The sequence below is a fragment of the Lactuca saligna genome, chromosome 6 (genome assembly GCF_052625555.1).
Source record: "Lactuca saligna cultivar CGN05327 chromosome 6, ASM5262555v1, whole genome shotgun sequence".
NCBI classification, from domain to species: domain Eukaryota; kingdom Viridiplantae; phylum Streptophyta; class Magnoliopsida; order Asterales; family Asteraceae; genus Lactuca; species Lactuca saligna.
In genome coordinates, this window is record NC_136422.1 from 146,260,985 (window position 1) to 146,333,073 (window position 72,089).

Genomic DNA, 72,089 nt, shown 5'->3' on the forward strand with positions numbered 1-72,089 from the left:
CAGCCGCGGTCACAGCTGTTTGGAATAGCACCAGATCGAACTGCGGAGGAGGAGGTGGTGGAGGAGGGGTTTGAGTTGCTGGTCTCCCTCTGTTGGGACGCCTTCGTGGAGGCATCTTTCACTGGAAGATCATAGAAATGATAGCAATAGTAAAAGTCTATTACGAATAGGAATAGAGTGTTTCATGGACTAAATCAACATAATCCCAGATCAGAATGAGAATCATGGCAATAGAGTAGTTAACTTCCAATATACTGGTATTAATGATGCAACACAAGTTCATGAAAAATTGACCTAACAGTAGGTCTTACATCAAACCATAGGGAAAATGCTGGCAGTTTAGAGGTCTAACTAGAGTACTTTTAAGCTAGGAATGTTTACAGGCAAGAGACCTACAGAACATAGAGAGAAAAGGCTAGTCCTTTAAACAAAAGAGTGAGGTAACTAGATGTCTTCTACTGGCGACGGTTACTTGTTGGGCGAATCCTCAGATCCGCTAGCTGATTCATAACTTCTTGAAGGTGTCGATCATGAGTCCTTTGGCGTGCTTGGAGTTCCCTAACTTCGGCTCGGGATGCAGCCAACTGATGTTGCAGAGCCTCATTGGTCCTTCTTGTCCTTTCCATGGCTTCTTCGAGTTGGCGGATGCGAACCGTGTTGAGGTTCGAGTTGGCATCCACTTCCACAACTCGACCAATAGCAGCTTGACCCTGCTCGACCTTCCTGGCAATCCTTCGGATCATGATGGGCAGAACCCGATCCGCTGATCCTCCTTCGCTTATGTTGTAGAAGCTTCGGTCTCCATTGTAAGGCAAGGACTGACCCTGATCCTCGCTCCATCGGTGCAAGGATATGGCCCACATAGGAGTGGGACCCTGAAATGCCGGACGGGGGTTAGGGTTCGGAGCTTCAGGAGGTTGGTTATTAACTTCTGGTTCGGAGCTCGGGCTATCCGAGAAGCCTTCTGCTAGATGATCATCCAAAGGGATCGGGTGATCATCGTCTGACTCCTCATCGAGCCATCCTCCGTTTCCCTGTTTTGGATAGTACGGATCACCGGGATGGTGGAAGCCAGCCATGCTATCTACGCGAGAAAGGGGAAAGGAAAGGTTAATAGACGTACTATTCTAAGATACTTATAGGATGAATCGTTATTAGTCGACCCAATACTTGCGTAGTGCATACCGATTACATGTAACCGAAGTAAGATAGTCCTTCGAATAAGCAACCCTAACTTTAGACCCCCAATCAAACAAGAACAGGGAAAGAAGCAATAACTACAGATTATGAGTCTATATCGCCCTAGTCACATGTAACCGTGGTGTATCCACTTAGCAATTATTGTCCTACCAGTAACGACCCTTCTAGTTGTCACATACGTATGTTTTAGAGATACAGAATACTCCTATAGTATTCTTATGGTAACGTTATTGTGGTGGTGTTGGTAAGTTTTTAGACTTGTTGCAACACCACAACCAAACTTAGGTACATGCTAGTCACTCCCAGGAAGACGTATTTGATCAGGCTACATCCCCCCAAATGTGACTATATGTCTCTAAGCCCAATTGTGCTATCCAACAATCTTAACACTTTTGTTTTGTTCTAGGGTGATACTGCCTTCTGTGTTTTATAGTGATGTGCGTATATATATATATATATATATATATATATATATATATATATATATACTTGGTTAAATCCTTTAGATGTATATTCTCGGTCAGAGTGTTTTAGTCCCGAAGTGTTTATAGTTCGTATATCTTTTATAGGTTGATATACTTGATTCACTATAAACAATGCTCTGATACCAATCTGTCACACCCCAAAACCGATAACGGTAGAATACGTTTCAGGGTGGAGGATGTCATGTACAGTATCATCACAATTGCATAATAGTAAAAACAAGAAACGTACAACCATTGCATTTACATAGTTAATTTAATTACAAGCGTGTTTTTGTAACGTTCAACAAGCACTAAAGTAATACAAAAATAAGAGATGGATCTTGTATGCTCCACCTTCTCCAAAAATGCTGCACATGTACCTGTCTATCTTTGACCTAAGGATACAAGTTATTTTGAAAACGAGTATAAGCATAAAGCTGGTGAGTTCATAAGAGTTTAGTGTGAGTTTTTGTATAAAAAGCATTAGAACCGATAGTGTGAAAAGCTGTAATTTACAGTCATAAGTAGTAGTAAAACCTAGAAAATCCTATATTTTCCAGAAATACATTGTAAGTGAAAACCTTTAAGAAACATATCATATTCAACTTTGAAAACCATTTATCGTAAAAGTATAATAGTGACTCTCCAATAAGTAATGCAATATGGTAAGTTATGACTTAAGTCAATAATAGTGGTACCAACTTCCTTTAGTGTTAGATACTTGGTTACTTTGGGATATTAACTTAACCTTTAGTTTAGTATTTTAGTGTGGTTATAGTGTATTTCTCGTATGTTACCAATAGTGTGAGTAATAGCGGAACCCATGACCTTCCCGGTCATGCACAATGTAGTGAAGTAGTGGCATCCCTGGACCTGTGCGGCTCGGACTGAAGTTAACAGTCGGGATGTAATAGCGTCTGCCCCGTATAGATCTATACATATAGCGTCGTATTCCTGTCGGAAAACTCTGGGCGTAGTGGGTAGCGAATAGAGTATCTCGTAGTGAGTTAGTGTGTTATCGTCTGTTTAGTGCTTTCTCGTTTATTATAGTGTAGTAGTCTTTTAGTATAGTTCATAGTGTGTTCTCTTACTAGTGTATTGTCTGGTAATAGTGCATATTATAGTGCAGAGAGTAATAGCTATTGTGAGTAGTAGTAGTAGTAGCATTAACTATACCTATTATAGTTAACTTAGTGTGTATGGTTCTTGTCATGTTAGTGATTTAGGAATCTAATGAAATGAGAAATACTCGTGTCCCATACTAATATACAAGATATATAACTAAGAAATCAACGACAGTCGGACGGATGACCACTACCCTAAGCCCACAATCAAACAAGAACAGGAAATAAGGCGAGCTATCGGTCCTAAGTCCTTCAAGTCTTACTTATATAATTATATTTGCGTGGTTACATTTTATAAGAAGATTTGTTTAATAAAAGTATTGTCCAAAAGAAACATTTAAAAACTTGATTATTTATCCAAAATAGTTTTGAAAACGTAGAATCTATTTATAAGGCATAATGATAAATCACATGTGATTTGAACTACGGATAGTGAATCACATGTGATTAATTTCCGTAACATGAATAATTGTCTTGTATAAATTTCCATAAACATGTATAATTAACTTGTATCCCCCCCTAAAACATATAAAACATTTGAAAGGTTCATTTAAGGGGGTATGAACTCACCTGAAATCGCGTAAATCGGGTGAAAGTGTCGGTTGAGCGTTTTGTACCAAATAACAACTTGTGCACCTTTTAGGACCCTAATGTCATATGAAATATGTATTTTACAAGAAATTAATCATTTTATGCTTTTCATTAAGGTATTTAGGCATTTTAGCATCGATTCGGGATTCTAGGGCTTAGAAGGGGTTCCTGGGAGTGGTATAAGGCCAAGAGGGGTTTGCAGGGGAGTCCAAGAGGTCCCTCCCTTGGAGTTTACGGCCCAAAGGCCACTCCTTGGGAGTTTAAGGCCGTAAGCCCCTAGGCTTGGCTGTAAACTCTTGTTTTCCTCCAAAAGTGCAAGTTAAGGCCTTATTTCAACTCCATATATTTCTAGTAAATGCCTAGGGTTAATTTGGGGGGTCAAGACCTTCATTTGGTTTCATTTGGGGGAGTTTACGGTCCAAACTTGTGCTTGGTCTGTAAACTCCATTTTGTCCCTCAAAATGGATTGTTAAATGGTCCAAATCACTTGCTTAAGTCTTAGTTAAATTCTAGAAGGCCTTAGGTGGGTTTTGTTGGATAAGGTGTCTAAGTCCATAACTTATTTGGTATATACTTGACCTGACCGGCATGGTCCATTTGGGTTGCATCTCATCCAAACTATTATGGATAATTTTATGAGAGTTATACACATATGTTTATTAATATATTATGAGTTATAATATATTAATATGAAGTTACGTTATTTAATTAGTTTTAGTCTTAAATTAATTATGAATTAATTTAGAGATTAAAAGGAATACTAATTAAATTATGGGCTATTTGTTTTATATAGTGTGGGCTAATACTCATTTGTTAATGGGCTAGGCTTATGTGGAAGTCCATGGATGATCCATGGAGCTTTTAACCCATGGATCCTTGGAAAAGGAAAAGACATGGGTTATTAGGGTTTCACCCTAACCATGCATACTATATAAGCATGCTTATGGAGCATGAAATGAAGCCTAAAAAAAAAGAGAAAACTAGTGATCTAGTGTGTGTGTGCATGTGTGTGGCCGAAAATACAAGAGTGTGTATACTCTCTCATAGTTTTCCAAGAGTTTGTGGTGTTTGTGATTCCATTTGAGGCATTCACACTATTGGTGCTTGGCCCTCAAACTCCTTAGAACCAAACCCACCAAAAGGTATGTAATCTCTTCTAACTCTTTTATGTTGAAATGTTCCCCATGCCATGTTAGATAGGTTATAAACCTTGGAAAATTATTATTTTGCATGTATTTATACAAACATAGATCCAAGGTTTATTAGGGTTGCATGCACACTTAGGAAGTGTTAGATTGCTCAAAACCCAACAGTGGTATCAGAGCCTAGGCTTGCTTGTTTGATACTTGATGCAAAATAGTGAAAAAAGTCGAAATCATTGTTGTCTGCATGGTGGACTCGCCGAGTCCATTTGGGGGACTCGACGAGTCCAAGGCAAACTTGAACCTACTCGGCGAGTAAGTTCGTGCACTCGACGAGTAGGATCGAAAGAATGCAGAATCTCGACTTTTGCTTCTGGAAATGGAGTAGAAACATTACCCTAAATTGTTTTGGTGTTATAAAACTTATTTTAGTTGGTGTAATGGTTGTTCTAATCCATTTACAATAGCATATATCAAAATTCCATGATTTTATGTGTTCATATAATTCTTGAATTTTTGATGATCATGTTCATGTTCTTATGAATTTAGAAAATGATAGGAATTATTTGCTGAATTGTTTAGAATTAATTCTTGATCATTTATGTGTTTTAATGGAGTCCATAATTTGTCCTCAAGTTATGGATTACCAAAGGTCACTTTCATTTAACACACACTTAAAACACATAAGTTACATGAAAATGAAGAGTCTTCATTTTTATGAACCTTTAATTCATAAGTTATGAAATGAAGAGTTTTGCAAAGTTACAAAACTTGCCCTCAAGTTTTGGAATTTGTAAAGTTTCACACACTTTAATAAACTTTAATTCCAAACCTTAGAGTTTTAATAGTTAAAATTCAACCCTTATACTATTTATAACATTAATGGTTAATTATTATATATATGTATAAGAATAAGTCGTTTTACCGTTAGTAGGCCTCATTCACGAAGCCGGTCTATAAGGTGGGTATAAGGTTGTTGCTTATAAAATGGCGACTTAATGGGTGTATACTCTCACCCACCGCTTGCTTGATCGGTGGAGGGTCGTTAGCCGAACGGGTAGAACAATGACTTTAAATCCTCATTAAAAGTATAATGAACATTATAAAATAACTAAACTCTTTTAATTCCCAATCTTAGTTATTTTAGGAAAATGTGAACATGGTGCTAATCCATGGAATTCACACTTTGTACCTTACCAAGTCGTTGGTGGAGCGTGTGTGGTTAACCGGCACACTAACTAGGACTAGTAAGGATCACGAAGGGTGACTTAATGTTTGTCATAGATCAATGGAGCGTGTGTGGTTAACCGGCACATTGATTAGGTGATAATATTAAGAGTACCAAGTGAATTAGCATGGTTATTCACACCTTGTTTTGTGATCCTCGGCATCCCAGTCACAAAACTTGAAGGGCACAATCGAGATTGAAACATGCCATTGAAAAGTTCAATGAATCTCAAAAGAATCTAGGAATTTCAAATCCAATTAAACCTAATAAATCATTTCGTTTTCATGGTGGAAATTGGTGAATCGTCATTCACCTACCTTTCAAATATATTATTACTTAGATTACGGCATCCCTCTTCTAAGTGTAATATATTGTGATTGGATCCTAGCCTTAATATTACATTTGGGTGTCTTATTAAGGATCCTAAATATCTAATCTAAACTTACTTTCTTCTTTCAGATGTCTTCCAACACTAATGCTTCAGGCTCTAACCCAACTGGTTTTTTCTCTCTCATGAATCTTTGTGGGAGGGTCATCTTTGATGGTTCCAACTTCATGGATTGGATTAGGAACATCAGGATGGTTACTCGTTACGAGGACAAGGAATATGTCCTCGATAAGGAGTTAAAAGAACTTGATGAGTCTACTGCTACTCCTGAGGAGATCGCTGAATTCAGGACTCATGAGAGAGATGCTACTAAGGTGGCATGTATCATGATGGCCACGATGACAGCCGAGCTCCAAAAGTCGTATGAAGATTTCTACCCTTTTGAGATGCACCAAGACCTGATGGAAAGGTACCATCAGAGTGCTCGTTAGGAGCGGTATGAAATAATCTCCTCCATAATAACTACCCGCATGAAGGACGGTGAATCCGTCACGGGCCACATGCAAAAGATGCAAAGGTATGTGGACCGTTTGCTGAAGCTGAATGTTAACATCCCCGAGGAGTTAGCAATTGACATCATTTTGCACTCCTTGCCTTCTTGTTATGATCATTTTCGAATGACATATCATATGAACAAGGAGGAAGTTACCCTCAGCAAGCTTCAAGGACTCTTGAAGACCGCTGAAACTGGTCTTAAGGGTAAAGCGGTTGTTACCTCTACTACTCCTACTCCAACTTCTACCCCTGTTTTAGCTATTGGGCAAGGCAAAGGGAAAAAGAGGAAGCACCCTTCGAAGGGTACCAAGGGAAAGTCTCTTGAAGGCTCCTCATCAAAGACTAAGAACGGTTCTGTCACTCCTTCTGCCATTCCAAAGGATGCTGAATGCTTTTATTGCCATGAAAAGGCACACTGGAAGCGAAACTGCCCTAAGTACTTGCAGGATCTAAAGGATGGGAAAGTGAAACCCACCTATGCAGGTATTTACACTATATTGTCTAATTACTCAACATATTCTAACTCTTGGGTGCTTGATACAGGATGTGGTATTCACATATGTTCTGATTTGCAGGGCCTAAGAAGAAGTGAGGATGTGGAGCACGGGAAGATAAACTTAATCATGGGGAATAGGGAGGCTTCACCTGTTTCCTAGATTGGAGTTTATACTTTGTTGCTTAATAATGGGTTAAAATTAGATTTGAATAAATGTGTGTACTCGTCTGAAATGGCGAGGAATATTATTTCTTTTCATGCTTTGTACAAACAAGGTTTTACCTTTTTGTTTGATAATGAATGTGGTGGTATTAATGCTTTCTTTAATAATGTGTTTTATTTTAAAGCATTACCTTGTGATGGCGTGTATGAAAATGTGTCGATTGTAGACAACTTAGGAAATAATGTGTTGTATATTGATTCTTCTACTAGCCTAGATAAAGCATCATTGTGGCATTGTCGTCTTGGACATGTAAACAAGAAACGCATAGGACAACTCCAAAAGAGTGGAGTCTTGGAATCATTTGACCTCAAATCAGATGATAGTTGTGAATCTTGTCTACTTGGGAAAATGACAAAATCACCCTTCACTGGAACTTGTGAGAGGGATGAAGGTTTGTTGGACCTAATACATACTGATGTATGTGGGCCATTCAAAACCGCCACAAGGGATGCTAATCGGTATTATGTGACTTTTATTGATGATTTTAGTAGATATGGGTATGTCTACTTAATCAAACACAAGTCCGAAACCTTTGAAAGGTTTAAGGAATTCAAGCAGGAAGTAGAAAATCAATTGGGCAGGAACATTAAGATGCTTCGATCCGATCGAGGTGGTGAGTATCTTAGTAATGAGTTACTTGACTACCTTAAGGAGTGTGGGATTGTCTCACAATTGACTCCTCCCAGGACACCACAACTGAATGGTGTAGCTGAGAGGCGTAATCGTACCTTGTTGGACATGGTTCGCTCTATGATGAGTCGAGTTTCGTTACCAATCTCTTTTTGGGGGTATGCCTTAGAGATTGCCGCCCATATCCTTAATCTAGTCCCTACAAAGAAGGTTACCAAAACACCTCATGAGATGTGGACTGGGAAGGTTCCCAATTTGGACCACATCAAAATTTGGGGTTGCGAAGCTTTCGTGAGGCGTGAAACTCATGATAAGCTTGAACCCCGAAGTGAAAGGTGTATTTTCATCGGCTACCCACAGAAATCCTTCGGTTACCTTTTCTACAGACCCAGTGAGAATGTGGTCTTTGTAGCACGAAGAGGGATCTTTCACGAGAAAGAATTTATAAGCCAAGGAGACAGTGGGAGGCAGATTGATCTTGAAGAAATTCAAGAATCAATTGGTGAAAGAACCTCAGACACTAGCAATCAACCTGAGGAAGAAACTCCTGTTGATCCAGCTGACGAGTCTATACCTCCGAGACGTTCCACACGGGTTAGGAACACACCTTCGTTTTATTATGGTTTTCATATTACTATGGAAGGTGATACGTTTATTAGTGATAGTACACTAGTAAATTTGGATGAACCTAGCAGTGTTAAGGAAGCCATGGCAGGCCCGGAGTCTGCTAAATGGAAGGAGGCTATGGACAGCGAGATACAGTCCATGTATGACAATCAAGTTTGGAACTTGGTTGACAATGTACCAGGCCGTAAAACAGTCGGGTGCAAATGGATCTTCAAAAAGAAGACAAACATGGAAGGAAAAGTGCATACTTATAAGGCTCGACTGGTTGCGAAGGGTTTTACTCAAACTCAAGGTGTTGATTATGATGAAACCTTCTCGCCGGTGGCCAAGATTAAGTCTATTAGGGTTATGTTAGCCATTGCAGCATTTCATGATTATGAAATATGGCAAATGGATGTCAAAACCGCTTTCCTTAATGGAAAGTTGGCTGAGGATGTGTACATGAATCAGCCAGAGGGTTTTGTCAATGCAGAGTACCCTAATAGAGTATGCAAGCTTGAGAAATCCATTTATGGATTAAAACAAGCATCTCGTAGCTGGAATCTTCGTTTTGATGAGAAGGTAAAAGAGTTTGGCTTCTTGAGAAGCGAAGATGAGTCTTGCGTGTATGTCAGAGCTAGTGGGAGTATAGTTAGCTTCTTGGTACTGTATGTGGATGACATACTACTCATAGGAAATGACATCCCAACCTTGCAGGAGGTTAAGTCCTGGCTTGGGAAGTGCTTTGCTATGAAGGACCTAGGGGAGGCTACCTATATCTTAGGGATAAGGATATTAAGAGAAAGGAGTAGAAGACTAATTGGACTTAGTCAGAGTATATACTTGGATAAGGTGGTTAAAAGGTTCAACATGGAGAATTCCAAGAAAGGAGATTTACCGATCCAAAGCAATACCAAACTGAGTAAGACTCAGAGTCCGAGTACAGAGGCAGAGTTAGCTGAGATGAGCCAATTACCATATGCTTCCGCAGTTGGCTCGATCATGTATGCTATGACTTGTACCCGTCCTGATGTGGCATTTGCTTTGAGCATGGTCAGCAGGTATCAGGGGAACCCTGGCAAGGCTCATTGGACCGCGGTAAAGAACATTCTCAAGTACCTACGGAGGACTAAGGACTGGATCCTTACCCTTGGTGGCAGTGATGACTTGAGAATATTAGGGTATAGTGATGCTGGTTTTCAGACTGATAGGGATAATTTCCGCTCTCAGTCGGGCTGGATCTTTACCTTAAATGGAGGGGCAATTTCTTGGAAGAGTTCCAAGCAGGAGACGGTGGCTGATTCGACTTGTGAATCAGAGTATATAGCAGCGAGTGAAGCAGCGAAGGAGGCAATATGGCTAAAGAACTTCATCGGAGACCTTGGAGTTGTACCAGTTATTAAGGAACCTATAGAGATTTTCTGTGACAACAATGGTGCGGTTACCTTAGCCAAGGAACCAAGAGATCATGGCAGATCCCGACACATTGACAGAAAGTATCACTTCATAAGACACAAAATTGAAGAAGGACTCCTTGTGACAAGGAGGATATCGTCAGATGAGAATCCTGCAGATCCCCTTACGAAGGGACTGACGAGGGTTAAGCATTTTCAGCATGCGAGACGCATCGGGCTGAGGGACGATATTAGTTTTACAGATTAGATAGTTTTCCTGAAACTTGTAAAATGTAATCGACGTTTGATGATGAATAAAATTTGTGATTTATTTATGAGTAAAGTGTTACTATCATTGTCAATTATTTACTATTGTTTCAGTTTTGCATGTTTTGACTTCCAGAATAATTAATTTATTCAAACCTCCACAATCGATCATACGTCGGAAGTAGGTATGAATCAAGATTGTCATGAATTGGGTTTGTAGATGCCTTAAAGGTGTTTTAGACATGGCAATGGTTGCTGCAACATTCATGAGTACTCATAAGTTATGAGTATTGGTATAAACCCACGCTCACTTGTATCACTTCATGGAATTTATCTCGAGTGATCGTGAGACGATAACATCATATAAATCTTTAAACCTAGAGATATGAGTTGTTACCTATGAGTTGGTTGTGCATTGATTGCACGTAAACGCATCAGTAACTTGATGTTATAAAACGTGCCTTTGTGTACAATTCAATAAGTAGTAGAACAAGCATATCGGTCGAAGTTTATCTGTTCCTTCTAGAAATAGAAGCGATATCTGGGCCCCTCGATGATTTTGTGTTGACCCATGTACCAGGCCTGGTCAGAACTAAACCGATGTGTTCAGTGAAGTTCTTCGTCAAACAAATCGGAAAATCGAGAAACAACTGCTAGACAATAAGCAAGACATAGTTCCATGTGTTTGTCCGGCTGATATCATGAGAACAGAGGATTATGTGATCACTTATCTAAAATGGCGCTTCATAGTTCGACAGAGTCTTCATTGTTCGAGGGAGTTTTCGAGAGCTACGATTGTTGGTTGGTTCCTGAAGTTATAGGCAAATATAGTTATTAGACTTATCCAAGTGGGAGTCTGTTGGATAAGGTGTCTAAGTCCATAACTTATTTGGTATATACTTGACCCGACCGGCATGGTCCATTTGGGTTGCATCTCATCCAAACTATTATGGATAATTTTATGAGAGTTATACACATATGTTTATTAATATATTATGAGTTATAATATATTAATATGAAGTTACGTTATTTAATTAGTTTTAGTCTTAAATTAATTATGAATTAATTTAGAGATTAAAAGGAATACTAATTAAATTATGGGCTATTTGTTTTATATAGTGTGGGCTAATACTCATTTGTTAATGGGCTAGGCTTATGTGGAAGTCCATGGATGATCCATGGAGCTTTTAACCCATGGATCCTTGGAAAAGGAAAAGACATGGGTTATTAGGGTTTCACCCTAACCATGCATACTATATAAGCATGCTTATGGAGCATGAAATGAAGCCTAAAAAAAAGAGAAAACTAGTGATCTAGTGTGTGTGTGCATGTGTGTGGCCGAAAATACAAGAGTGTGTATACTCTCTCATAGTTTTCCAAGAGTTTGTGGTGTTTGTGATTCCATTTGAGGCATTCACACTATTAGTGCTTGGCCCTCAAACTCCTTAGAACCAAACTCACCAAAAGGTATGTAATCTCTTCTAACTCTATTATGTTGAAATGTTCCCCATGCCATGTTAGATAGGTTATAAACCTTGGAAAATTATTATTTTGCATGTATTTAGACAAACATAGATCCAAGGTTTATTAGGGTTGCATGCACACTTAGGAAGTGTTAGATTGCTCAAAACCCAACAGGTTTTTGGGACATTTTGGCATAGAAATTGGGTAGTTTACGGCCCAAGAATAGCCATGGCCGTAAACTCCTCTTTTGGATTCAAAATGAGATGTTTAATGGACTTAAACATTTCCTAGGTTCATAGTTAAATTCCTACATGCCCTAGATGAGTTTTTGGGACTTTATAACATGGAAAATGGGTGTTTACGGCCTAAGCATAGGCTTGGGCCGTAAACTCCCTTTTAGGCTCTAACATCTTATGTTTTGGTGTCCAAACTCGTCTAGGTATGTCCCTTGATTAGTACACAAGCTTAAAGGAAGGAAAAATGGAATGTTGGCCAAGATTTGAGGTATTTACGAGCTAAGGGGCTTCTTAGGCTGTAAACTCCCTTTTTCCCACTAATTGATATGATTTTTGTGTTCTAAATACAATGAGATACATTTAGAACAAGCTAGGGAAGAAACTCTTACGTTTGGAAGCCGGAATTCGCGGTTTTGGAGTCGGGTTCGGGTCTAGAGAGAGAAATTAGTGAGAGAGGGTGAATGGGTGGTAAAAGAGTGTCCAAGTGGTGTTCACTCTTATTTTATATGCCTCGGGTATTGCACCCGGTTGACGACTACCCGTTGCTAAAGTTTAACGGAGTTAAAACTTTTTACCCGGGTGTAACGGTTCAAAAGTAATATAACTCTATTTAGTCGAACGGGGTTAACACGTACAAGTTATAATTACTTATGATAATATCAAGAAATATAAATAGCTAGATATTTATTTATTGACGACTCCAATCATTACGGGAAAATAATATATAACGATGAATTCCGTTAGTGAAGACGGGATTATGTAACGGCAATAAGTTTGGGTTGCCACACCTCAGCTGCTGAAGGCCTCTTTGTAATGTCAATTAGCCATTACCTGAATACAATCACATGCAACAAGGCCCGGATAATCTTTCGAGTAAGAGACTCATCCCTACAACGGTTAGGAATCAAACAAGAGCTACGAAATAGGGTCAAATCAAATCCTCTAAGATTATCCAACCCTGATCACATGTCACTTTAATGTATTCACCTAATAGCTAATTCCCGTCACTCGGAGTCCCACAATGCACAAAGCAAGTAGCATTCAGACAAAAGGAACAATCTTAAGTAATCCTATCCTCATAACAGGAAACTGTACTAGCATACAATGCTAAGCTCATACTATCAGGCACAACATAAACAGGCTATCCTACTGCTGTCTACTCAATACTAGCATGCAATTCACTTAAGTTGAAACACATAAAGCAGGCACATAACGCATAATTCCTAGATCCTTAGTCCTATTCTAGCATGATGTTCTACTAAAGCTGATAAACACAACATAAACTTGTATGGGTACTTCGGGGAATACTTACTTGAGCTCGGCCGGTCGCGCACATCACACACTTCGTTCTTTCTCAAAACTCCTTTAACTTATCTTTTAGAAAACCATTTTCTTGTAAAAAGCTTTTAATCCCTCGATTTGAGTCCATACACCCCCGAGGGTATGTCTGAATCCCTCAAACCATGGCTATAATACCAACTAGTAACAACCCAATTTTCACGACCAAAAATTCCATTTTTATAAATTACATTAATTAAAACATTCGTAGGAAAACATTGTCGAATCATTACATCTCATAAAACTATGCATAATGTCTGAAAATCCAAATCATAAAATAGTGACAATGTCAGAGTACAATCCCAAGGAATCTCATAGTGCAGAATCTGAGGTCTGTGTATGATGTGCATCTACTGCGCCAACTCCTTCCCTTTCGTTGAAGAGGTACCTGAAACAAAACTGAAAACTATAAGCACGAAGCTTAGTGAGTTCCCCCATTGTACCACATACCATAAAGTCACATAACATGCATATACTGTCAGGCATATCTTGGTGCCCGACCTACCCCTTTGGCCCTGTCGACCGGATAATACCTAGCAAATCTGGGTGCTGGCCTCCCCTTTGGTCCTGTCGACCGGATACTGCCTAGCATATCTGGGTGATGGCCTCCCCTTCGGTCTTGTCGACCAGTAACCGGGGACTATTTCACCCCCTAGTACTACCACATAATATCATATCACATATATTATAATCTGGCTACCATGTATGGGTACTAAACTACCCCTTCGGTCCTATCGATCGGTAACCAGGGACTATTTCACCCCCACCTACTACCACATAATATCATAACATGGTAGCACATAAAACATAACAGGTAGCAACAATCCTAGATGAATATCACAAAGACAATCATCGCATATACAACTCCTATTAGTGGGTCGGCATTGTGGTCGTAGACCCATCGCTACAGGAAGGTAACTAACCTCGTAAGGCTGACTGCTGGAAAACTGCTCGGCAACTGTCTGACTGCTGCTCCGGTAACCCTCCAACTATAATCCCACAAAAAACTCAGTTAGAACCTGATATATACTCTTAGGGTAAAATGACTATTTTACCCCTAACCAAGTCCAAGTAAAAGTCAACTTCCAGTTGACCCGACTCGCTGAGTTCGGCCGCCAACTGGTCGAGTCCATAACTCATTACCTGTCCTTATCCACGACTCTACTCGTCGAGTTTAGTAACGACTCGACAAGTTTCCCTTCTATATGGACATCGAACGAACCTTCATTCGACTCGCCGAGTTGTATGAACAACTCATCGAGTTTACCTTCATTTGATAAACAAGTCCTGTCCTTGACTCGCCGAGTTGTATGAACAACTCCTCGAGTTCATCTTCAACTATAAGGAGATTGTCTTGGACTCACCGAGTGTGTTCTTACACTGGTCTAGTCCCATGAGTTCTAGGTTTAAGGCTAAGTCCAATACGTTGGGTCACTCCCTTGGACCCTCTAAAAACCCTTCTAGCGTTCAACTAGGTTCCTTCAAACCATAACAGCAAAGGGGAGTTTTGCCTCGTACTCACCGAGTCCCAAGAACGACTCGTCGAGTCGGGCATGTCCAAGTCTCATTTGTCGATTTCCAATAATGGAGCACCTAACAACGCATCTTCACAGACCAAGAACTACGAGATCACCCCTTTCATTCTGGGGTGACGGAGGGATCATACCATTCGAGCCTTTTTTTTCATGCTTTTCCCCGAGGTCTGGAGAAAGCTGAAATCAATAGGATTTCCCTAATCCTCCCTTACCGAAAGGAAGAGCGTGAAATTCTTTTTCCTTTCCGCAGGGACCAGGAGATTGGATCTAGCCGTAAGAAGAATGCTTGGTATAAATAACTCACTTCTTGGTCTTCGACCCCCGCAGTCACTACGAACGCCCCCGATCAGTGCAATGGGATACAACTCTTGACCAAAATATAGATCTAATCTCCTTTAATCATTCTAGCATGTAAAGTTACAAGCCTTACGGGCATGCATGGGACTTTGTGTAACGCCAGTAGATCTGGGCTAGTCAATTTAGAGATAATAGGGGTAGAAAGAGTCTTTTCGACAAAATATTATTTAGAATAATAATCCTAACCAAGTTGTAGAATACGTCTCAAGGGTTTTGTACATATAAAGAACACTGAAATCCGAGTTATAACCAAGAAGTTATGGTCCGTCGAAATTTTACTGCAAACTTGGCACGACACAGGGAGACATAAATAGTGAATTTACGATGGAGGACCTTTTAGCCTTTTTAATCTAAAGAAAAGTCGTAGAACATGTTAAAATGAGAGCGTCCATAAAAAGAACACCCAAATCTGACTTCGTATTAGGAAGTTATGATTTTTCTAACATTTAGCATAACAGTGCACAACCCGGAAATTCGAATTTTAGATCGGTCGATTTTCAGCCAAAATAATCTAAACGAGAAATGAAGATATCGTTAATAGGAGTTAAACAATAAAAAGATAGTAAAAAACGGAGCTCGTATGTGAAAGATATGGACGAAGCATAGTCTCTACTCATCGAGCGAGGCGAATTCGATCCAGTTTTGTAAATCCGAGATAGAATGAGAATTAGCCAACAATATCTAAATGAAAGTTGTAATACACATAAATACCAACATGTGGATATAAATAACATCGAAAACGAAGCTCGTATGCGAATGATATGGACAAAGCTTAGTCTCTACTTTTCAAGCGAAGTGAATTCGAATACAGTTATGTAAATCTAAGATACATTAAGATTAGCCAACGGGGTCTAAATGAAAGTTGTAGTACTCGTAAATACCAATGTGTGGATATAATTAACGTAGAAAATGGAACTCGTACGCAGAAGATATGGACGAAGCTTAGAGACTACTTTAGTATAAAACTCTTATAAATAAAGGGTGAACTCCTCATATTTTCTTCACACCAGAAGCCTTTCTTTCTCTCTCTAACTTGTCTCTAGCCTCCCTAAACCCCTCCCAAGTCTAGGGAACCTCCCTAGAAAGAGAAGGAAGCCCCGGAGCGCCCGACGGCTCCGAGTAGAAAAGCTTTCGGCTCGGAAACGCTTCTCCAGCGAAACCCGATTTTCCATAAAATCCGCTGTAAGAGAGCTACGCCTACGCTATTTTTTAAATAGCTTTTATTTAATTATAGGAATGTTATTTGGAACTTGTAATAAGTACTTTGGCTATTATTATGGGTTATATAAGTATTTATTAACGATTATATAATAGTGATAATAGCTAGACTATTAATTAGTCTTGGTGAATAATAGACTAAACTCTAGTGGTAATGATACTACGTTTTGTCGAAGGAAATTATTTTCTTTTAAGAAGCGAAGCGTTGTATGAGTTCGGAATCACCACATTTTCTACTGAGTGCATAGTCTCTTTCATAAAGATGATTTTAATACAAGTATTAATTGATGTATTAATTATATGTTTATGTGAGAGTTAAATGATGTTGCCTGAAATATGTGTTAAAGAACATACCTGGTTATATATGATGATTTAGGATAAAGAGTAAACCAAAATTAATTATGAGGAATATTGGGTAGCACTTTTTTACGAGTACAAGTGAGTTATACTCAGAGAACATAACTTTAGTATATGTCATTGATCCTGGAGCATGGATTAGACGTAGTCTTTGTCCTTAGTCCGAGAGTATGGATTGGACATAGTCAACTATCATTAATCCGAGAGCAAGGATTAAGACATAGTCAATCATCCTTAGTCCGGGTGTAACAGCCCAAGATCTCAAGTATTGTTAAAATTACATTTTGGGGTGTTTTAAAGGGGGGACTCAGCGAGTTGGAGCCAGACTCGCCGAGTAGGATCACAGATCGGGTCGCGGGTTCGCGACTGGACTCGACGAGTCCAGATAGGGACTCGGCGAGTCTGCGCTGTTTAGCGAAAACCCTAACCATTCAGGTTTGGGACGTATAAAGGGGATCATTGGCCTTCATTGTTCCCTTTTAGCCGTCTGAGAGGAGCCCTAAACCGATTGTGTGCATCTGGAGCAAGGTTAGAGGCCATGGGTGATTGTGAAGGAGTTGTTGTGCAAGGAAGGGAAGGTTTTGGCTAAAGGAACAGCAAGGGAGTCACATGCTGAAGATTGGGGACACAGAGAATACATTATCCAGGTATGAATTCGGGTATACTCTGCTATGTTGATATATTTAGAGGATTAGGGTTTATGGAACCCTTTTGTGGATAGATTGAGTGTTACCCAGGTCCCCCAAGCGATTGTAACCCTGTGTTCGGACCTTTGGAGGTCCAGATTATTCCATGTCTGGGCATTTCGGGAATTGGTGAAGGTTTTGGATTGAAAACCTTATGCCTTAGGTCAACATGTAAACCATAAGTCTTGGGGTGTAGCATGAGCACCTAAATGAAGACCTTATGTAAAGGACCAGTCGAGGAAGGCCAGACCTATGAATGGTCGGAGCAGTTATGACCTTAGGAAGCAGTTTGAGCGACTGCATGGCATGGACTCGCCGAGTCAGATGAGCAGACTCGGCGAGTAGCTTGAAGAATAACTGGGACTCGCCGAGTTGTTCCTCAGACTCGGCAAGTGGAGTCGGGGTGGCCCCGCGATTCTTCCAGGAGTAACTCGTCGGGTCAAGGAGGATACTTGACGAGTAGAAGGGAAACTTTAGAGGACTGGAGGATGACTAGACTCGCCGAGTCGCCAGGGTACTCACCGAGTCCGGTCGACTTGACCGTGGACTGTTGACCAGAGTTGACCTAGGTGTGATTTCTTAGGGTCAGTTGTCTTGAAAGATAAAAGTGTTAATAAGGGACGTACGATATTACAGGGAGTCTGTAGCTCGGCGGATCGAGTACGATGGATTTCAGGAGTTGCTAGCTTTCAGTATCCACGAGGTGAGTCTTCTCACTATACTATACCCGGAAGGGTTTGACTGTGTGACCGGAAGGTCGAATACGATGTATGTTATATATGCTATAAATAGAAAGGTGGTTGCTATGCATGATATGTATGTTTATACGGGCCGGAAGGCGATATGTTATGTGACAGAAAGGTCAGGTATGATATATGATGTATGTGCTATGTGCGTTAGATTAAATGTATTATGTGTTGTAAATGTTATGGGCCGGAAGGCAATATGTATGGGCCGGAAGGCAATATGTTACGGGCCGGAAGGCAATATGTTATGGGCCGGAAGGCAATGTGCTATGGGCCGGAAGGCAATACGTTATGGGCCGGAAGGCATTGTGTAGTGGACCGGAAGGTCAGGGCCTGGAAAGGCGTATGTGTGTAAGGCGTATATTGGGGAACTCACTAAGCTTCGTGCTTACAGTGTTTTATGTTATGTTGTTTCAGGTTCTTTCAGTAACGCGGGATGGCACCGGCTCGATTGTACACACCAAAGAAAGAGTTGTATTTTGGAGGATCCTGGTTTTCTATTCAAGTGAAAATGGAATTATGTTTTCTAATTCAAATATGAATATGATTTTAAACAAGTATTTTAATGTTAAATTGATTATTTAAATGAAAATTTTGCCTTGAAAATCACGGTGTTACAAATTGGTATCAGAGCCTTGGTTTGAGGGATTCGGATACGCCTTTGGGTAAATCTGGACTCAAACTGAGGAAGTAAGAAAAAGTTTTCAAATAAATAGTTTTCTAAAAGTGAATAAGAGTTCAAAGAGAAAGCAAGAAAGAGCAGTGTGTACAATCAGCCAGAGCCGAACGGTGATTTCCCAAAATACCCTTACTTTTGTGTTATGAAATATCTATGATGCACTTTATGAGATATTATTGCATGCTAGAGATAGGCTAGGTATTTCATATCTTAGGATTAGAGTGGCCTGATTTGTGATGCCTTAGCCTAGGGTTTGTTGTTATATGTGCGTTATGCTTTTGTGTGTATGTGATGAGTGAGGGTATCTAGTTAGAACGCACGAGGGGTAGAGTTACAGAGTTCAGTGGTATTTCCGAGGATGAGCCGAGAAGGTGGAGCTATCACAGATAGGGAGTCCTATGTATTCTTCGATGCTCGAATGCTGCTTGCTTTGTGCTTTGTGGAACTCTCGATGATGGGAGTCAGCTACTAAGTGAGTATGACGATATTCAGGAGGTAGATGGCTGGCATCATTTGGAGCTCTTCAGCAGCTGATAGCAAAGAAGTGGGAGGACGGCGGAAGAGACTAGGGAGTAAACCTAGCCAGATGAGTACGCTGGTAGAGTAGAGGATTTCGCTGGGGAGCGAGCACGCGCGATGGGATTGGTGAAAGAGCAGGTCGATCAGCTACTTAGGAACTCTGGGATGGTCCGTGTGGAAAGTATGGGTAGATGTGGCAGGTAGTATGGGCCCATACTACTGAAAGCAGAGGACCCATACTTGATACAGGGAGCATTCTGAAGGTCCTAAGGAACGGGATGAGAAGTGATGTGATGGTTCGAGTACCATACATCGGAGCGGATTGCGGAGTGATGTTATGGTTCGGGTACCATACATCAGAACAGATTGAGGATAGATGTGATGGTTCGAGTACCATACATCGGAGCGGATTGCGGAGTGATGTTATGGTCCGGGTACCATACATCGGAACAGATTGAGGATAGATGCTGTGGTTCGAGTACCATACATCGGAGCGGATTGCGGAGTGATGTTATGGTCCGGGTACCATACATCGGAACAGATTGAGGATAGATGCTGTGGTTCGAGTACCATACATCGGAGCAGATTGAGGAGTGATGTTATGGTTCGGGTACCATACACCGGAGCAGATTGAGAAGGGATGTCATGGGATGAGTACCATGGTTCGTAGTGGATGATGCTTGTGACTATCTTGTTATCAGGTCATGATCGATGAGGTAGAGATCGGACGCTATGGGTTTTAGGCCTGCAGACCATGATTGAGTATGGAGAGGTGTTCCTCGAGGGGAAAGGCGAGTGCCTATCAGAGTATTTTGGTAAGGAGTTAAAGACAGAGGAAAATTTCGGTTGGGTCGAGCAATCATTCGATAGAGGAGAGGTCACCTTCTAGGTGGGTGGTGCCATTATGTTCGTGTGCAAGACACGAGAGGCCTGATGTTTCAGTTTTGGATTGGGAATACACCCTGCAGGTCGTTATCGATAATGATTTCCCTCAGGATATCAGATAGCAGGTGTGCTGCGAGACAGTGACTTATCGTGAGCGGACAGTCAGTTGGGACGGAGGTAGTCGAGAACCACACCACACCTAATTGAGAATAGTAGGTTGTGTTATAGTGGTAGCAGTGGGGAGTTCAGTTGAGTGTTGCAGTGCAGAGAGTTTTCATCTATGTTGGGAGTGGGTCCCTGTCCTTGGGACAATTCCGGTGTTGGAACATGGGTTGATGAGTTGAGGTAAGAGGAACGATGATTTTGCAGTGCAGTCTATGAGCCAGGGATGTTATGGAACAGTTGAGATGCTTAGTGTTAGATTGGTATGGGATTTGGAATGATTAGAGGCAGTCGTGAGGAGAAGTTCTTGGAGAGTTAAGCAGAGGTTCAAAGTATAGAGGGTTGATTGACTTCCTTAAGGGGGGAAATTATCGGGCGTTGCGTAGCACTTCCTGGAGCAGGTGCGATTTCGCTGGTGAAAAATAGTCATGGGTTGGTTGTGTGCTAATTGGTGATGGTTCGAACCCTAAGTGGGGGAGAACCGGGTGCAGTATGTAAGAAAGCAAGGATTTGTCAAGAGTAGTTATAAGTGGAGTATAGAGATATGCTGTAAGAAATCATGAGACCAGAGGTGTCGGTGGTCGAGGAAAAAGGGTCAGAGTGAGTTAATGCGGGAAGTACTTGAGGAGGAGAACGAATGTATCCATGACAGGTGTTTGGTGTTGTTGCAAGTAGACAGAGAATGAATGGGTCGGTATGCGTATCCTTGTTTGGATTTTGAGTGTCGGGACAAAGGGTTTCGGAGAATTATCAGCATATTCCGTAATGTCAGTGTTTTCTTGTTTTCCAATCGAGAAATTAGATGCACCGAAGTTGTAAGGTGGAAAAATTATAGATCTAATTATGGGGATCAGAAGAAATGTATTATTGTGTCTATATGATGCTTGGGGCAGGAGATCAGTGGTGGTGGCAGGATCTTGTGATGTTCTGTTGGGGTATTCTGAGATATTCGGGTATGATATCTTTATTTCGGAGTTATTCGTGAATCTTGAACTGAATCGATGTGTGGCATATCAAGTATCTGCGGATCTAGTGGGAGCCTCCGAGTATGGGCATCCAGGGAGATTATTTGGGAGAGTGGATTTTCGCAAGATGGGCGTTTGTTATGATGATTGCCTCCATAGTCTATGATGGATATTCGAGTCGCGGTACTTACAAGACAGAGGGCGTTGTGATACTGCGGGGAGCTGAAGTACTCACTAGATGGCAAGACAATTTCAATGTTGGAATGTTTTCGAACAGTGTATGAGGTGGAAGAGTTGTGAGTTTGGGTAGCCCTGGTATTGAGTCTTTGGAGCTTGGATGTTGAGTCGAGGGCAAGACGGGGGTCTCCGTCTCTGTCGGGAAATGCGGGGAAATGCGCAAGGAAGATGCGCAGTAGAAATCAGAGATTAGAGTTGAGACGATCCTCGGTTGGATTGTATTTTTCTCTCATGAGGAAAAGAGGATTTCGTGACTTGCGTGTCACCGGGCCGGGATAGTGGTCACGGGGAGGAAGTTAGTGTGATATTTGGATCACAATATGGGTGACCGTTGGGGGCGCAGCTGTGGAGCCAAAAGCTGATCTGGTACCCAGTCTTGAAGAGGGATATGGGAAAGGAGCTTATCATGATGACATCTGAGGACACTTTAGAGAGGGTGAACGATACGGACGCTCGAAGACATGCTTCGGGCATGTGTATTAGATTTCGGAGGAAGCCGCGGTATGTATTTATCATTGGTTGAGTTGTCCCATATCAACAGCCATCATTAGTGCATTGGATGCCGCCCTTTGAGCTGTTGCATAGGAAGTAATGTTGGACCCTCATTCACTGAGGAAGGGTAATGCATGGACCCGAGAGTCCTTGCGAGCAGATCCAGAGCATGTGACGCATGGAGTAGTGGCAAGGTTGTCAAGCGGATTCCCTAGGTAAGGGAAGAGAAAGGTATGTTGGGACTAGTGCAGCATGTGTATGTGTTTGCAAGAGGAGAACTCGTGAGAATTGCTCTGAGAGTGAGAATGGATCTCACAGTCGTTTCGAAATGGATAAAGTGGGCTTTGGATCGGGGATCCGGTGATTCATGGTTTCCTAACCCTGATGGGCTGAGTGATCGTTGAGATTTGGAGCAAAGTTGCATCTTGGGTAATTCTCGGTTACAGGGAGTGGTGGACAGTACAGAGATAGTGCTTCAGTCGACAGAGCAGATTCAGCAGGTTAAACAGGGGTTATTGATCGCCTAGAGCTGACAGAAAAGTTATGCAGACATACGCCGTTTCGAGCATGAGTTTCAGGTCGGCGACTTCGTACTCTTGAAGGCCTCTCCTTGGAAAGGAGTGATTCAATTCAGGAAGAGGGGCAAGTTGGGGCCCCGGTATGTTGGGCCTTTTCGTGAATATGCGAGGGTGGGACGGGTGGCCTACCGTTTGGAGCTGCCAACGGAATTGGGATAGATCCATGACACTTTTCATGTGTCGCAATTGAAGAAGTGTATAGCCGATGAGTCAGCAGTGGTTCCACTAGAGAACAATTAGGTGGATGCGAGCCTGAGTTACACAGAGAGGCCAGTGGCCATCAGGGATTGGAAGATCAAGGTTCTGAGGAGCAAGGAGGTACCTCTGGTATTGGTTCAGTGGCAACCTCGGAGGGGATCGGAAGTGACTGGGGAGCCGGAACGTGAGACGCGGGAGCAGCATCCGAGACTATTTTCAGAGTGAGACTTCGAGGGCGAAGTCTGATTCTAGTGGGGGAGAATTGTAACAGCCCGAAATCTCAAGTATTGTTAAAATTACATTTTGGGGTGTTTTAAAGGGGGGACTCGGCGAGTTGGAGCTAGACTCGCCGAGTAGGATCGCAGATCGGGTCGCGGGTTCGCGACTGGACTCGACGAGTCCAGATAGGGACTCGGTGAGTCTGCGCTGTTTAGCGAAAACCCTAACCGTTCAGGTTTGGGACGTATAAAGGGGATCATTGGCCGTCATTGTTCCCTTTTAGCCGTCTGAGAGGAGCCCTAAACCAATTGTGTGCATCTGGAGCAAGGTTAGAGGCCATGGGTGATTGTGAAGGAGTTGTTGTGCAAGGAAGGAAAGGTTTTGGCTAAAGGAACAGCAAGGGAGTCACATGCTGAAGATTGGGGACACAGAGAATACATTATCCAGGTATGAATTCGGGTATACTCTGCTATGTTGATATATTTAGAGGATTAGGGTTTATGGAACCCTTTTGTGGATAGATTGAGTGTTACCCAGGTCCCCCAAGCGATTGTAACCCTGTGTTGGGACCTTTGGAGGTCCAGATTATTCCATGTCTGGGCATTTCGGGAATTGGTGAAGGTTTTGGATTGAAATCCTTATGCCTTAGGTCAACATGTAAACCATAAGTCTTGGGGTGTAGCATGAGCACCTAAATGAAGACCTTATGTAAAGGACCAATCGAGGAAGGCCAGACCTATGAATGGTCAGAGCAGTTATGACCTTAGGAAGCAGTTTGAGCGACTGCATGGCATGGACTCGCCGAGTCAGATGAGCAGACTCGGCGAGTAGCTTTAAGAATAACTGGGACTCGCCGAGTTGTTCCTCAGACTCGGAGAGTGGAGTCGGGGTGGCCCCGCGATTCTTCCAGGAGTAACTCGTCGGGTCAAGGAGGATACTCGACGAGTAGAAGGGAAACTTTAGATGACTGGAGGATGACTAGACTCGCCGAGTCACCAGGGTACTCGCCGAGTCCGGTCGAGTTGACCGTGGACTGTTGACCAGAGTTGACCTAGGTGTGATTTCTTAGGGTCAGTTGTCTTGAAAGATAAAAGTGTTAATAAGGGACGTACGATATTACAGGGAGTCTGTAGCTCGGCGGATCGAGTACGAGGGATTTCAGGAGTTGCTAGCTTTCAGTATCCACGAGGTGAGTCTTCTCACTATACTATACCCGGAAGGGTTTGACTGTGTGACCGGAAGGTCGAATACGATGTATGTTATATATGCTATAAATAGAAAGGTGGTTGCTATGCATGATATGTATGTTTATACGGGCCGGAAGGCGATATGTTATGTGACAGAAAGGTCAGGTATGATATATGATGTATGTGCTATGTGCGTTAGATTAAATGTATTATGTGTTGTAAATGTTATGGGCCGGAAGGCAATATGTATGGGCCGGAAGGCAATATGTTACGGGCCGGAAGGCAATATGTTATGGGCTGGAAGGCAATGTGCTATGGGCCGGAAGGCAATACGTTATGGGCCGAAAGGCGATTATCTCATGGGCCGGAAGGCATTGTGCAGTGGACCGGAAGGTCAGGGCCTGGAAAGGCGTATGTGTGTAAGGCATATATTGGGGAACTCACTAAGCTTCGTGCTTACAGTGTTTTATGTTATGTTGTTTCAGGTTCTTTCAGTAACGCGGGATGGCACCGGCTCGATTGTACACACCAAAGAAAGAGTTGTATTTTGGAGGATCCTGGTTTTCTATTCAAGTGAAAATGGAACTATGTTTTCTAATTCAAATATGAATATGATTTTAAACAAGTATTTTAATGTTAAATTGATTATTTAAATGAAAATTTTGCCTTGAAAATCACGGTGTTACACCGGGAGTATGGATTAAGACATAGTCAGTCGTCCTATGTCCGGGAGTATGGATAGGACAAAATCATTCGTCGTTAATCCGTGAGAATGGATTTACACATAGATACTTGTCCCTAATCCGAGACTATGGAATGGGCACAATTATTAATCCATGATCATGAATTACATCCGAGAGTATGGGTTAAGTAAGAGGTAAAATCTAAGTTCCAAGAGTATGGATAGTCTCGTTGTAAGGATTAACGGGCTGGGGTAAGCGTTGCTTATATATATATATATATATATATATATATATATATATATATATATATATATATATATATATATATATATATATATATATATAGTAAGTCCACAAATCTGCTTGTGTATCAATCAGATCCAATTGATGGTGCGGAATCGCAATCAATTGGATGATGTCAGATCAAATAGAAGAGAAGGATAAGAAGAATAACTTGAATCTATGATGTATTGACTGTTGGAATGAAGCTCCTAACACATAGATTCATACACACACACACACACACTCTTCTCTCTGACTCTCTCTCACACTTTACAATGCACACTCTTAAGCACCCTGGTTATGTCTATTTACTTACATGCACTCCTTACAATATATATATATATATATATATATATATATATATATATATATATATATATATATATATATGGACCTAAGGCCAAAACCCAATGGACCGAAAACCCAATCCTATACCGAAAAGTCATGGGTTTTCGGTCCAAGCTACAATTATTCCCAATATTAGTTTTCGGCCCAAATGATAAAACAATAAATGCATAGAAAAGCAAAGTATAAACCAGTATTAGACCCAACAATATCCCCTTTGGTTTATAGCTTACTTTTCTAAACAACCCAACAAGCTCTCCTAAAAAGTAGCTGGCACTTCTTGTCAATCTTCATTGGGAGCTTGGCTTCAGTTGTCATCTTCATATTCTTCATAGCATCAGGATGAATATATGAATCTTCTATGAATAACTTCATCATGAGCAGTTGGGCATTTCTTCAAGATTTTACTCTAAATGCACATTGGGTGAGGAAACTTTATGTATTGATTCTTGAAAGATATTGCTTTCATATTGAGAATCCTCAGAGAGAAATAATCTTCTGGATCATTTCAACAGGTACAACGATAGCAACAGACTAATTGAGGTGGCTTCAATGTAATCCGTCAAATAATCTTTAATTTCTGCTTCACCTTTCTACTGGGGTTGAAGGATTGAATGTTGAACGAAGAATCTTCATTTCTTGCTCCTTCGAATGAGAATTCTTCGTTGCTCATGGATGAAGCCTTGGATTAGAAATCTTCAATACATTCTCCACGAGTCTCATCTACGCCTGGAATCACTTTTCAAGAAAAAACAAAACCAAAAGATTTGAGAGTATGGAATGGGCACAATTATAAATAGACACAAGCACTAGCTTATTTAGGGAAGATGCCTAAAATGCTTTTTGTGCTAAATGATTTGTGATGCTTTATGCTATCATTTGATCAGATCTATGGTCTGTTGCCAACCAGATCTGGAAATTTTATGTGCTTAGGTTTCTAAACGTTTAATTACAATATTAGAACTGACATGTAACTTTTTGGTGTAATACGGAGGAATACGCGTCTAAATCTTCATATATATATATATATATATATATATATATATATATATATATATATATATATTCGTCTTGATACACCGAACGCCTGCTTTAGTGTATAGAATGTCATGATAAGGGCTCATAGCAGACTGAGCAAATGTAGGAAATGAGAAGGCTTACGATAGTGAATGATACCTATCAGAATATATTTTAAGAGTGATATATTGACTTTAGAATGCGTCTAATAAATAATACGTCTATTACATGAGAAGTTCACTTTCGATTAGAAGAAAGAAAGATTTTTGGTAGAATCCATTAAGTTATCCCATCATCTGACATTTCCACCACCAACCAGGTTGAAACAAAATTGAAGATTGAAGATACGCATGAAAGAAGTCCTAGTAGAGTTTAGAGAAAATTATATGATTGTTTGGACACAAATTGTTTTGTGATAATAACTTGGAGAACTGCGAGACAATACTTGGCACGAATACGAGTAGGTGTGAAAGGTAGTAGAGGCCTACACTATCGGAAGCATAGAACTCACGCTTGGATCAGGGAAGGTCACAAGATTACCAAGAAGCTAGTAATTGATATCATTTTATTCAATATGCCGTTACCATTGTTTCGGTAATGACTAAGAGGATGACTGTTATTCCTACCCTAGTGGTCGTATCGAATTGAGACAGACTACGATAAGTATGTTATGTGGTTTAGAGAACCAAGTTTGATGTAGCATCTGACTTAAGCTGGAAGATTGAAATAAAAGATAATCAGAGCGATCGGTAGAGGTATCGTGATATTTGCTTATAGATAGAAATGTTACCTTTTAAGATGTGATTAGAACATGAAGAAATGTATAGTCTGTTCTGGAAGACTCTAAGAGACCTGAGTCTAAGCGTGGGAACATATGATGATAAGTGATTAGAATATGACATTTCGGTCCATTGTAGTAATAAAATAACTTATCTTAAGTTTGTTAAGAAGAAGAAGCAGTCTCTATTAAGGATCGAGATTGTGACTTGAAGGATAATTTGGAGTCTAACGTGTGATAGGGAGCAAGTGCAAGATCGAGCACCGTCTGCAATCAGGAAGTCTTAAAGTTAGATACTCGTTCGAAGAAACATCAAAGTTATGGTTATTACTTAGGATGAAGAGATAATGTATGGACTCATCATGTCAACCCTGTTTCGTTGATGATTCTGGGATGTAATCATCCTAAGGGGGAGATAATTGCAACGCTTGTAGATCCGGGTTAGTCAATTTAGAGATAATAGGGGTCGAAAGAGACTTTTCGACAAAAGATTATTTAGAATAATAATCCTAACCAAGTTATATAATACTTCTCAAGGGTTTTGTACATATAAAGAACACCGAAATCCGAGTTATAACCAAGAAGTTATGGTCCGTTGAAGTTTTACTGCAAAACTGGCACGATACAGGGAGACGTAAATAGTGAATTTACGATGGAGGACCTTTTAGACTTTGTAATCTAAACAAAAGTTGTAGAATATGTTAAAATGAGAGAATCCATAAAATGAACACCCAAATCTGACTTCGTATGAGGAAGTTATGATTTTTCTAACACTTAGCATAACAATGCACAACCCGGAAATTCGAATTTTAGATCGGTCGATTTTCAGCCAAAATAATCTAAACGAGAAATGAAGATATCATTAATAGGAGTTAAACAATAAAAAGACAGTAAAAAATGGAGCTCGTATGTGAAAGATATGGACGAAGCTTAGTCTCTACTCATCGAGTGCGGCGAATTTGATACAGTTTTGTAAATCCGAGATAAAATGAGAATAAGCTAGCAGTGTCTAAATGAAAGTTGTAATACTCATAAATACCAACACATGGATATAAATAACATCGAAAATGATGCTCGTATGCGAAAGATATGGACAAAGCTTAGTCTCTACTTTTCGAGCACGGCGAATTTGAATACAGTTATGTAAATCTGAGATACATTAAGAAGTAGCCGACGGGGTCCAAATGAAAGTTGTAGTACTCGTAAATACCAACGTGTGGATATAAATAACGTAGAAAATGGAGCTCGTACGCAGAAGATATGGACGAATCTTAGAGACTACTTTATTATAAAACTCCTATAAATAAAGGGTGAACTCCTCATATTTTCTTCACACCATAAGCCTTTCTTTCTTTCTCTAACTTCTCTCTAGCCTCCCTAAACCCCTCCCAAGTCTAGGGAACCTCCCTAGCACGAGAACGAAGCCCTGGAGCGCCCGACGGGTCCGAGAAGAAAAGCTTTCGGCTTGGAAACGCTGCTCCAGCGAAGCCCGATTTTACATAAAACCCGCTGTAAGTGAGCCACACCTACGCTATTTTTTAAATAGCTTTTATTTAATTGTAGTAATGTTATTAGGAACTTATAATAAGTACTTTGGCTATTATTATGGGTTATATAAGTACTGATTAACGCTTATATAATACTAATAATAGCTAGACTATTAATTAGTCTCGGAGAATAATAGACTAAACTCTAGTGGTAATGATAATACGTTTTGTCGAAGGAAATTATTTTCTTTTAAGAAGCGAAGCGCTGTCTGAGTTCAGAATCACCACATTTTCTAGTGAGTGCATAGTCCCTTTCATAAACATGATTTTAATACAAGTATTAATTGAAGTATTAGTTATATGTTTATGTGCGAGTTAAATGATGTTGCCTGTAATATGTGTTAAAGAACATACCTAGCTATATATGATGATTTAGGATAAAGAGTAAACCAAAATTAATTATGAGGAATATTGGGTAGTATTTTTTTACGAGTACAAGTGAGTTATACTCAGAGAATAGAACTTTAGTATACGTCATTGATCCGGGAGCATGGATTAGACATAGTCTTTGTCCCTAGTCCGAGAGTATGTGTAACAGCCCAAAATCTCAAGTATTGTTAAATTGCATTTTGGGGTGTTTTAAAGGGGAGACTCGGCGAGTTGGAGCCAGACTCGCCGAGTAGGGTCGCAGATTTGGTCGCGGGTTCGCGACTGGACTCGACGAGTCCAGGTATGGACTCGGCGAGTCGACGCTGTTCAGCGGAAACCCTAGCCGTTTCGTATTGGGTCGTATATAAGGGTTGTTATGTCGTCATTTCACGTCTTTTGGCCGATTGAGGAGAACCCTAAACGACTGTGGCATCTAGAGCAAACTTGAAGGCCATTATTGACTTTGAAGGAATTGTGGTGCAAGAGGAGGAAGGATTTTGGCCAAAGGAAGATCAAGGGGGTTGAGTTCTGAGGTTTGGGGACACAGAGAGTACGTTTTCAGGTTATGTTTCGGATCATTCCTGTTATTTTGATGTGTACACGAATTTAGGGTTTATGAAACCCATTTGGAGATTAGATGGATTGTTGTGTCGTTATCCAATGTTTATAACCTTGTATTAGGACCCTTAGAGGTCCAGAAGGTCCCATGTTTGTATATTCGGGAATATATGTATCTCAGGAAGCAGTTCGATCGACTGCATGGCGTGGACTCGCCGAGTCGGATGAGCAGACTCGGCGAGTAGCTTGAAGATTCACTGGGACTCGGCGAGTAGAGTCGGGGTGGCCCCGCGATTCTTCCACGAGGATCTCGTCGAGTCCAGAGGGATACTCGACGAGTAGAAAGGGAACATTCAGGAATTTGTGAGGACGACTAGACTCGCCGAGTCGCCAGGGTACTCGCCGAGTCCAGTCGAGATGGCCGTTGACCAGAGTTGACCGGTGTGATTTCTTAGGGTCAGTTAACATGGAAGATAGAAGTATTAATGAAGAGATATATGATGTTACAGGGAGCTTGTAGCTCGGAGGATCAAGTGCAAGGGATTTCAGGAGTTGTTATCTTCCAGCGTCCGCGAGGTGAGTTTTCTCACTATACTGTACCCGGAAGGGTTTGATTGTGTGACCGGAAGGTCAAGTATGTTATGTGTTATGTTTATATGCTATAAATGGAAAGTTAGCTGCTACGCGTGATATACATGTTTATATATGGGCCGGAAGGCAAAGTATTATGTGACAGAAAGGTCAGGTATGATATAGGATGTATGTGCTTTATGTGTTAGAGTATGTTACGGGCCGGAAGGCAGGTTGATATATGATATATGTGCTTATGTGTTAGAGTATTTGTGTTATGTGTTATATATGTGTATGGGCCGGAAGGCAATTATTTTATGGGCCGGAAGGCAATTATCTTATGGGCCGGAAGGCAATTATTTTATGGGCCGGAAGGCAATTATTTTATGGGCCGGAAGGCAATTATCTTATGGGCCGGAAGGCAATTATCTTATGGGCCGGAAGGCATTGTGCAGTGGACCGGAAGGTCAGGGCCTGGAAAGGCGTACGTGCGTAAGGTGTATATTGGGGAACTCACTAAGCTTCGTGCTTACGTTGTTTATGTTATGCTGTTTCAGGTTCTTACAGTAACGCGGGATGGCAACGGTTCGATTGTACACACCGAAGAAAGAGTTGTGTTTTGGAGGATCCTGGTCTTCTATTATAATAAAAATGAAACTATGTTTTGTAATTCGAATGTGAATAAGATTTTAAACAAGTGTATTAATATTTAATTGATTATTTAAATAAAAATTTTTGTCTTGAAAATCACGGTGTTACAATTGGTATCAAAGCCTTGGTTTGAGGGATTCGGACGCGCCTACGGGTAAATCTGGACTCAAACTGAGGAAGTAAGAAAAGCTTTCAAATAAATGGTTTTCTAAAAGTGAATAAGAGTTCAAGGAGAAAGCAAGAAAGAGCAGTGTGTACAATCAGCCAGAGCCAAACGGTGATTTCCCAAAATACCCTTACTTTTGAGTTACGAAATATTTATTATGCACTTATGAGATATTATTGCATGTTAGAGACAGGCTAGGTATTTCATATCTTAGGACTAGAGTGGCCTGATTTGTGATGCCTTAGTCTAGGGTTTGTGGTTATATGTGCGTTATGCTTTTGTGTGTATGTGATGAGTGAGGGTATCTAGTTAGAACGCACGAGGGGTAGAGCTACAGAGTACAGTGGTACTTCCGAGGATGAGCCGAGAAGGTGGAACTATCACAGCTAGGGAGTCCTATGTATGCTTCGATGCTCGAATGCTGCTTGCTTCGTGCTTTGTGGAGTTCTCGATGATGGGAGACAGCTACTAAGTGAGTATGACGATACTCAGGAGGTAGATGTTTGGCATCATTAGGAGCTCTTCAGCAGCTAATAGCAAAGAAGTGGGAGGACGGCGGAAGGGGCTAGAGATTAAACCTAGCCAAGATGGGTGCGCGGGTAGAGTAGAGGATTTCGCTGGGGAGCGAGCATGCAAGATGGGATTGGTGAAAAGAGCAGGTCGATCAGCTACTTAGGAACTCTGGGATGGTCCGTGTGGAAAGTATGGGTAGATGTGGCAGGTAGTATGGGCCCGTACTACTGAAAGCAGAGGACCCATACTTGATACAGGGAGCATTCTGAAGGTCCTAAGGAACAGATTGAGGAGTGATGTTATGGTTCGAATACGATACGTCGGAGCGGACTGCGGAGCGATGTTATGGTCCGGGTACCATACATCGGGACAGATTGAGGATGGATGTTGTGGTTCGAGCACCATACATCAGAGCGGATTACAGAGTGATGTTATGGTTCGTGTACCATACGTCGGAACAGATTGAGGAGTAATACTATGGTTCAGGCACCATACACCGAAGCAAATGGAGAAGGGATGTCATGGGATGAGTATCGTAGTTCGTAGTGGATGATGTTGGTGACTATCTTGTTATCCGGTTAGGATCGATGAGGTAGGGATCGGACGCTATGGGTTTTAGGCCTGTGAACCATGATTGAGGATGGAGAGGCGTTCCTTGAGGGGAAAGGCGAGTACCTATCGGAGTATGGTGGTAGGGAGTTAAAGGGAGAGGAAATTTCGGTCTGAGTCGAGAAATCGGTCGATAGAGGAGAGGTCACCTTCTAGGTGGGTAGTGTCATTTATGTTCGTGTGCAAGACACGAGAGGTCTGGTGTTTCAATTTTGGATTTGGGAGTACACCCTGCAGGTGGTTATCGATAATGACTTCCCTCAGAGCATCAGGTAGCGGGTGTGCCGCGAGACAGTGATTTACCGTGAGCAGACAGTCAGTTGGGACTGAGGTAGTCGAGAACCACACCACACCTAATTGAGAATGACAGGTTGTGTTATAGTGGTAGCAGTGAAGAGTTCAGTCGAGTATTGCAGTGCAGAGAGTTTCGTCTATGTTGAGAGTGAGTTCCTGTCCTTGGGACAAATCCGGCATTGGATATGGGTTGATGAGTTGAGCTGAGAGGAACGATGATTTTGCGGTGCAGTCTACGAGTCAAAGATGTTATCGAGCGGAGCGGATGCTTAGTGTTGGGTTGGTATGGGATTTGGAACGATTAGAGACAGCCGTGATGAGAAGTTCTTGGGAGTTAACCAGAGGTTCAGAGTATAGAGGGTTGATTGACTTCATAAGGGGAGGGACTATTGGGCGTTGCATAGCACTTTCCTGGAGCAGGTACGATTTCGCTGGTGAAAGATAGTCGTGGGTTGATGGTATGCTAACTAGTGACGGTTCGAACCCTAGTGGGGGAGAACCGGGTGCGGTACGTAGAAAACAAAGAGTTGGCAAGAGTAGTTATAAACGGAGTATAGAGATATGCAGTAAGAAATCATGAGACCAGAGGTGTCGATGATCGAGTTAAGGGGTCAGAGTGAGTTAATGCGGGAAGTACTTGAAGAGGAGAACGAACGTATTCATGACAGGTGATTGGTGTTGTTGCAAGAAGATAGAGAATGATTGGGCAGTCAACTTCCGGAGTCGGTATGCGTATCCTTGTTTGGATTTTGAGTGTCGGGAAAAAGGGATTTGGAGAGTTATTAGCGCAATTTGTACGTTAACGTTATCTCGCATTCCAATCGAGAAATTAGATGCACCAAGGTTGTAAGGCGGGGAAAATATAGGTTTAATTATGGGGTGCAGGAGATCAGTGGTGGTGGTAGTATTCTGGGATATTCGGGTATGATATCCTTATTTTGGAGTTATTCGGGAATCCCGAATTGAATCGACGTGTGGCATATCAGGTATCGGCGGAATTAGTAGGAGTCTTCGGGTATGGGCATTCAGGGAGATTATTTGAGAGGGTGGATTTTCGCAAGATGGGCGTTCGTTATGTTGATTGCCTCCATAGTCTGTGGTGGATGTTCGAGTCGCAGTACTCACTAGTCAGAGGGTGTTGTGATGCTGCGTGGAGTTGCAGTACTCACTGGGTGGCAAGAGAATTTTTATGTTGGAATATTTTCGAGCAGCGTATGAGGTGGAAGAGTTTCGAGTTTGGGTAGCCCTGGTATTGAGTCTTTGGAGCTTGGATGATGAGTCGGGGCGAGACGGGGGTCTTCGTCTTTGTCGGGGGATGTGGGGAGATACGCAAGGAAGAGGCACAGCAGAAACCGTAGATTAGAGTTGAGACGATCCTCGGTGGGATTGTATTTTCTCTCACGAGGAAAAGAAGATTTTGTGACTTACGTGTCACTGGGTCGGGATAGTGGTCACGGGGAGAAAAGTCAGTGGAATAGTTGGATCGCGATATGGGTGACCGTTGGGGGCTCAGAGGTGGAGCCAAAAGTTGATCTGGTACTTAGCCTTGAAGAGGAATATGGAAAAAGGAGCTTATCATGATGACATCTGAGGACACTTTAGAGAGGGCGAACGATGCGGACGTTCGAAGACATGCTTCGGGCATGTGTATTAGCTGTCGGAGGAAGCCGCGGTACGTATTTACCATTGGTTGAGTTGTTCCATATTAACAGCCATCATTAGAGCAGTAGTATGCCGCCCTTTGAGCTGTTGCATGGAAGGTGATGTCGGAACCTCGTTCGTGGAGGAAAGGTAATGCATGGACTCGAGAGTCCTTGCGAGCAGATCCAGTGCATGTGTGATACAGGGAGTAGTGTCAAGGTTGTCAAGCGGGTTTCACTAAGTGAGGGAAGGGAAAGGTATGTTGGGGCTAATGCAGCCAGGGTAGGTGTTTGCAGGAAGAGAACTCGTGAGAGTTACCATAAGATTGAGAATGGGTCCCTCAGTTGTTCCGATATGGATAAAGTGGGCTTAGGATCGGGGAACCGGTGATTCAGAGTTTCATAAGCCTTATGAGTCGTGTGATCATTGAGATTTGGAGCAGAGTCGCGTCTTGGGTAATTCTCGGTTGCAGGAAGTGGTGGACAGTGCATCGATCGTGTTTTGGTCGACAGAGCAGATGCATCAGGTTAATCAGAGGTTAAAGATCGTTTAGAGTTGACAGGAAGGTTATGCAGACAGATGCCGTCGCGAGCATGTGTTTCAGGTCGGCGACTTCGTATTCCATGAAGAGGGGTAAGTGGGGGCCTCGGTATGTTGGGTCTTTGCGTGAAGGTGCGAAGGTAGGAAAGGTGGCCTATCGGTTGGAGCTGCCAACGGAATTGGGATGGATCCATGACACTTTTATGTGTCGCAATTGAAGAGGTGTGTAGTAGATGAGTCAGCAGTGGTTCTACTAGAGAACGATTAGGTGGATGCGAGCCTGTGTTACGCCGAGAGGCCAGTGGCCATCAAGGATCGGAAGATCAAGTTTCTGAGGAACAAGGAGGTACCTCTGGTATTGATTCAGTGACAACCTTGGAAGATATCGGAAGTGTTTAGGGAAGCCGAAACGTGTGATGCGGGAGCAGCATCCAGAACTATTTTCAGAGTGAGACTTCGAGGGCGAAGCCTAATTCTAGTGGGGGAGAATTGTAACAGCCCAAAATCTCAAGTATTGTTAAATTGCATTTTGGGGTGTTTTAAAGGGGAGACTCGGCGAGTTGGAGCCAGACTCGCCGAGTAGGGTCGCAGATTTGGTCGCGGGTTCGCGACTGGACTCGACGAGTCCAGGTATGGACTCGGCGAGTCGACGCTGTTCAGCGGAAACCCTAGCCGTTTCGTATTGGGTCGTATATAAGGGTTGTTATGTCGTCATTTCACGTCTTTTGGCCGATTGAGGAGAACCCTAAACGACTGTGGCATCTAGAGCAAACTTGAAGGCCATTATTGACTTTGAAGGAATTGTGGTGCAAGAGGAGGAAGGATTTTGGCCAAAGGAAGATCAAGGGGGTTGAGTTCTGAGGTTTGGGGACACAGAGAGTACGTTTTCAGGTTATGTTTCGGATCATTCCTGTTATTTTGATGTGTACACGAATTTAGGGTTTATGAAACCCATTTGGAGATTAGATGGATTGTTGTGTCGTTATCCAATGTTTATAACCTTATATTAGGACCCTTAGAGGTCCAGAAGGTCCCATGTTTGTATATTCGGGAATATATGTATCTCAGGAAGCAGTTCGATCGACTGCATGGCGTGGACTCGCCGAGTCGGATGAGCAGACTCGGCGAGTAGCTTGAAGATTCACTGGGACTCGCCGAGTTTGTTCTTCAGACTCGGCGAGTAGAGTCGGGGTGGCCCCGCGATTCTTCCACGAGGATCTCGTCGAGTCCAGAGGGATACTCGACGAGTAGAAAGGGAACATTCAGGAATTTGTGAGGACGACTAGACTCGCCGAGTCGCCAGGGTACTCGCCGAGTCCAGTCGAGATGGCCGTTGACCAGAGTTGACCGGTGTGATTTCTTAGGGTCAGTTAACATGGAAGATAGAAGTATTAATGAAGAGATATATGATGTTACAGGGAGCTTGTAGCTCGGAGGATCAAGTGCAAGGGATTTCAGGAGTTGTTATCTTCCAGCGTCCGCGAGGTGAGTTTTCTCACTATACTGTACCCGGAAGGGTTTGATTGTGTGACCGGAAGGTCAAGTATGTTATGTGTTATGTTTATATGCTATAAATGGAAAGTTAGCTGCTACGCGTGATATACATGTTTATATATGGGCCGGAAGGCAAAGTATTATGTGACAGAAAGGTCAGGTATGATATAGGATGTATGTGCTTTATGTGTTAGAGTATGTTACGGGCCGGAAGGCAGGTTGATATATGATATATGTGCTTATGTGTTAGAGTATTTGTGTTATGTGTTATATATGTGTATGGGCCGGAAGGCAATTATTTTATGGGCCGGAAGGCAATTATTTTATGGGCCGGAAGGCAATTATCTTATGGGCCGGAAGGCAATTATTTTATGGGCCGGAAGGCAATTATTTTATGGGCCGGAAGGCAATTATCTTATGGGCCGGAAGGCAATTATCTTATGGGCCGGAAGGCATTGTGCAGTGGACCGGAAGGTCAGGGCCTGGAAAGGCGTACGTGCGTAAGGTGTATATTGGGGAACTCACTAAGCTTCGTGCTTACGTTGTTTATGTTATGCTGTTTCAGGTTCTTACAGTAACGCGGGATGGCAACGGTTCGATTGTACACACCGAAGAAAGAGTTGTGTTTTGGAGGATCCTGGTCTTCTATTATAATAAAAATGAAACTATGTTTTGTAATTCGAATGTGAATAAGATTTTAAACAAGTGTATTAATATTTAATTGATTATTTAAATAAAAATTTTTGTCTTGAAAATCACGGTGTTACAATTGGTATCAAAGCCTTGGTTTGAGGGATTCGGACGCGCCTACGGGTAAATCTGGACTCAAACTGAGGAAGTAAGAAAAGCTTTCAAATAAATGGTTTTCTAAAAGTGAATAAGAGTTCAAGGAGAAAGCAAGAAAGAGCAGTGTGTACAATCAGCCAGAGCCAAACGGTGATTTCCCAAAATACCCTTACTTTTGTGTTATGAAATATTTATTATGCACTTATGAGATATTATTGCATGTTAGAGACAGGCTAGGTATTTCATATCTTAGGACTAGAGTGGCCTGATTTGTGATGCCTTAGTCTAGGGTTTGTGGTTATATGTGCGTTATGCTTTTGTGTGTATGTGATGAGTGAGGGTATCTAGTTAGAACGCACGAGGGGTAGAGCTACAGAGTACAGTGGTACTTCCGAGGATGAGCCGAGAAGGTGGAACTATCACAGCTAGGGAGTCCTATGTATGCTTCGATGCTCGAATGCTGCTTGCTTCGTGCTTTGTGGAGTTCTCGATGATGGGAGACAGCTACTAAGTGAGTATGACGATACTCAGGAGGTAGATGTTTGGCATCATTAGGAGCTCTTCAGCAGCTGATAGCAAAGAAGTGGGAGGACGGCGGAAGGGGCTAGAGATTAAACCTAGCCAAGATGGGTGCGCGGGTAGAGTAGAGGATTTCGCTGGGGAGCGAGCATGCAAGATGGGATTGGTGAAAAGAGCAGGTCGATCAGCTACTTAGGAACTCTGGGATGGTCCGTGTGGAAAGTATGGGTAGATGTGGCAGGCAGTATGGGCCCGTACTACTGAAAGCAGAGGACCCATACTTGATACAGGGAGCATTCTGAAGGTCCTAAGGAACAGATTGAGGAGTGATGTTATGGTTCGAATACGATACGTCGGAGCGGACTGCGGAGCGATGTTATGGTCCGGGTACCATACATCGGGACAGATTGAGGATGGATGTTGTGGTTCGAGCACCATACATCGGAGCGGATTACAGAGTGATGTTATGGTTCATGTACCATACGTCGGAACAGATTGAGGAGTAATACTATGGTTCAGGCACCATACACCGAAGCAAATGGAGAAGGGATGTCATGGGATGAGTATCGTAGTTCGTAGTGGATGATGTTGGTGACTATCTTGTTATCCGGTTAGGATCGATGAGGTAGAGATCGGACGCTATGGGTTTTAGGCCTGTGAACCATGATTGAGGATGGAGAGGCGTTCCTTGAGGGGAAAGGCGAGTACCTATCGGAGTATGGTGGTAGGGAGTTAAAGGGAGAGGAAATTTCGGTCTGAGTCGAGAAATCGGTCGATAGAGGAGAGGTCACCTTCTAGGTGGGTAGTGTCATTTATGTTCGTGTGCAAGACACGAGAGGTCTGGTGTTGCAGTTTTGGATTTGGGAGTACACCCTGCAGGTGGTTATCGATAATGACTTCCCTCAGAGCATCAGGTAGCGGGTGTGCCGCGAGACAGTGATTTACCGTGAGCAGGCAGTCAGTTGGGACTGAGGTAGTCGAGAACCACACCACACCTAATTGAGAATGACAGGTTGTGTTATAGTGGTAGCAGTGAAGAGTTCAGTCGAGTTTTGCAGTGCAGAGAGTTTCGTCTATGTTGAGAGTGAGTTCCTGTCCTTGGGACAAATCCGGCATTGGATATGGGTTGATGAGTTGAGCTGAGAGGAACGATGATTTTGCGGTGCAGTACGAAATCCCAATCAATTGGATGATGTCATATCAAATAGAAGAGAAGGATAAGAAGAATAACTTGAATCTATGATGTATTCAATGTTGGAATGAAGCTCCTTACACATAGATTCATACACACACACAAAGTCTTCTCTCTGACTTTCTCTCACACTTTACAATGCAAACTCTTAAGCACCTTGGTTATGTCTATTACCTTACATGCACTCCTTACAATATATATATATATATATATATATATATATATATATATGGACCTAAGGCCAAAACCCAATGAACCGAAAACCCAATGCTAGACCGAAAATTCATGGGTTTTCGGTCCAAGCTACAATTATTCCCAATATTAGTTTTCGGCCCAAATGATAAAACAATAAATGCTTACAAAAGCAAAGTATAAACCAATTTTAAACCCAACAATATCCCCCTTGGTTTATATCTTACTTTTCTAAACGACCCAACAAGCTCCCCTAAAAAGTAGCTGGCACTTCTTGTCAATCTTCATTGGGAGCTCGGCTTCAGTTATTATCTTCAAATTCTTCATAGCATCAGGATGAATATATGAATCTTCTATGAATGACTTCATCTTGAGCAGTTAGGCATTTCTTCAAGATTTGACTCTGAATGCACATTGGGTGAGGAAACTTTATGTATTTATTCTTGAAAGATATTACTTTCAGCTTGAGAATTCTTAGAGATAAATAATATTCTGGATCACTTCAGCAAATACATTGATAGCAACAGACTAATTGAGGAGGCATCAATGCAATCCGTCAAATAATCTTCAATTTCTACTTCACCTTTCTACCAGGGTTGAAGGATTGAATGTTGAAAGAATAATATTCATTTCTTGCTTCTTCGATTGAGAATTCTTCGATGCTCACGGATTAAGCCTTGGCTCAGAAATCTTCAATACATTCTCCACGAGTCTCATCTACGCATGGAATCACTTTTCAAGAAAAAACAAAACTAAAAAAACACGTTCTAGTACATCTAAAATTGAACAATGCAAGATTCTCTGTAGATCTTGCTGCTCAATTTAGGTGGACAACAATATCCTTGGTCATCGTCAGAAAAATGGTCCCTAGGAATTTTTATCTAGTAACATAGGGTCAACTTGTCCTCTCACTGATAGCATTCCTAAAATTTGTCACAATATTTCGTGCTTAAAGTTGACCAAAATATCGGCGATCGACCTGAGCTATTCATGAAGGGTAAGGTACTGACAAACGGATTAAGACTGTCTAACAACTTTCATCCCAAATATTTTTATTTTTCTTAAATTTGTTCATAGTTTTCCTCTATGCACAAATTTAGGGGGACAATTATATATATATATATATATATATATATATATATATATACATATATATATATATATATATATATATATATATATATATATATATATATATATATAAATTCAAAAATATAAAAATATTTTTTGTGTGTGCTAATTTTTCTTTTAGTTTTATTTTGTCTTGAAAAGTGATTTCAGGTGTAGATGAGACTCATGGAGACTGTGTTGAAGATTTTCTAAGCCAAGGCTTCGTCTGTGAGCATCGAAGAATTCTCATTCGAAGGAGCAAGAAATGAGCATTATTTTTTCAATGTTCAATCCTTCAACCCCAAAAGCAAGGTGAAGCATAAATTGTAGATTATGTGACGGATTGCATTAAAGCCTCCTTAATCAGTCTGATGCTATCGTTGTACCTGCTGAAGTGATCCAGAAGATTATTTCTCTCTGATGTTCTCTCCAAAGATTCTCAAGCTGAAAGCGATATCTTTCAAGAATCAATACATAAAGTTTCCTCACCCAAATCTTGAAAAAATGCCCAACTGATCAAGATGAAGTCATTCATAGAAGATTCATATATTCATCCTGATGCTGTGAAGAATTTGAAGATTAATGCTGAAGCCAAGCTCCCAATGAAGATTAACAAGAAAAGCCAGCTATTTTTTTAGGGGATCTTGTTGGGTCAATTAAGAAAAGAAAGTTATAAACCACCGGGGAGATTGTTGGGTCAAAATTTAGTTTATACTTTGCTTTTCGAGGAAATTGTATTTGAATGTAATATCATATTTGTGTTTGTGGTCAGGAGGTGTTTACGGTCCAATAGGTGTTTACGACCGTAAACCCGTTCGGCCCATGTTTCTCATGTGTATATATAGGGGTGAAGTGTATGAGGAATGGATTGATGAACACTAGTGGAGAGCTTAAGTGTGTGGATTTGAAGGTGTTCTAGAACATCATAGAGAGCTAATCTACTGGATCACTTCCGCAGGTACAACGATAGCAACAGACTGATTGAAGGATTGTATGTTGAAAGAATAATCTTCATTTGTTGCTCCTTCGAATGAGAATTCTTCGATGCTCACGGATGAAGCCTTGACTTAGAAATCTTTAATACATTCTCCACGAGTCTCATCTACGCCTGGAATCACTTTTCAAGAAAAAACAAAACTAAAAAAACATGTTCTAGTACATCTAAAATTGAACAATTCAAGATTGTCTGTAGATCTCGCTGCTCAATTTAGGTGGACAACAATATCCTTGGTCATCGTCAGATAAATGGTCCCTAGGAATTTTTATCTAGTAACTTAGGGTCAACTTGTCCTCTCACTGATAGCATTCCTAAAATTTGTCACAATTTTGTGTGCTTAAATGCGACCAAAATATCGGTGATCGACCAGATCTATTCATGAAGGGGAAGGTATTGACAAACGGATTAAGACTGTCTAACAACTTTAATCCCAAATATTTTTGTTTTTGTTAAATTTGTTCATAGTTTTCCTCTTGCACAAATTGAGTTGGAGAATTAAATATATATATATATATATATATATATATATATATATATATATATATATATATATATAAATTCAAAATATTAAAAATATTTTTTGTGTGTGCTAATTTTTCTTTTAGTTTTGTTTTTGTCTTGAAAAGTGATTTCAGGTGTAGACGAGATTCATGGAGAGTGTATTGAAGATTTTCTAAGCCAAGGCTTCGTCTGTGAGCATCGAAGAATTCTCATTCGAAGGAGCAAGAAATGAGGATTATTCTTTCAATGTTCAATCCTTCAACCCCAAAAGCAAGGTGAAGCCGAAATTGTAGATTATGTGACGGATTGCATTAAAGCCTTCTTAATCAGTCTGCTGCTATCGTTATACCTGCTGAAGTGATCCAAAAGATTATTTCTCTCTGATGTTCTCCCCGAAGATTCTCAAGCTGAAAACGTTATCTTTCAAGAATCAATACATAAAGTTTCCTCACCCAAATCTTGAAAAAATGCCCAACTGCTCAAGATGAAGTCATTCGTAGAAGATTCATATATTCATCCTGATGCTGTGAAGAATTTGAAGATTAATGCTGAAGCCAAGCTCCCAATGAAGATTAACAAGAAAAGCCAGCTATTTTTTTTGGGGGAGCTTGTTGGGTCAATTAAGAAAAGGAAGCTATAAACCAATGGGGAGATTGTTGGGTCAAAATTTGGTTTATACTTTGCTTTTCTAGGAAATTGTATTTGAATGTAATATCATATTTGTGTTTGTGGTCAGGAGGTGCTTACGGTCCAATGGGTGTTTACGACTGTAAACCCATTCAGCCCATGTTTCTCATGTGTATATATAGGGGTGAAGTGTGTGAGGAATGGATTGATGAACACTAGTGGAGAGCTTAAGTTTGTGCATTTGAAGGTGTTCTAGAACATCAGAGAGAAAAAAATCTTCTGGATCACTTCAGCAGGTACAACAATAGCAACAGACTGATTGAAGAGGCTTCAATGCAATTCATCACATAATCTTGAATTTCTGCTTCACCTTGATTCTCAGGTTGAAGGATTGTATGTTGAAAGAATAATCTTCATTTCTTGCTCCTTCGAATGATAATTCGTCGATGCTCAGGGATGAATCCTTGGCTCAAAAATCTTCAATACATTCTCCACGAGTCTCATCTACGCCTAGAATCACTTTTCAAGAAAAAACAAAACTAAAAAAACACGTTCTAGTACATCAAAAATTGAACAATTCAAGATTGTCTGTAGATCTCGCTGCTAAATTTAGGTGGACAACAATATCCTTGGTCATCATCAGATAAATGGTCCCTAGGAATTTTTATCTAGTAACTTAGGGTCAACTTGTCCTCTCACTGATAGCATTCCTAAAAGTTGTCACAATTTTTCGTGTTTAAAGTCGACCAAAATACCGGCGATCGACCAGATCTATTCATGAAGTGGAAGGTACTGACAAACGGATTAAGACTGTCTAACAACTTTGATCCCAAATATTTTTGTTTTTCTTAAATTTGTTCATAGTTTTCCTCTTGCACAAATTGAGTTGGAGAATTAATATATATATATATATATATATATATATATATATATATATATATATATATATATATATATATATATAAATTCAAAATATTAAAAATATTTTTTGTGTGTGCTAATTTTTCTTTTAGTTTTGTTTTTGTCTTGAAAAGTGATTTCAGGTGTAGACGAGATTCATGGAGAGTGTATTGAAGATTTTCTAAGCCAAGGCTTCGTCTGTGAGCATCGAAGAATTCTCATTCGAAGGAGCAAGAAATGAGGATTATTCTTTCAATGTTCAATCCTTCAACCCCAAAAGCAAGGTGAAGCCGAAATTGTAGATTATGTGACGGATTGCATTAAAGCCTTCTTAATCAGTCTGCTGCTATCGTTATACCTGCTGAAGTGATCCAAAAGATTATTTCTCTCTGATGTCCTCCCCGAAGATTCTCAAGCTGAAAACGTTATCTTTCAAGAATCAATACATAAAGTTTCCTCACCCAAATCTTGAAAAAATGCCCAACTGCTCAAGATGAAGTCATTCATAGAAGATTCATATATTCATCCTGATGTTGTGAAGAATTTGAAGATTAATGCTGAAGCCAAGCTCCCAATGAAGATTAACAAGAAAATCCAGCTATTTTATTGGGGGAGCTTCTTGGGTCAATTAAGAAAAGAAAGCTATAAACCAACAGGAAGATTGTTGGGTCAAAATTTGGTTTATACTTTGATTTTCTAAGAAATTGTATTTGAATGTAATATCATATTTGTGTTTGTGGTCAGGAGGTGTTTACGGTCCAATGGGTGTTTACGACTGTAAACCCATTCGGCCCATGTTTCTCATGTATATATATATATAGGGGTGAAGTGTGTGAGGAATGGATTGATGAACACTAGTGGAGAGCTTAAGTGTGTGAATTTGAAGGTGTTCTAGAACATCAGAGAGAAATAATCTTCTGGATCACTTCAGCAGGTACAACGATAGCAACAGACTGATTGAAGAGGCTTCAATGCAATTCGTCACATAATCTACAATTTCTGCTTCACCTTGCTTCTGGGGTTGAAGGATTGTATGTTAAAAGAATAACCTTCATTTCTTGTTCCTTCGAATGAGAATTCTTCGATGCTGACAGATGAAGCCTTGGCTCAGAAATCTTTAATACATTCTCCACGAGTCTCATCAACGCCTGGAATCAATTTTCAAGAAAAAACAAAACTAAAAAAACACGTTCTAGTACATCTAAAATTGAACAATTCAGGATTGTCTGTAGATCTCGCTGCTCAATTTAGGTCGACAACAATATCCTTGGTCATCGTTAGATAAATGGTCCCTAGGAATTTTTATCTATTAACTTAGGGTGAACTTGTCCTCTCACTGATAGCATTCCTAGAATTTGTCACAATTTTTCGTGCTTAAAGTCGACCAAAATATCGGCGATCGACCAGATCTATTCATGAAGCGGAAGGTACTGACAAACGGATTAAGACTGTCTAACAACTTTGATCCCAAATATTTTTGTTTTTCTTAAATTTGTTCATAGTTTTCCTCTATGCACAAATTTAGGGGGAGAATTATATATATATATATATATATATATATATATATATATATATATATATATATATATATATATATATATATATATGTATATATATATATATATATATATATATATATATAAGTTCAAAAAATTAAAAATCTTTTTTGTGTGTGCTATTTTTCTTTTAGTTTTGTTTTGTCTTCAAATGTGATTTCAGGTGTAGATAAGACTCGTGGAGACTGTATTGAAGATTTTCTAAGCCAAGGCTTCGTCTGTGAGCATCGAAGAATTCTCATTCGAAGGAGCAAGAAATGAGCATTATTCTTTCAATGTACAATCCTTCAACCCCAAAAGCTAGGTGAAGCATAAATTGTAGATTATGTGACGGATTGCATTAAAGCCTCCTCAAGCAGTCTACTGGTATCGTTGTACCTGCTGAAGTGATCCAGAAGATTATTTCTCTCTGATGTTCTCTCTGAAGATTCTCAAGTTGAAAGCGATATCTTTTAAGAATCAATACATAAAGTTTCCTCACCCAAATCTTGAAAAAATGCCCAACTGCTCAAGATGAAGTCATTCATAGAAGATTCATATATTCATCCTGATGCTGTGAAGAATTTGATGATTATTGCTGAAGCCAAGCTCCTAATGAAGATTAACAAGAAAAGCCAGCCATTTTTTTGGGGGAGCTTGTTGGGTCAATTAAGAAAAGAAAGCTATAAACCAACGGGGAGATTGTTGGGTCAAAATTTGGTTTATACTTTGCTTTTCTAGGAAATTGTATTTGAATGTAATATCATATTTGTGTGTGTGGTCAGGAGGTGTTTATGGTCCAATGGGTGTTTACGACTGTAAACCCATTCGTCCCATGTTTCTCATGTGTATATATAGGGGTGAAGTGTGTCACGAATGGATTGATGAACACTAGTGGAGAGCTTAAGTGTGTCCATTTGAAGGTCTTCTAGAACAGCAGGGAGAAATAATCTTCTGGATCACTTCAGCAGGTACAATGATAGCAACAAACTGATTGAAGAGGCTTCAATGCAATTCGTCACATAATCTACAATTTCTGCTTCACCTTGCTTCTGGGGTTGAAGGATTGTATGTTGAAAGAATAATCTTCATTTCTTGCTCGTTCGAATGAGAATTCTTCGATGCTCACGGATGAAGCCTTGGCTCAAAAATCTTTAATACATTCTCCACGAGTCTCATCTACGCCTAGAATCACTTTTCAAGAAAAAAAAAACTAAAAAAACACGTTCTAGTACATCTAAAATTGAACAATTCAAGATTATCTGTAGATCTCGCTGCTCAATTTAGGTGGACAACAATATCCTTGGTCATCGTCAGATAAATGGTCCCTAGGAATTTTTACCTAGTAACTTAGGGTCAACTTGTCCTCTCACTGATAGCATTGCTAAAATTTGTCACAATTTTTCGTGCTTAAAGTCGACCAAAATATCGACGATCGACCAGATCTATTCATGAAGTGGAAGGTACTGACAAATGGATTAAGACTGTCTAACAACTTTGATCCCAAATGTTTTTGTTTTTCTTAAATTTGTTCATAGTGTTCCTCTATGCACAAATTTAGGGGGAGAATTATATTTATATATATATATATATATATATATATATATATATATATATATATATATATATATATATATATATATATATATATATATATATATATATAAATTCAAAAAATTAATTTTTTTTTTGTGTGTGCTAATTTTTCTTTTAGTTTTGTTTTGTCTTGAAAAGTGATTTCAGATGTAGATGAGACTCGTGGAGACTGTATTGAAGATTTTCTAAGCCAAGGCTTCGTCTGTGAGCATCAAAGAATTCTCATTCGAAGGAGCAAGAAATGGGGATTATTCATTCAATGTTCAATCCTTGAACCCCAAAAGCAAGGTGAAGCAGAAATTGTAGATTATGTGACGGATTGCATTAAATCCTCCTTAATCAGTCTGCTGCTATCATTGCACCTGCTGAAGTGATCCAGAAGATTATTTCTCTCTGATGTTCTCTCTGAAGATTCTCAAGCTGAAAGCGATATCTTTCAAGAATCAATACATAAAGTTTCCTCACCCAAATCTTGAAAAAATGCCCAACTGCTCAAGATGAAGTCATTCATAGAAGATTCATATATTCATCCTGTTGCTCTGAAGAATTTGAAGATTAATGCTGAAGCCAAGCTCCCAATGAAGATTAACAAGAAAAGCCAACTATTTTTTTGGGGGAGCTTATTGGGTCAATTAAGAAAAGAAAGTTATAAACCAACGGGGAGATTGTTGGGTCAAAATTTGTTTTATACTTTGCTTCTCTAGGAAATTGTATTTGAATGTAATATCATATTTGTGTTTGTGGTCAGGAGGTGTTTACGGTTCAATGGGTGTTTACGATCGTAAACCCATTCCCATGTTTCTCATGTGTATATACAGGGGTGAAGTGTGTGAGGAATGGATTGATGAACACTAGCGGAGAGCTTAAGTGTGTGCATTTGAAGGTGTTCTAGAAAATCAGAGAGAAATAATATTCTGGATCACTTCAGCAACTACAACGATAGCAACATACTGATTAAGGAGGCTTCAAAGCAATCCGTCGCATAATCTTCAATTTCTGCTTCACCTTGCTTCTGGAGTTAAAGGATTGAATGTTGAAAGAATAATCCTCATTTCTCTACTCCTTCGAATGAAAATTCTTCGATGCTTACGGATGAAGCCTTGGCTCAGAAATATTCAATACATTCTCCACGAGTCTCATCTACACCTGGAATCACTTTTCAAGAAAAAACAAAACTAAAAAAAAAACTAGCATACAAAAATATTTTTGGATTTTTGATATTTTAAGAAAAAACATAAAACAGAAATAACACTCTTTTTTATTTATTTTATTTTTTGTTTGATTTTTGAACTTTTCTGATTTTTGTTTCATTTTTGAATTTTTTGATTTTTGTTTGATTTTCAAATATATATATATATATATATATATATATATATATATATATATATATATATATATATATATATATATATATATATATATATATATATATTCCCTTAAATTTGGGCATAGAGGAAAACTATGAACAAATTTAACAAAAACAAAATTTTTTTTCCACACTTAATGGTGTATCTTCCATTTTTTAGATCCTCATTGTCTCTCTTGATTAGATCTATTGATTCTCGTAAAAATTTAATAGTTTTAACACAAGATGGAGTACATGAAACTTCATTTACCGTAATTGATGTGGAACTCATTTTCTTTACTTTTCTTTTTAATTTTTTATTTGTTTTTATTATTTTTTTTATTTTATTATTATTATTATTATTATTATTATTATTATTATTATTATTATTATTATTATTATTAAGTATAGAACCAAAAATTATAACAAAAAACAAGAGTAACAAAGCAATGTTGCCTACACTTTAATAAATGTACCAAAAACATGCAAGCATCAAAGCCCTCAACAACATATGTAACAAAGCAATGTTGCCTACACTTTAATAAATGTACCAAAAACATGCAAGCATCAAAGCCCTCAACAACATATGCTTCTTTTCCATTTACACGCATCAAGAAAAACAATTTCAAAATTTTGCCCCAAAATTCTCACATTTTTAACAAACCCAAATATGGATCAACGAAGCTTCAACGTCAACCTTCAAAAACTTGAAAATTTTACCTCACGCCCAACTTTCTCAAGCTCATCATCATCACTATCAACATTACTTGGATCAGACCAGTTTTGGTGTGCCCTACATCTCAGTAAATAGACATTAAAATAATAGCTCACCAAAACCGATTTCTTTTTATTCTTGAAATAAACCGAAAGTTCATCCCAAAAACTTCTACCCGAAGACTCGGTGTTTGACTTAATTATATCTGCAAACTTTTTTTCATCAAGTTGACTCCAGGCAACCGAAACCTCTTCACCCATTGTTCCAAATTTCCATTTCACAAAAGCAGACCCCAGTTCAGGTTTAACCCTCGATCTTTTTTTAGACACATGAAACCGCACACATTCTAATGATCCCATTCATTCCATTTCGATTAAACCGTTTCTTTTTTGGGTGCTTTCTAAAGGCCAAATGCGGGTCCCAAGCCACCTTGTTTCACTTCCGGAAGTTTCCCAGTCCATTGTGGAACTTCCGTCGGAAAAAACCGACCCAACGGGATTCGTTTTTTTCCTATAATTCATGACCCATAAGGAATCTTTGTCATCTACATCACTCGAGCTGTCAAACGACCCGGAACATTCTAGAACGTTTGGGCTTGGGTTTCTAGATAGAAATATTTTCTGGGTTTCTTTGGTGATAATGATTCTTTGGCTGCATCTCGGTATCAGTTTCTTGGCTTGATCCTCGTACATGTCTGGATGCATCTTTTTCGTTTTCTGCCAAATAGATTGTTTAGAGTTGGAATCATCATTAATCATTTCCATAAGCCTTCCACTTAGACCTTTTAGGCAACGACCCAATTGCAGGATCACAAGGATTTATAGCCACTTTTTTCACCCAATCCAACAATGCCAGATAACACTCTTTATTCCTCTTTCTAATCAATTTCTTATCTTCTGTAATTCCGACACATAACTCATTAACAACACCATATTGTTCACCAACACCACAGTTTTTACCTCGAACATCCTTAAAACCCAAACACTTCTTTTCATCTTTGATATTAACATCTATGAAAAACCGCTCCAAATCCATATTTAGATCCATGAATGTTATCTTCTGTGTATTGTATACCTCACAGAAACTATTTTCAAACTCTATGTAACAATCTAATAAATCACCAGATCCTTTAGCAATCAAATCTCAACGATAATGAAAAATCACCTAAAATAATTGTAATAGAGCTCTTTTAAATGTACAAGACGAAAGAACAATTTATGAAGCGTGTGATCAATTTCTCCGCGTCTTATAGAATCCCCATTTTCGTGAAGCCGTTGTAGGATTCTAAAGCAACCCAATGCAGACCGATATGTTTGCTTTAATACCTATTGTAAGTCCCCAAATTTGATTGTGTATCAATTACATCCAATTGATGGTGCGGAATCCCAATCAATTAGATGATGTCAGATCAAATAGAAGAGAAGGAGAAGAAGAATAACTTGAATCTATGATGTATTCAATGTTGGAATGAAGCTCCTTATACATAGATTCATACACACACATACACACTCTTCTCTCTGACTTTTTCTCACACCTTACAATGCACACACTTAAGCATCTTGGTTATGCCTATTATCTTACATGCACTCCTTACCCTATATATATATATATATATATATATATATATATATATATGTATATATATATATATATGTGGACCTAAGGCCAAAACCCAATGGACCGAAAACCCAATGCTGGATCGAAAATTCATGGGTTTTCGGTCCAAGCTACAATTAATCCCAATATTAGTTTTCATCCCAAATGATAAAACAATAAATGCTTAGAAAAGCGAAGTATAAACCAATTTTAGACCCAACATATATATATATATATATATATATATATATATATATATATATATATGTGTGTATATATATATATATATATATATATATATATATATATATATATATATATATATGGTGAAATTGTATATTTTGGGAGTTCTAAATTATATATATGATATAACATTGTGTGATTGAAATCCTTATGTACTCACCAAGTTTCCCAACCTGACCCACTCCAGCTTATTTGTATCACAGGTGTCTATATGAAGTTACATTACATTGAGAGATTAAGGATATGTAAATCACTAGTGATAATGAATGTAACTTCTGTTTATGCTTATGTTTTTGTATTGACGATGACATCCAAATGTTTTATAATAAATAAATAAAATACATTTCTTCGGAAATGCTTTGGTGACGTGTTTATCATGTTTTCTTGGCAACAAATTCCGCAACATTTTATAAAAAAGGTACTCTGATTTTTATAAAGCATAAACAAAATCGGTCTTTTCTGACCGTGAAAATGGGGATGTCACACTTTGAGCTCAAAAGGACATAAAATAAATCTTATGATGTATGGGAAATTACATGGGTGCAAAAGCAACCCGCAACTCCCTTGTGACTCCCTTAATGACCTGATTCTGAAGCCTTAACCCCCAACAATGTTTGCAATCATGGTTGGTCACCAAAAATGGCTTATCAAAGCCCTAAATCTCCCCAAAAAGGGATCTATCAAATGAAAGAGCAAGGTAACAACTTTATACCTCCAATGAACTATGGAAGATACACAAACTTGGGTTCCCCTGGTATACAGTTGTTTCCTCAAGTCTTTCACCTTCCTCCTTATGGTCACAACTAGCAAGATCCACCAAAATGCCTTAGTTCTTCTAAAAAACGGCTATGGTTTGCTATGGGGAGTTCTGGAAGCATTGGGAACGAAAGGGAGGCTGAGTAAGTGGTTTAAATAGGGTGCAAACCCTCATCTAGAGTTTTGTCCGGACAGCGCCTACTCGCCGAGTTCGGACATAGACTCGTCGAGTAGGTCATTAAAATCCTGCATCCAATATGATCCGACTCGACGAGTTGGACCTCAACTCGCCGAGTCCAAGGTCAAAATCCTAAGTACTAAAATGAAATACATACTAGGAACCAGGTGCTACAGATAGTCCATGGAGTTAACCCATGGATCCTATGGAAATGAAAAGTCATGGGTATTAGGGTTTACATTGATGTAACCCTAATCCTCCATACTATATAAAGAGGTATTTGGCACGTGAAATGGCACTAGTGTGTGAGGATACACGAGTGGGACAATTTCTAGTGTGATTACTATTCTCTCAAGTTTTCCAAGGTGTTTTTGGTGATTTTGATTCCACTTGAGGGTTCCACACTATTGCGGCTAATATCTTAAAGTTCAAGAATTCAAGCTACATCAAAAGGTATGTCATCTAACTAGGCTTTTGTTGTATAGTTGCTTCATATTATGCTAGTTAGGATGAAACCTTGGAATATTGAATATTTGCATGTATAATATAGAAAACATATATCCAAGGTTTATAGGGTTTCATATACACCATAGGAGTGTTAGAATTCTCAAAACCCATCAGTAGTATCAGAGACTAGGGTTGTTTTCAATTATACTTGCTGATATAGGCTGAAAATCGAAGTTTATATGTTGTTTGGATAGCTGAATCGACGAGTCCAGGGAGGGACTCGATGAGTCCATGCCTGAAATCATCCAACTCGTCGAGTTTATTCATGCACTCGACGAGTTGGACCCCCTGACAACGTATCTTCGAGTTTTGAGGCTGGAATTGGTCTAGAGTCATCACCTTAAACTGTTTTGGACTTATAAAATCTATTTTTGATGTGGTAATAATTATGGTAAACTAATTTCAAGGTTATCATCAAAATTTCAAGTTTATGTATGTTTATGTAATTCTTGAAATTGTTGATATGATTGTTCATACACTTATGAGTTATGGTAGATCATTGGAATTTTTTGCAAATTTTTTTTAGTTAATTCTTGATCTAAATGTGTTTTAATGGAGTCCATAATTTGTCCTCAAGTTATGGATTACCAAAAGTCATTTCTTTTAAAGATCCATTAAAAAGCCATTGGTTACACTTTGAAGAGTTTTTCTCATAAATAGTTTTATGGACTCCATAACTTGTCCTCAAGTTATGGATGTTCACGAGTCTCTTCATAAAAGTTTTAAAAACCTTAAATAAACTCATAAGTTATGAAAAACCAAAAGTTTTTAAATTTTTCAAAACTTTCCCTCAAGTTTTGGAATTTGTAAAGTTTCCCCTCATGAATACTTTAATTCCAAGTTAAACCCTTATAATTTTAAAAGTTAAAATTCAACCCTTATACTATTATAATATTAATAGCTAATAATTATATATATATATATATATATATATATATATATATATATATATATATATATATGTATATATATATATATATATATATATATATATATATATATATAAGAACAAAGTTAGTCTTACCGTTAATAGGCGCAGCTGATCTATAAGGGGGGTATAAGGTTACTGCCTATAAAATGACAGTTTAATGAGTGTCCACTCTCACCCACCGAATCCCAACCACAAACTTGAGAAGGCATAATCAAGATTGAAACATACCATTGAAAACTTCAATGAATCTCAAAAGATCTAGGAGTTTCAAATCCGATTAAAAGCTAATAAATTATTTCATTTTTCATGGTGGAAATCGGCGAATCATCTCACCCACCTTCAAATATTTTATAGCTTGGATTACGTCATCCGTCTTCCAATTTATAAAATATTGTGTTGGGTCCTAGCCTTAATATTTCATACTGGGTGTTATATTAAGGACTTAAATCAACTAACTTGAATTTCTCCCATTGTAGATGTCTAGATTAGACAACTATGATCTTCCCAAATCTCATGGAAATCATAATTCTCTTCCTCCACCTCCTCCAATTATTCTCCTTTACCCACAAGCTCGAAGACTTGAAAAGTTCAAGATCACGCAAGCCCTGCTTGCAATGAAACGTAAAGATTAAAGAACTGTGTACACTCATGTCTTAGGAATGAGGTCACATATTAACAGGTTGAGAATGTTGGGTGTCATTGTCCCAAGGAAGTTGGCTATTGACTGGGTTCCTCAGTCATTTCCTGAGTCGTATAGTGAGTTCATTATGAACTACTATGTGATAGGTCACGACATGACCCTAATAGATCTATCTTATTTGCTTGTTGCTGCTGAATAAGAAATGATTTGGCGCAATGGTCAAGCAAATATGGGTGGAAGGTCTATTTATCAAACTTCCATGGACATTAACAATGGTAACATTGGAACTCCATAAAAGCTTCCTCTTCCCAATGGAAAGGGATCAACCTTGGTCAACCCGGTTAACCAAAAGGTAAAGGGAAAAACTAAGTTTGTGATAGTCCTGTGTACCATTCCCAAAGAGTCTATACGTTTTCATTTTCAAGAGAATGGGCATTGGTTGCGAAGTTGTGCTGGCTACCTGAAAGATCGGAGAGAAGGAAGAATCAAAAAGTCTGACTCTGCTTCAGGTAAGTCTACTATCTAACTCTGTTAATTTTTTTGTTGATTCTAAATGCATTTTGATGTATGCAGGATCAAGCAAAGGGAAGGAAACTTAAAGAAAGAGTATGATGAATCTGATCGCGAAGATGAATTTCAATCGCATGCTTCGAAGATCGGATTCTTGAGCTACTACTTAGGGGTTATGATAGATTGCTAGGAAATATGTAATAGCATAGTTTTTATTTAAAGTTGCATTGTAAGAAATTTTTTTCCACATTTTAATAAATAAATAAAATTTTGTTTTATTTTATTATATCTCCTTGCAATGACATTTATGAAAAATTGATGTTTGTATGTTTCTAGCAATATTGGAAATATGAATTTGATTCTTTCTTTTGTGGTAGTGTCAAAATTTACCAAATAAGGAAATATTCTCATCAACTAAGTTTCAATTGGACCGAAACTTGGAATCATGCAAGTTGTATTGTATGATGAATGGGAATTTTCATCTGTGGAAAATTAAGACTAATTCCTTGTTCACATGTATATGTGAGTCAAGTGAAGGACAAAGGGACCGGGTACACTTGGTTGTGCGCTGGTCAGGTCCACCACAAATATTGATAAGAATATTCATCATGATTTACTAAAGTTTAGTAAATATGGTTATATTTACAATGTTTAAGTATAATTCTGAAACATTGGAAAAGTTTCGATGTATGGCAGAACGAATGAGAAGAATCAAATTTGACATAAAGATAAAAGTTTCTCAAATCTGAAAAGATGGGAGAGTACTTTAGTATCATGTTTTATGATAATCTTAATGATTGTGAGACCATATCACAATTCATCCTCTAAGAACATTTTAGTGTATTATTATGGCTAAGAGGAGGTGTCATGAATTGTTGAAATGGCTAAATCAAGAAGATGAGTCGTACTTCATTCCAAAACAAGTCTTAGAGTCATACTCCAAGATTGTAACTTGAGTGACACCTCCTAAAGAAGGTTATTAACACTTGTCAAATTTAAGAGTAAAATGTGTTCTACTCTTGTACATTTAAAATTGCTAAGTTGTGATGTTTTGGATAAAACAAAGACCAACTAAGGCCAATTGTGTGAAGTGTTTGTCTTGATAAGAATCCACACAATCTCTTGAATATTTGTTTGTTAAGGAATGGGTCTTGGTAAGAGAGTCTTATTTGTCAAGAGGGAAGTAGGAGTCTAAAAGATCCTGAAAGATTTTCAACATCTAATCATGTGACAACCGTCAAATTCTGGTCAATTCAAAGTCAAATAAAGTCAACGAGTCAAACCGGTCAGCTCAACTAACCTTATGTATTAGGGTAAGTGTTATGTTCGTATTGTATAACTTGTTATGATAATGGGAAAACATCACAGGAGAAAAGTTTGTGTTAAAAAAATTTCCTAAGCCTTCGCATTTTAACCAAATAAATCAAATGCGATTCACAAAATTTTCATTCCAAAAATGCGAAACTCCAGGGACAATAATTGAAATCTTCTGTTTTCTTCCCCAATTCGCATTCTACTGAGAAATACTTCGCATTTTCATTTTTACACCTTTCGCATCCCTTCGCATTAATCACCTTCGCATTTTAACCAAATAAATCAAATGCGATTCACAAAATTTTCATTCCAAAAATGCGAAACTCCAGGGACAATAATTGAAATCTTCTGTTTTCTTCCCCAATTCGCATTCTACTGAGAAATACTTCGCATTTTCATTTTTACACCTTTCGCATCCCTTCGCATTAATCACCTTCGCATTTTAACCAAATAAATCAAATGCGATTCACAAAATTTTCATTCCAAAAAAAAAAAAAAAAAATGCGAACACAGTTTAGTTCATGAACTCTAAACTTGCGAAATCAAAAATTCATATGTTGAACCCATATGCGAATATTAACCCAATTGACTTCAAATTGATTCATAGATGCGAACACTCGATTGTTTTACTTTCGCAAAATGAGCATCAACAACTCCACAATCGAGTTTTTAAATTCTTGCAAACAACAGTTTCATAGTCCTTGACTTCGCGTTTTTTCTTCACGAATCATCCCTCAATCATCAATCCAATTGCGAATCAAAACTCATATGTTCTTGCTTTATCGATTCATCGACTACACTCATACAAATGCGAACAATACTCAATTTCAAAATCGATTGAAACTTATAGCAAAGCTAAATCCAACTTCGCATTCAAAGCAGTGTCATTGATCCGCAGTCACAAGCAACCACCCCACACCCACTCTATGACCAGCCATACCTCCCCACCTTACCTATGTCACTTCAATGTTCCCTTACACTCAAATTTCACTCACTCCCACGTTTTTGAGCTGGAACAATCAACCACACTCCTCATTTTCTCTCATTTCTCTCATCCCACTAAGTAACAAACATCATTCTTTCTCTCAAACTCTTCTACACAAATTTTCGAGATCCAAGGCTGGATTCAAGTGTTCTTCCACACTTAGTAAGTAAAAATTCATCCTCCCTATTATTATTTCGCTTCATTCTACTCAAATCTTTGGTTGCTTACACAAACTCCCTAACTATGATGTTAGATTCTCGAAAACCTTCAAGGCATCTCCAAGTGTTCTTGAATTAAACACTTCCATTCTTCAACAATCATCTACTGAAATCACTCAAGGTGAGTTCATACCCCTACATTTTCATGATTTCTCAAGTTTTCAGGGGGTGAATACAAGTTAAAACACTAAGAACCTATCAAAAGTTTTCTAACAGCCTTCATCAGAAAAGTTCAACTCCATTCACGGACTGTTTTGGGCATCTTACACATTTTTGTTTTCAAAACTGTACAAGGTGCAAATAGTTCAAGTTTTTAGCTTTAAAATGGCTACTTGCACATCTCCATACGATTTTTCTACAATTTATGGCGATTTTTACAAAACTGCCTATCACTTCAAACAACAATCCGGACCAGTCTGTGATTATGGACTTTTTCACCCAAGTTAGAGGTCATTATAAATTGTGATAAAAATTATGAGCAAACTAGACACATTTTGTGAACTCTCAGAATTTACGGATCTAGTTTTCGACTTCGTATGATTTTTCTATGATTTTTCCAAAACAGGGCAGAATTGCTAAATTTTACCAACAACATGTAAATATCATAACACTTTGTATTATGTTGAGCAAAGTGTATAATCATAAGTTTTAATGTTTGAATGTGTTTCCTAGTTAGTTTATCATTATGAACTGAAACTAAGACATTCATATTAAATATTATCCATTCATTTTGGAACACGTATTATTTAACTATAAAAAGTATAGTTTGAATATATTTATAACACTAATACATTTCCATAAAAGGGTTCATACATATTATACACATTTTAGATAAACTGTAATAGGTATAGTTTATGATACATCACTCTACGCACTCGTACCAGGAGTGTACATTCATATAAGAAAGATTTCTATTCGCACACATTTCACGTAAGTTAATCTATGGTTTGATAAATTCACAACACTAATACATTTCCATAAAAGGATTCATACATATTACATACATTTTAGATAAACTATAATAGGTATAGTTTATGATACATCACTCTACGCACTCGTACCAGGAGTGTACATTCATATAAGAAAGATTTCTATTCGCACACATTTCACGTAAGTTAATCTATGGTTTGATAAATTCACAACACTAATACATTTCCATAAAAGGATTCATACATATTACATACATTTTAGATAAACTATAATAGGTATAGTTTATGATACATCACTCTGCGCACTCGTACAAGAAGGGTACATTCATACAAGAAATATTTATATTCACACACATTTAACGTAAACTTGTTATCCTATATTGTGAGTTTCTCTATTTTTCTCTCTCTCTCTCTCTCTCTCTCTCTCTCTCTCTCTCTCTCCCCGTACGTCCGAGTGCGGGAATATAATTCCTGGTAGTTATAATCAGAATCTCCTTGAGGGAGAACGTGATACTTGTATATAGATCTATATTGGGATTGACACCCCACACCTTGCTGCTAGCTACAGTTGGACCTGCAGGTCTACGGGTGACAAATGTCATTTTATTTTTCGCGACACTGAGAACGTCGTGGCAGGTTCACATAGTCATAGTATGATTATAACGGCTCACATAGGGAACAATCCATAAGTTTACGGGATTTTATTTTTAAAACCTAAATGAGTTTTATGTCGATTCAAAATCACCTTTTTATCTCTATGAGTACAGATATTACTGTACACTTTTGGTTTTGGAAGTTACGACTACACATCATTTGAAACCACATTTACACTTTTAAGTATGGTCAATACTTGTTATTACTCGGTCCTCTAATTTAGGACTACGTATATATAATGTATTAACAAACCTGAGAACATATAGAAATTTCATTTAGTTCAAACATGTCCATGTCCATTTAAATACATAACATTTTCTATTAATAAGAAAGATTACTTATACATTTTGGTCTTCAGTCATAAGACTACCTTACACAGATTTTACAGAAAATATAGGATTTTCTGGATACATATTCTGACGCTTTTACAAGGAAAACGATTTACTTTTCTAACGAAATCTCTTATGAACTCACCAACCTTTGTGTTGACACTTTTCAAAACTACTTGTATTCTCAGGAATTCAGTGAAAACAGGAAATCAACAACGTTTTGAGGATGGGACGATAAATCGTCAAACAGTTCATTTTGTATTATAATGTAATTGATGTGAATCATGTAAACATGTGCTTTGATGTAACGTTTTCAATTATATTTGTGTTGGTTGTATTTACTTTGAGCACTATTATACTCATTGTTGTGATACTCTACATGAAGTCCTCCACCCCCGGACGTTTCCGCCATCCTTGGTTTGGGGGTGTGACAAATCAAGAATAAAACATGCAATTTATCACAAGCACACGACTTGAGGTTTATAACCTATCGTGTTGACATATTTCTATTTTTGTGCCCATTCCAATTAAAGTTGGCTTTGTATATAAGTTCTGAGAGCTCTCAATTGGTTGCATAACAACTTGGAAGTAATGGCAGGCCCTTATGCTGCCAAGTGGCAAGAAGTTAAGACTACATAAGTTCAGTCCATATGAGTTTGGATTTGTCACTAACCTTGTCTTGTGATTATGGTTTTGACAAATTCACATGGATAGGAATACATACACCATAAAATCTAAGTGTCATAAGGTTTTTCTTCGATTCATAAAAATGATGGTGAGGAAACGCTTTCACTAAGTGATTTTATGTAGATAACAATTGTGATATTTGCATTCTCTAAGTCGTTAGTGGAGTGTGTGTGGTTAACCGGCACACTAACATGGACTTGTGAGAAATGGAAAAGGTCTAAACAATTGTGAATAGGATTATGACATCCCTTTTCATAGTTCTAAAATTGTTTAGACACACATGTATGCTATCTTAGGAAAGGTGTATGATTTTTATAAAGTTTTATCAAAGCATCTCGTATTAGAAATTTGAACTTTGGTAAGAAAGTCAATAAAGTATTGATTTCTAGAAGCCGAGCTGATTTCTGAGTACATGTCAAAGCTAGTGGGAGCATAAGTGCTACATGCTAAAAATCATCATGTTAGTGGGAGGATTATAATTATAATAATTGTTGTAAGTTAGCAATGTGAATTATAGAAAACAAAAGTTTCAATTGGGAAAAGTTGTTTCACTATAATTAAGGGAGTGGAAATTATACTTGATTTCAATTCTAAAAGCTTAGATTGAAATTTTAATCATCTTTAGTCAAGGATATATATATATATATATATATATATATATATATATATATATATATATATATATATATATATATATATATATTACGTTGGAATGGTTCCACTTAAGGAAATTCTATATATATTGTGTTCTCAAATTTGATTATGATTACGACATCTCTGTTCATAGTCAAATTATGAAAACATGGCAAATAAAAAATATTGTAGCAAAAGTCTGATCTAGGATAAGTTCTCGATGATTCTCTGCTAATAGTCTCCAAGCTCTAAGAATTAGCGTATATGACATCCCCAATTCCACGGCGAGAAAAGAATGATTTGTTTATGCTTTATTTGGAAATCGGAGTATACTTTTGAAGAAATATTTGTAGAAACTGTTCCCAAAAAATATGATAAAGAATTTATTAAATCATTTCTGAAGAAATGTATTTTCATTATATTAAAACCTTGGGATGTCATTGTCAATACAGATGAAAAGCATAAACAGGCACAACATAGGCCTTACAACATCTACTATTCTAGTGGCCTATAATCCATTGATCTCTCATCAGATCATCACTCCTGTGCTCTCTTGCCACTACCTGTATACAAGAAACTGAGTGGGTCAGGCTTGGGAGCCTGGTGAGCACATAGGGTTTTCAACCCACACTAAATAAGTTTATTAATTTCATCAATTAATCAATTCGATTACCCGTTCCCATTATCCTCACTTTTTGTCCCTAAAGCATCTAATTCAAGGGACCTAGCCTAAGGATTTTAATCGATATGACAACACCTTTTAGAGGATTACTCACCAATATATGTCAAATAAGGCAACCATGAGGGGGATGGAGTACACCTGGTGAACAAGAAGTTAAAATAAACATCTACATGTTGTGAGTCTACTAGCATTCCACTAGACTGTCTAGAATAGTCTATGGTCATCATCTATAGTCTGCTAGATGACTGGATCATCTTAAACATATAGGCCTCTCATATCATCTACCCATCTTTACCCATCATAATTATAGGTATAAAATACATATACAGTTTAAATCAAGTAAAACATGTAGATTTTGTTCATCCGATATAAATATTAAGTACACAAATAATTTGCACACATATCACATAATTTTTATTAAATACTTCATATCTATGTGTAAGATGAAAGTAAATATGCACTCACTTGTTAAAGTGATGACTCCACACTCGTGCAACGCTTCGCTTCTAAAAATTCTATTTTCCTTCGACGAAACCTAGTATCATTACCGTTAGATTTTAGTCTAATATTTATTGCGACTATTTATGAGCGATATTGTTTTATAAGTGTTAAACAATACTTTGCAACCACTATGTACGGACAGGGGCAAGACATGAAGCACTAGAGGGAAGGACCATTTTGGCATTTAAGCTGTTCTGAAATCCAACAACCCTATGTGGCCCTTTAAACCAGATTCCCCATACCGCGAGTAGTTAATTGACATTATAATAACACTTTATATTTTATAATACTTATCACATATATTGTTTATAGGTTCATAAAAAATGATAATAAACTTAAACATAACCCATACTTATAGTAGGGTAAGCATAACTTACTTATAAGAGGGTTTGGCTAGGAAGTGGGCTCTGCGGGGGCAGAACTTCTAACCTGAAAGCTCTTTTTCTCGGAGCCTTCTGGCACTCCGGGACTCGCCTTTAGCACTTAGGAAGTACTAGGGAAGGGGAGGGATAGTTTGGAGTATTGGGAGAGAAAGAAGGGTGAAGGTGTGAAGAAAGGAGGGTGCCTTCGCATCTATTTATAGCTGAGCTCCTCATACTCTGTTGGGCATAATCCTCGGAGTACACTACGCGTACGAGGCCTACTCTCTGCATATGTGGGGTAGCTGTAAGCATCTGAAGTGAAGACCGTGGGGAGCAAGCGATGGTCCAGATTCAACCACGTGTCCCTCCTTACATTGGCATATACACAATTTCTAAATTTCGTCATTTTCGCATACGAGCTCCGTTTTTGACATTCTTTATATCTACGTGTTGGTAGCGATGTAATCTACAACTTTTTTTTAGACTCCGGCTGTCAATTTTGAATTTATTTTTAATGTTATATTTTAACACGCATAGATAGACAAAGTCTGTTAAAAATCATAACTTTGTTATCCGATGTCCGTTTTCGTTTGTCTTTATATCGTTGGGTTCCTATTAATGAGATCTCCGATTCTCGTTTAGGCGGTGTCGGCTAAAAATAGGTTGATCTAAAATTCGAATTCCAGGTTATGCACTGTTATGCTAAACCTTAGAAAAATCATAACTTCCTCATACAAAGTCAGATTTGGACGTTCTTTTTATGCACGCTATCGGTGTCATGACGGGTTTGTCGTAAAACTTCGACAGGTCATAACTTCTTCGTTATTAGTCGGATTTCAACGTTACTTATATCCCCAAAATCCTTGTTACGAGTACTTCAACTTTCTTTATAGATATTGGGTCTATCTATTATTTTATTTTTGACGCTTAATTTTTATTATTATTTTATTACGTCGTTGTAAATAAGCATAATGCACATAAAATCACATAATTCACTTAATACTCAAATAATTCCTCTTTATTACTTCAAAATAGGTTAGAATTGTTGACCCTAACTATTACATCATTATAATATGCTTAGGCTAGAAACACAGGCGTAACAATTCTATCATCCTTAGGATGATTCCGTCCCGAAATCATGCATCAACAAACAAATGTGGATAGCGACTCATCATGTAACTCTCTGTTTCCCAGGTCAGGTTCGGCCCATTCGTATGTTTCCAATGCATAGGCACCAAGTTGACCATCTTGCATCGTAATTTCTTCGTCTTTGGGTCAACAATTGCATCCGGATCTTTGATTAACCTCTTATTTTCATCCATCCTTAATTATGAAATTGCAATTATATTGAGAGGTTCTCTAGTGAACTTCCTTAAATAACACACATGGGAAGTGTTATGAATACCATCCAATTCTTCTGGCAATTCCAGCTTGTAAGATTGGTTCCCAATCTTCTAAAGAACCTTGAATGGTCTAATAAACATTGCACTCAGCTTTCCTCTCTTTCCAAATCTTATAACTCCCTTCCATGGTGAGACTTTGAGTAATACCAAATCTCCAACTTCGAATGTCATTGGTCATCGCTTCTTGTCAACATAGCTCTTTTGGTGATCTTGAGTTGCTAACATCCTTTTTCTAATCAGTTTTAACATTTCAACAATTTGATGGACTATTTCGGGGTCCATAAACAGCTTTTCTCCAGCCTCAAGCCAACAAGACGGCGTACGACACTCCTGACCGTACAAAGCTTGATAAGGTGACATGTTAATGCTCGAATGGTAAATACTATTATAGAAAAACTCTACCAGGGGTAAATGCTCATCCCAGTTACCTTGGAATTCTACATGCTCTTAACACATCTTTTAGTTTTTGAATTGTTATTTCGCTCTGACCATCAGTTTGCGGATGGTAGGTTATACTTTAACATAATTTTGTACCCATTCCTCTTGTATACTCCTCCAAAACCTTGATATGAAATGACTATCACGATCTGATATAATCGTTAAAGGAACACCGTGAAGTCTTACTACCTCCGTCACGTAAGCATTTGTGAGCTTATTAATAGACCACCTCTCATTGGCTGCTATGAAGTTTGCACTCTTTGTGAACCAATCCACAACTACCCAAATCATGTCGTGAACATCTTTGTCTTGGGTAGTTTAGTCACAAAATCTATGCTGATGTCTTCCCATTTACCCATGGGTACATGTAAAGGTTCTAAACTCCCATACAGTTTCTATTGTTGTGATTTAACTCTCGCACATGTTACACAATCTTCCACATACTTTGCAACATCAAGCTTTATCATCGACCACCAGTATTAGGGTTTCAGATCCTTATAGATCTTAGTGCTGCCAGGATGAATTAAGTACACGGTCTTGTGGGATTCTTCCATCAGAAGATGTCTTATTCCTCCCATCTTAGGTACCCAAATCCTATCTTGGAATAGCTTCAATCCTTGATTATTTGTACTGAATATCAACTAACGTTCTTCCTTTCGGTCATTTTTCTTTGAATCTTATTCCTGAGCTTTCTTAATGCTTTCCATAATTATCGAGACAACTTGTATTCCTAACGCTCTTGGCCTTTTTCTTTCCAATTTTACATTTTAACTTAGAGAATTAGCTACGCCATTTTCTTTACCAGGTTGGTAAAGTATCTCGCAATCGTAATCCTTGAGTAACTCTAGTCAGCATCTTTGCCACATATTCAATTCCTTTTGATCTAAGAGATATTGGAGACTTTTATGATCAGTGAAGAGTTCGCACTTTGTGCCATAAAGATAATGCCTTCTTATCTTTAATGCAAACAATACTGCTGTCAACTCCAGATTGTGAGTGGGGTAGTTCTTCTCATGCTATTTCAATTGTCGAGACGTATATGCTATAACTTTATCTATTTGGGTTAGAACACAACCTAACTCAACTCCAGATGCATCGCTAAAGAATGCGAAGTCTTCAACTCTGTTTGGTAAAGAAGAATGGTTCTTCACACAACTTCTTCTTTAATTTCTTTAATGCTTCTTCGTGTTTCTCACTACATGTATACGTAGCTCTTTTACGAGTCAAAGTTGTCAATGGAGCAACTATCAAAGAAAAGCCTTGGATAAATCTTCGGTAATATCCAACTAATCCTAGAAAGCTTCGAATCATAGTGGGAGTTTTTGGTCGTTCCCATTTCATCACAACTTCAATCTTTGTTGGTCAACCATTATTCTATCTTGGTTAACCACATGACCCAAGAATTGGACTTCTCGAATCTAGAAATCACATTTAGAGAACTTTACATATAGCTTCTCCTTTTTTAGAACTTCTAATACTTCTCGCAGGTACTTGCCATGCTCCTGCTGGCTCTTTGAGTAAACCTGAATGTCATCTATGAACACTATCACATATTTATCGAGGAATGGATTACAAACCTTTTCATCAAATCCATAAATGTTACTGGATCATTGGTTAGTCCAACTGACATATCCAAGAAGTCATAGTGTTTGTATCTTATTCTAAATGCCATATTCTCAATATTTTGTTCTCTCACCTTCATCTGATGATATCATGACCTAAGATCGATCTTTGAGAAATAGCTCGAACCTTGCAACTGGTTGCACATGCCATCAATCATTGGTAATGGATACTTTTTTTCATCATTTCCTTGTTCAGCTCTTTATCGTCTTTGCACATCCTTATGCTTCCATCCTTCCTCTTCACGAATAAAAAAGGAGCTCCCCAGGGTGATGAACTAGGTCTAATCAAATTGTTATTGAACAACCCTTAAAGTTGCTTCATAAGCTCCTTCATCTCTGTCAGTGCTAACCGGTATGGTGCTTTTGCTATTGGTGTTGGTCCTAGCAACAAGTCTATTCGAATCTCTACTTTTCTATCAAGGGGAAATCCAGTAAGATCTTCGGGAAAGACTTCTGGATAGTCACACACCACTAGTATTCTCCATATATCTTTCTTCTTATTCTTTGAATCAATCACAAATGTCAAGTATGATGTGCATCCTTTGGACAAACATTTTCTGGCTTTCATTTGGGAGATGATTCCAGAATTTACTTTGCATTTGTTCTAGTAGACCACAAATGACTATTTTCCTAATCAGTTTACTCTCGCCATCTTCTTCCTGCATAGTATTTCGACATCATTTTCACTAAGTCAATCAATTCCCAGTACGATGTCGAAACCGTTCAACTCAATAGGAAATAATTCCTCATGGAATTTATTCCCGTTCAAGTTGATGATGATGTTTTAAATGTAATCACTAACTGGTATGAATTTTCCACTAGCAATTTATACAACTAGAGCATTATCAAATTTATCTATAGACAATTCTAGTCTTTCGCCAAATTTGTGCGATATAAAGGGGTAACTAGCTCCCGAATAAAACAATATACTGGTTGGCAATCCATTTACAAGAAAGGTACCTGAACCAACATTTGTTGCATCTTTTGCTACATCCATGATCATCTGGAATGCTCTTGCCTTTGGCCTCGGTGGAACATTAATCCTTGTTGCCTCTTTCTACTTCGGGTAGTCCTTAGAAATGTGCTCTTCTTCATTACATCAATAACCTACCCTTTTGCTGGATGTACACTCATTGGCGTAATGCCCAATATTTCCAAAGTGTTCCTTTTTACATTTATGACACCACTTCACTTCACCTTCACCTCTAAATTTCTTAGAACCAGACATCAAGAACTTGCTTTTCTTGTTGGACCCTGAAGATCCTTCGACAAACTTAGCAACCTAGATGGTTGCCTCAAAATTAGGTGCCTGGCGTACTAGCACATCATACTCTCATGGTAGTCCCTTCCTATACTTATCAATCTTCGTTAGCTCTTCAAGGAAAATGGCCAAAGCAAACTCCATCTTGTCTTTGAATACATTGGTATACTTGTCAATGGACATGTTGCCCTTCTTCGACGTCGGAAACTGGTTTTCTAGTTCCAACATGTTTTGGGCTAAGCAGAGCTTGTTTTTAAAGTGAACCTAGAACTTTTCCTATGTGAGTTGTAGTGGCTCCTTGGGGCTTATGGTCTTCCCAAAGTGTTCCACCAACGAACAACACCACCTCTAAACTAACACACTGCATAAGTGGTTAATAGCTTGCCCTTGCAACCACATGTTATGAAAACTAGCTCCATCTCAGATATCCAGTCCATGACTCTGAATTGATCTTCTTTCCCAGTGAAAATTGATGGTTTGCAAGTCATAGAGTCTTTGTACTTTCATCCATTCCTTTCAATCCCTTCATCTTGGTTATTTCTTCTAACCATTGGCGGTTCAGCTTGGCCAATAGTACGGCTGTAGTTTCCTTCATCTGACTGTTCGATGTTTAGTTCAGGTTGTTCAATAGGCATAGTAGGTTCATCCCTATTCAATTGAAGTAGACTCCTTGTCTCTTCCATCTGATGATCCAACATCATTTGAATCATGGCTTGTACTCTTGCCATTGTGATTGGCTCAGGAGCAGCTATTATCTCTAGTGCACGGTCAATCACTCATGGCTCAAGGTGATGGTTCCCATTAGCATTTCCTAATCTTCTTCAAGTTCTCACCATGTCGATCTATACAACAAAGCGAATTTAGATCTTTGTTTTCGAGAGACGTTTAAATCCTCCTTGTCACTCTGAAAAGTTACATGCTCATTCTAATACCGTAATTATATGCTCAGAATTCTGAACACATAAACTTTCCAGATCCGCTCGACAACAGACCATAGATCCGATCAAATAATAATATATAAGGTATCTTTATAGCTATAGCATAAATCATTTAGCACATAAAAGCATTTTAGGCATCTTTCCTAAAATAGGCTAGTGCTCATGTCTAAAATATAGCAGACACTCATCTCACAATCATCGCTTAGCATACTAAGTTTAGGTCTAAAAATCCTACAAATTCCTATTTCGCTTAAACTAATGCTCTAATACCAACTATGAGATCCCTAATTTCACAGTCAGAAAAGACTGATTTGTTTATGCTTTATTTGAAATTCAGAGCATACTTTTAAAGAAATATTTGCGGAATTTGTTACCAAAACCTATGATAAAGAGTTTATCAAAGAATTTCTAAAGAAATGTATTTTCATTATATTAAAACCTCTGGATGTAATTGTAAATACAGATCAAAAGTATACTTTTGCAGAAATATTTGGAAAATTTTATCCCAACATCTATTATTCTAGTGTCATATAATCCATTGATTTCTCATCAGATCATCACTCCTATGCTCTCTTGCCACTACTTAAATACAAGAAACTAAGGGGGTCAGGCTTGGGATCCTAGTGAGCACATAGGGTTTTCAACCCACAGTACATAAGTTTTTTAATTTCATCATTCAATCAACCCGATTACATGTTCCCGCTATCCTTACTTTCTGTCCCTAAAGCATCTAATTCAAGGGACCTAACCTAAGGATTTTCATCGGTATGACATACACTGCTTTGGGGATTCCTTAGCAATATATGTCGAATAAGGAAACCATGAGAGGGATCGAGTACACCTGGTGAACACAAAGTTCCAATAAACACCTATAGATTGTCAACCTGCTAACATTCCACTGGACTGTGTAGAATAGTCTTTGGGCTTCATCTATACTCCGCTAGATGACTTGATCATCTTAAACATAAATGCCTCCCATCATTTATTTTATCATCTATATCATCAAACCATCTTTACCCATCATAACTATACATATAAAATACATATACAATTTAAATCAAGTAAAACATGTATATTGTGTTCATCCGTCAAAAATATCAAGTACACAGATAATATGCACACATAGCATGTAATTTGTATTAAATACTTCATATCTATGTGTAATATGGAAGTAACTATGCACTCACTTGTTAAAGTGATGACTCTAAAGATGGGCAGCGCTTTGCTTCTAAAAATTCTATTTTCCTTCGACGAAACCTAGTATAATTACCGCAAAATTTTAGTATAATATTTATTGCGACTATTTACGAGCGATATTTTTCTTAAGTGTTAAACAATAATTTTCAACTATTATGTACAGAAGGGGGCCAGACATGAAACACCGGAGGGAAGGACCAATTTGGCATTTAAGTTGTTCTGAAATCAAACAACCCTATGCAGCCCTTCAAACGAAATTACCTCGTACCATGAGTAGTTAAAATACATTATAATAATAATTTATATTTTACAATACTTAGCACATATATTGTTTATAGGTTCATAAAAACAAAAATAAACTGAAACATAAGCCATAATTAAAGTAGGGTAAGCATAACTTACTTATAAGAGGGTTTGGCTATGAACCGGGCTTTGCAGGGGCAGAACTTTTGAGCTGAAAGCTCTACTTCTCGAAGCCTTCTGGCACTTCGTGACTCGCCTCTACTTAGGAAGTACTAGGAAAGGGGAGGGATAGTTTTGGAGTATTGAGAGAGAAAGAAGGGTGAAGGTGTGAAGAAATGAGGGTGCCTTCGCATGTATTTATAGTTGAGCTCCTCAGATTATGTTGGGGATAACCCTCGGAGCACACTACACATACTCAGTATGATGTGCATACAAAGCCTACATTGCATGTACGAGGGGAGCAAGTGACGGTCCATATTCAACAATGTATCCCTCCTCGCATCAGCATATACACAAGTTCTAAATTCCATAACTTTCACATACGAGCTCCATTTTGATGTTCTTTATAGCCACGCATAGGTAGCAATGTAATCTACAACTTTCGTTTAGACTCTGACGGCTAATTTTGAATTTAGTTATATTTTAACAGGATTAGACAAATAAAGTCCATTAAAAATTCATAACATTTTTATCCGACATCCGTTTTCATCTGTCTTTATATTGTTGGGTTCCTATTAACGAGATCTTCGATTCTCATTTAGGTTATGTCGGCTAAAAATCGGTCTATCTATAATTCATTAGAAAAGCATAACTTACTCATACAAATTCAGATTTTGACGTTCTTTTTAGGGGTGTTCATTTGGATTGATCGGTTTGATCCAATCCAATCATGTGAATTCAAATGGATTTTGGATTTCAAAACATGGATCCGAATAGTCCAAACTAAACTCAAATCTAATCTGATCCAACCAAATTATAGTTCAGTTGGATCGGTTTTTACAATTCAGGTTTTAAGAGGCAATACATTTTAAATAATGTATAACTTAAATATTAGCTAACTCTTTAAAAGTAACTAAATAAAACTTTTTAGCTATGAATTATAATTTATAAACAACTATTAAGAAAAATTAGTTGTAGTTTAAGGTTCCATTGACAAAATTTTTGATAAGAAGTACATATTAAACTACTATATTGCTTGAAAGTTTCTAATAATTAAAAAAAAAATTAGTAAATTTATAAATGACTAAAGATATATATTAAAAATATATAATAAGTTGTTATTCGGTTTTTTTGGAGTATTCGGTTCTTATTTTATAAACCAAAACCAATCCGAAATCCAAAAATAATAATTCGATTAAGCTTAAAATCAATCCAAAAATCCGAATATCTGAACCAATTAGTCCAATCTAAATTATCCGATTGGAAAATTCGGTTTTAACCAAATAGTGAACAACCATAGTTCTTTTTATGCACGCTCTCGGTTTAACGTATACTGCGAATTTCATTTATATCACTAAGGCTAAAAAGTTTTTTTCATCACAAACTCAATTTTTACGATTTCCGGTGTCGTTTCGATTTTGCCGCAAAACTTCGACAGATCATAACTTCTTCGTTATATGTTGGATTTCAGCGTTCCTTATATCCCCGAAATCTTTGTTACAACTAATTCAAATTTCTTCCTAGATATTGGGTCTATCTATTATTTTATTTTTGATGCTTATTTTTATTATTATTTTATTACGTCGTTATAAACAAGTATAATGCACATAAAATCACATAATTCACTTAGTGCTTAAATAATTCCTCTTTATTTCTTCAAAATATGTTACAATTGTTGAACCTAACTATTACATAATTATAATAATGCTTAGCCTAGAAATACGGACGTTACAACGTACTTATGTTGGCGTTGTCTTTAAGTCCTAATAGTATAACCAGAAATTCGTAGTGACTAGACCGAGTCCTGATTATTGTCTTTCGAATGCCGGCTTCTTGCACTCTAAGTTGATGGCATCCAAGTCTAAGATCGATCTTTGAGTTGTAACATGGTCCTTGTAGTTGGACTAAAAGGTATATATATATATATATATATATATATATATATATATATATATATATATATATATATATATATATATAATGTGTATGTTGTTCTGGGGTTTATATAAGGTTTCTATCGCGAATCTTGATAACATCCTTCAATCCCTAAAACTTTCAACCATTGTAGTTTGTAAAATTCCTTGCTCAAGGTTGGTTGTTCACCAACTAGCCTGACCATAAATAACATCTATATATATGTTCCAGGTTTTTTTTATGGTATGAATTATGTACGATACTAACCTTAATTGAGGTGTTTGACCTAAAGGGTTGATTTGGTAGATTTAATTGGAGGCATGTCAGAGTTTTATTAAGCGTTCTAATAGCGGGTCAGAGTGTGTGTGTGTGTGTATATATATATATATATATATATTAGTGTTGGTGGGGTTTGTAGTATTCTTAAATTTTGTTTTGTACTCAAAGTGTACCAAGTACAGACGAGGGTCAAACAGGAAACACCGGAGGGCTGGAATATTTTAGCAATTAAGCCGTTCTAAAATCTAACAGCCCAAGGGACATTTCAAATCAGATTCCCCATACTGTAAGTAGCCAAGAAGTAGTGTAATTAATAATAATAATAATTTTAATAGATGCTAGTTGCTATAGTTGTATTCCTCTTTCGAGGATACGCGTTCTCTATAGCCAATTTAACTTTGATACCAATTTGTTACACCTCCGTCCGAGGCGGCGGAACACGCCGGGCTGTGTGACTAAGTTCATGGATCACAGGATGTATTTCCCCTCCCCCCGGAAGTAATTAAAATATTAAAAAGGGACCGTAAGCACTCACATTTGAAGCGTGAGTTCCAGTCTTTCGAATTCGGTTTATTTGAGAAGCTTAACGTGAGAAACCTCAAATCCACCACTCTTGAACTTTAAAATACTGTTGGTATCGTTTTGTAACAATCATAAACTATTACGGGTTGTTTGGTAGTTTAATTAACCAAAATAGGATTGATGTGGTTAAAATAATTCAAGGAAGGGACTGAAATGGTTTAAATGGAATTTAGGTTTAGGAAATGGACTGATTTTGTTAAGAAATCTCCATGGAAGTGGGTGTTTTGAATATTTTCTATGTTCTTTATTATTCCTTTAAATATGGGCTGTCAAAGTCAAAATCTGTTGAAAAAAAAACCTAGTCGATTTTTTTCTCTTTCTCTGGAAATCATGTTCACCCTTCAAAAATCACCACCGACGTTCTCAAAAACCATATTCTGCCTAATCACGTCTACATCGATTTATCTTCCCTCTCGTTTTCCCGGCATTGGTCCCTGCGATTTAGAGTACGACGTCTTCGTCAAATTATCGATACTCGTGTCCCTCTTTTCCACCACTAATCGATCCCAGGCATTTGAGCACCATCATCGCATCTTCATGAAACACCAACGCATACTCCATTAATGCCATCAACGAGCGTGATTGGTATGACGAATGGAGCAGTAATTCTGTTTGGTATGAACCAGGTAATTCTTTTTTTTTTTTTCAATTGGCTTTGATTTCTGATTCGCTTTTATCTTTAATGGTTACAATTTCATCTTTGACTTGGTAAGGTATTTGTCAAATGAGGGTAGATTTTGATAAATCTAAATTTAAGTTTGAGTTTATGTGGATTTTGACTTGGTAAAAATCAACGTTTTTTTTTTTTTTTTTTTTTTTTTTTTTTTAAAGCCTGGGAGACGATCGGTTATATATATATATATATATATATATATATATATATATATATATATATATATATATATAGAAAGAGAGAGAGAGAGAGAGAGAGAGATAGGTTCAAATGTTTTTGACAACTATTGTGTGCCTGTATCCACCAATAAGAATTCAGGAAATAATAAATTATTAAATAAATCATTT

General features: G+C 38.4%; 1 protein-coding gene across 1 annotated transcript; it reads right to left on the reverse strand.

Moving 5' to 3' along the window:
* Positions 1-47,458: 47,458 nt before the first annotated feature.
* LOC145002983 (AT-rich interactive domain-containing protein 2-like) lies at positions 47,459-48,737 on the reverse strand. The gene is made up of 2 exons (XM_078962152.1): positions 48,384-48,737; positions 47,459-47,464 (listed from the first exon to the last, which is right to left on the reverse strand). The coding sequence occupies exons 1-2, from the start codon at positions 48,735-48,737 to the stop codon at positions 47,459-47,461; spliced, it is 360 nt and encodes a 119-aa protein (XP_078818278.1).
* Between the last annotated feature and the right edge of the window lie 23,352 nt (positions 48,738-72,089).

What these genes read in the sequence shown, in the direction of transcription:
- LOC145002983 (XM_078962152.1), bottom strand. Translation starts at nt 48,737, where the DNA reads ATGGGATCATTAGAATGTGTGCGGTTTCATGTGTCTAAAAAAAGATCG.